This window comes from Onychomys torridus, chromosome 5, assembly GCF_903995425.1.
Source record: "Onychomys torridus chromosome 5, mOncTor1.1, whole genome shotgun sequence".
Classification (NCBI taxonomy): domain Eukaryota; kingdom Metazoa; phylum Chordata; class Mammalia; order Rodentia; family Cricetidae; genus Onychomys; species Onychomys torridus.
In genome coordinates, this window is record NC_050447.1 from 89,062,779 (window position 1) to 89,133,907 (window position 71,129).

The window sequence follows — 71,129 nt, forward strand, 5'->3', positions numbered from 1 at the left end:
AAAACTTTATATGAAATTTCTTCCACATTTGAACACAGAATTTGGGGTAATCTAAATCTGTGTTTCCAGGCCATGGTCACTCAAAATGGCTCCAGAATAAACTATCTTTTGTTTCCTTTAAGATGAGAACTGTGCCCTTTTGCATTGAAAATTTTGGCACCCAATGTGGGGCCTGAGACTGATCCACTTTTCACTGGAGGAATCACCTGAATGGAAATTAGGTACTTGCATGGACCCATTGTGTCCATTCTCTGGTGTTATTTCCTCAGATGAATTGTTGATGAGTTTGATTGGTTGATTAGATTTTTTTTCAGTTTTGATGGATGTGTGAGTTCCTGTTTGTGTATCTGTCTGTCTGTCTATGGCTTTCCTGCCTGACAAGCCCTAGGGAAGTATCCCTTATTCCATACCATAGACCCTGGAATTCTTTGAATTGTGTTGTGGGTCTCTTTAACCCATAGTGGCCTATAAACTACACTGATACAGGTATATAGATAAATGAGTTGTGTGGCATGTAAGTCTAGTATCTTAGACCGGGATGAGAGAAAATGGGATGTGAAATTGAGAGGTAGATGCAGAAGGATTACAAATTCAAGGTCATTGTCTATTCAAAGCACCCTGACCCTGTGTCAGAGACTGGAGAGGAGAAACAATGTGGGTGGACCATACCATTACAGAGTACTTAGATATTGTCTTTTATTTAAACTACCTTCTTGTTGGGAGGAGGGAGAGAGAGGCCTCCATTCTTATTTCCAAACTCATTTTCAGCTTTTTGGAGGAAACTCCATGCTCATGTATATTTTAGCTTATTTGATTTTATTTCACCTTTCAATTTGATTTAATTTATCTCATATCCAGCATCCCTTTTAATTAGCCTGCCTCCTTTACCCTCAGGGATTGAGTTACATTGTATCACTGCCTGATGATGTCATGAAAGTAGTAAGGCACTCAGATTATGTCTAATGTACTACTTAGCACTAATAATCAAGAATTATTATCTCTTTAACAGTTACCCTCCTAACTGAGGTGGGGTATGGGGGAAGGGAGAGGGAGAGGCCTGACAGATTCTCTTTGGCTATCTTTCCTATGTAGCCATATTGAATAAATCTCTTTATTCTGCCTTTTACCATCCTTACAGCCCTTTCCTACTTTTAAAACCCTATATGCAATGTTCCTTTCAGCTTTTTACTTAATTATTTATTAGGCATTTATTTATTTAAGAGAGGAGTTCCCTATGTAGCCATAAATGAATTTAATTTAATTTAGTTTTTATTTTGAGCTAGAGTCTCACTGTGAAGATCAGGCTAACATTGAACTCATAAGATCCACCTGCTTCTGCTTCCCAAGTGCTGGGATTAAAGCTGTACAGTAGTAAACCCAGTGTTTTTTTTTTTATTTTTAAATGAGAGTCTTTTAGTTAAAGAACTAAAATATGTGCACAAAATCACCCTTACACATAGAGAGACAGGCAAACAGACAGGTGTGTGTGTATGTGCACATACACACACACACACACACACACACACCTGTACATTCTGTACATTTTAAGTTATAGGTAATATAGCTTATTTTGGTAGGTAGTGTTGAATAAAATTAAGTTATATACATTTGTAGCAGAACTCAACATTCTTAATTTGGTGTAAGTCTGACAGACTTTCTTGCTTTCCTGTGCTCTGCTAAACTACTTTTAAAAAACTGATATGCTCAAGTTTAACTTCACTGTTTCGTTAATTTCAGGAGCTTCATCTCCTCATCATCAACATGTAAATAATGATAACCAGATCCTTATAATCTGTGTTCCATCATTTTCTTTAGACTCTGGGGTATGGGGGGGAGGAGTCCTATCTTTCTTTCTTTCTTTCTTTCTTTCTTTCTTTCTTTCTTTCTTTCTTTCTTTCTTTCTTTCTTCTTCTTCTTCTTCTTCTTCTTCTTCTTCTTCTTCTTTTTTTTTTTTTTTTTTTTTTTTTTGGTTTTTCGAGACAGGGTTTCTCTGTAGCTTTGGATCCTGTCCTGGACTAGCTCTGTAGACCAGGCTGGCCTCGAACTCACAGAGATCCACCTGCCTCTGCCTCCTGAGTGCTGGGATGACAGGAATGCACCACCACCACCTGGGGAGTCCTGTCTTTCTAGTAACTATTTTTGTTGCTATTATCTATTGCCCATCCCATTTGCCTCATTCAAGTGAACTCTATTAAAAAATGTTCCACTTATTCATGAATTTTTTTTTTTTGTTTTACACTGAATTAAATTTGTACCCCTGGATGTCCCCGGAATTTGCTATGTACCTACAGGTAATATTTGCTTCCCCTTCTGGTTTGAACAATTTCTGGTGTTCACAGAATATCAAGTTCACACATGGATGAGTGGCCCCACATTTCCCTTATCAAAACATCCCCCTACACACAACACATGACTGAGACTTGGTCTCTAAGATTTGGGTCTCTGGATTTTTTTTTTTAAGATTAATTGTATGTGATTGCATGTGTATGTACTTGCATGCATAAGTGTGTGCATGCTTAAATGTGTGTATGCATATGTATGTGTGTGTGTGTGTGTGTGTGTGTGTGTGTGAGAGAGAGAGAGAGAGAGAGAGAGAGAGAGAGAGAGAGAGAGAGAGAGATTGGTGGCCAGAAGAAACCGGGATTGCAGTTGGCAGCTGCCTGTTGTGGGTGCAGAGAATTTAATTCAGAACCTCTGGAAGAGAAGCAAGGCCCTTAACCACTGCTCCACAACTCCAGCCCATTACTTCTTTGGTCTCTGATATTTTATATTGTAAGATATATTTATTATTTCTGTAACCAAAGTGCCAGAACAAATAACTATGAAAAAATTATTCTAGAAAATAAACAACATATGGGAATTTTAACTATTAGATTGCTAACTCTAATTTATTCTAACTCTGTATTTAGTCTAAGAAACACAATACAAAACTGGTGAAGTGTTATGAAAACGAGAACAGAATGGTATTAAGTGTGGGAGAGTTCTATTATTAGAAACGTGACTAACATCCATTTAATGATGACTAGCCCTGTGTCACAGAGCATAGGAACACAAGTCATTAACTGTGACTCTTGCCCCACAGAATGGCAGAAGAAAGCAGAGTCCTGCCAGGCTCTGAACCCTTTGAGCCCCAACCTAAATCTTGGAAGCAAAGACTATGTACTGTCATACAAGTTGGCACAAACTAATAATTCAATGCCTAAGTTTTGTTGTTCGGCTTTTGATAAACACTAGAACATCGCTAGGAATCCATTCTTTGAGTATTTTAACAGCTATCTTAGCAAGAACTGACTACACATAAAGTCCCTTTCAATTTGGTCACAAATTCACTTAAGGGTTGGAAGTTCACAATGTGCAGCAAGAGGAAGTGGAAACCCCCAACCCTAATGCTTGTAATGATGAAAGGAGTATACATGCATTCTTTTAAAAAATTTTGTTCTTTGGCTCAAACTGTTTGGGGGGCACCCAGGCAGGGGGATCAGGATCCATTCCTGGTGCATGGGCAGGCTTTTGGGAATCCGGTGCTTGTGGTGTGACGCTTTCCACAGCCATGGTGCAATGGGGATGCACTGCCTAGGCTCAGTGTGTTGGGCTCTGCTGACTTCTCATGGGAGACCTTGATTTGGGAGATGTGGGGATGTGGGGTGGCTTGGGAGAGAGGGCTGGGGGGTAAGAGGAGGGAGGAGATGGGATCTATGGTGGTATGTAGAGTGAGTAGAAAATTTCTTAATAAAGAAAAATGAAAAAGAAATTTTTGTTCACAGAAGCCATAGTAATAAAAGGGAAAGTTTTGTTGTCGCTGTTGTTTTTAATAAATGCAAAGAACTAGCTGATGCTCTTCTTTGTTTTGTGAGCCCCATAATAATTAAGATGAAGTTAAACCCAAGCTCACTGTGCACTGTGACCTACAATGTGTCTGGATCACAGCCGATCCAACTCTCTCTCTTCCTCCCTCTCTGTTTTTGTTTCCCTGTCCTTGCTGCTTTTCCTCTGTATCTATCTCTCACACATAAATAATGCAATTAAGTTAAATATACAAAAAAATTACAAACAAAAAGAAACCCACATTGGGTTAAAAACATAAAGAGAAAAGGAGAAAGGACTGGAGGAAGAAAGGGAAGAGGAAGAAATGCTGCTGCAGCTGTTCAATAAAAAAATTCAAAGCTGGATGTGATGATACACACCTTTGATCCCAGCACTTGAGAGGTGGAGGCAGGTGGATCTCTGGGAGTTTGAGGCCAGCCTGGTCTACAGAGTGAATTCCAGGACAGTGAGGATTATACAGAGAGACCCCGTCTTTAAAAACCAAAGGGGGAATTATTTCAGGGACCTAAGAGGTAGCTCATGGGTAAAGGCACTTGCCAGCCAGCCTGACGACCTGAGTCCTATACCCAGAACTCACACAGTGGAAGGAGAAAACTGATTCCTGCAGGCTGTCTTCTGACCTTCACATGCTCACTCTGACAGTGCATGCCCCCAAAGAAGGAAATAAATCAAGGCCTGCGCGCATGGCTCCCATCTCCAGGCACACAAAGTGAGCTTTACCAAATTGTTGCTGGCTCTGTGAAAGAAGGGAGGGGGAGTCACAGTGAGAGCCTGAGAAGAGACACAGGCATGACAGGCTCAGTTTCACAGAGATAGAGTTAAATCTGCATTGCTCCAAACCCCGAATATTCCACAGACTGTAGTACTGGCACAACTGTCTAGACAGGCTGATGACATTTCCAATCCGTAACAGAAACATAAAGAAGTGTGCTTTGTTTTTATGGGGAGACAGGGTCTATGTGACCATGGCTGGCCTAGAACTTAATATATGGGCCAGGCTGGCCTTGAATTCATAGATCTGTCAGTATCTGTCTCCTGAATGCTGAGGTTAAAGGCATACTCCAATACACCCAGCTTGATGTGACTTTCAATTTCAGGTGTCTTTATCTCTTTATTAAGAGATTTAACAGGCTGGAGAGGTGGCTCAGAGGTTAAGAGCACTGGCTGCTCTTCCAGCGGTCCTCAGTTCAATTCCCAGCAACCACATGGTGGCTCACAACCATCCATAATGAGATCTGGTGCCCTCCTCTGGCCTGCAGGGATGCATGCAGACAGAACACTGTATACATAATAAATAAATAAATCTTATGAGAGAGAGAGAGAGAGAGAGATTTAACATTTATGGGGGATGCATGCCTTTAATCCTCACACTTGGGAGGCAGAGGCAGGTGGATCTCTGTGAGTTCGAGGCCAGCCTGGTCTACAGAGTGAGTTCCAGGACAGCCAGGACATTACACAAAGAAACTCTGTTTCAAAAAACAAAAACAAAAACAAACAAACAAACCAAAAACGCAAACCAAGAGATTTAACATTTTTACTGTAGAGGTCCTTCACTTCCTTTCTTAGATTTATTCCTAGATTTTTTTTTTTTCAAAACTGTTGTGACTAGCAATGTGTCCACAATCTTTTTCACTTTACATTTGTTATTGCTACATAGAAAGACAATTGCTTTTTTGCAAGTTGCTTCTGTACCCTGCTACCTTGCTGACATTGTTGATGGTCCCTTGAAGTTTTCGGGCAGAATTTTTGGAATCTTCCATATGAATGACATTATCTGCAAATGGGGAATGTCGATTTCTTCCTTTCCTATTTGCATAACTTTATTTTCCATGTCTTATGGCTTCAGCTAGTCACTAGCTGCTAGTGCTTTGAACACAGTCTTGAAATGGAGCGAGGACAGTGACTATTTACCTTTAAACTGAGTGAACTTTAAATATCAGTTCTCTAAATCATAGTAGCCACGTTTCAAGGGTTGAGCAGACGTGCCTGACCAGTGCCCATTCTACTAACGAAGGTGTGCACTGTATTCATTATTGCAGGTAATTCTGTCAGGCTGCATTGTTGGAGCCGGTTGAGAATTATTTTTAAAAATGTAAAGCCTGGAAGCTACAAGTTCCAGGATCACTACCTTGATAGGGGGCCAGAGCTGTTTCGTCTGCTGCAGTGGACAACCCTGGGCATGCTCCCTGTCCATGGCAGTTGACACCCAGGCTATCCTGTACAAACAAAGTAAGTGATTGTGACACACACACACAACTTGGACTTAAGAAGTGGAACGTGGGGCTGGAGAGATGGCTCAGCAGTTAAGAGCACTGGCTGCTCTTCCAGAGGTCCTGAGTTCAATTCCCAGCAACCACATGGTGGCTCACAACCATCCATAGTGGGATTTGATGCCCTCTTCTGGCATAAAGTCATACATTCAACCAGAATACTCATACACATTAAAAAGAAGAAAAAGAGGAGAAAGAGGAGGAGGAGGAGGGGGGAGGAAGAGGAGGAGGAGGAGGAGGAAAAGGAGGAGGAGGAGGAGATGAACATGGACTACAGAAACAAGTACTTCCTTAAGCAGATTTCTTCCAGTGCACATGAACTCCAAAACAATAAATGCGAGCCAATTGCTACCTTGCCATTTTTATTATTACTGCCATCATTATCTGATGGTATCAGACAAAATCTCAAATGCTCTGTAATAAATACATTAATTATTTTATGGCTTTTGGGACGGACTCAAGTTGTTGGGCAAGTCTAATAATACTCAGATTGTATCTTGCCATTTTTTCTTTGCAGAACATCTCAACGAGCTAGAGCCGAGCCGGGAGTTTCCTAATGGCAGACAGAAGACAGACAGTTGTGACGGTCTCTGAGCGTTCAGGCGGATTGTACACATGAGTCTTCCATGTTCGTGCTGCAGTCGTTCGGCTGTATGTCAGACTGTATTTCAGTGACTGTAGACCGGCTGACGCCAGCTGATACATTGGTCACTAACTTTGAATGACTGTCATCTCAGAGCTCTGACATCAGACAGGCATCTGGTGTTAAGCTCTGATGCTTACTCGATTACTTGAGTGATTAACTTTGTCCTTTGGAACTTTTGTTTCTTCGTCTCTATGTTGGAGATAGCAGCAGGACCTAAATTAACTGTTTAAAATAATATTTAGGAAGGGAACTCCAGCAGATCCAAGCATTGCAAACTTGGCGCCGGCCAAGTCTTGCCCTTTCCTCTTCCCTGGGTTCCCTTGCTAAACCGTTGGATTCCTCCATCCCTAAAGCTGGCCCCCAAGGTCTAGTCCCTTAATAGGCCACTTCCTTATACCTAACTAAAACTCCAAGGTCCAACTATCAAAATTCACTATTTGTCTACAGTGACTATCATATCCAATCGGGATTTACCAGCTCATTCTAACACAGATTTCCTGTTCTAACACAGATATCTCTCTCTCATACATAAATAATGAAATTAAATTAAATATACAGATGCAGAGCTATCTGCTGCTGTCTTTGATGGATCCAGGGGCAGCATGGCACCGCCCCCTCCCCCCTGCAGATAATAAAATCTTCCTGCTGAGAATTTGGTGTCTGGGGTGTGTTCTGTGCTCTGGGTATTCCATCTTGAAAATATTGCCTTGATTGAACTTCTGAAAATCCACTGCTAAGCTGCGAGACATGAGCTGTTCAAGAGATCATTATTTCCTAATTAGAAATTAATTTACCAAGGCAGGCGAAAAGAATCAAAAGTGCAGTTGTGTTTTGAGGATGGGGTTGGATAGCTCACGGACAGGAAAGAAAGGCTTCATTTTCACCAAATTTGCATTTGCCTCCTTTAAACTTTATGCCATATGCATTTAATGCCCATTCAAAACTCTCTGGAAAATTCAAAAGCTCCACAGAATGCTCATATTATAGTATTTCTGTGCTAAATGCAGTCAGGGAGGCTGGATGCTTTCTTTTCCAGGTTTCCCATTGAAAAGCCTTACTTCTCACTTATTGTTTTAGCCCTATTTTAAAATGCTGCACAGTTTCTATTTTATATTTTAAATAGAATTAAAATAGTTTCAAGAGATTAAGCCCGTTAAATTTCATTCTTTTTAAATGTGTGTTCAGTTCATTCAGCATTGAAAAAACATTTTTTTGGTGGTCCCAAATTTGTTCCCTAAATCTCTCCACTGCATTCTGTCTCTTCTGTGCTTGGCATAATGCGTGATCATTTTAACTAGCTTCTGTGCCTGGTGTGTAAGCACTTCTAATTACGATCTCTGTGCATCTGCCTCGTGAAGATAACGGGAATGTTTTCTGGAAATTTTTTTAAAGAATTCACAGAGTTTAAAGTGAGTGGGGTTTAGATGGGTGCTTGCACAGGACCCTGGGTTCTGTCTACAGCCAAAAACGAAGACAAAAAACAAGAAAATTTATCAGAATGTTGTATTTATCAGAATTTTCTAAGGCGTCCTTGCTTGTTGCGCATGGTCTAGTGAGAGCTTGGGAACCTGAGAAGGAGTCTGAAGGGCGAGAAAAAGTGGGAGCCGAGCAGGGGCACTAAAGCACCCCACGTTTTGCTCTTTACTCTTCTTGTCTCATGTGAGCTTTACTCGGGAGTCAGATATTGGGGTGCAAACCTGATGGATCAAGAAAGCAGCAGAGAAACTTATAGCTGAACCTCTCTCTCTCCACCTTCTCAGATCAAAAAAACCAAGAATCTCTCTAAGCCCCTCTTTATCTCTTTCTGTACCTCTCTATCTGGACCTCCAAAATCTGCATGGCTAATTCCGGTCAGCTAGTTGTGGACTCTGTCCCTTGATTCAAGGTTTAACTTGATTAACATTCTTGGAGTGTTTCACTGTGCAGTCAAATATCCTGCAACATCTCCCTGTTTTTGTCTAAATAAAAAGGAAAGGTTTTAACTGTAGCACAGTAAAACTATATACAATAAGAATAATTATCAGGTAAGAATTACACTCACAATGTCCAGTCCATTTTTATTTGACAAATTTGGAGAAAATAATTTATTACCTATTTTATCTTATTGAGTCTAAAGTTTTGTACTTAATTTACTTTCTGTCATAACGTGTATTACCATCCTAAAAATATCTTTTTAGACCTTGAAATATTTACTTAGATAAACAAGGTTTTATGTCTCTCAACCTTATAAACTTTACATCTCTTTTGTGAGTTTTTTTTTTAATTTGGTAACAAGGAAAATTGTAACTATAACTATCTAGCCATCAACACCATCAGAAACCCCAGAAAGATATAATATTACCTGAGTAAGCAGGAAGTGTAGAGCAAACACCTTCCAGTATTATAGAAATGACAGAGACATCTGGCTGCCTGGACAGTCACCCAAAATTCTTTTGTAACATTGGGGCATCCAACTTTGCCCTACAGGCCTAGTATATTTGACAAACTTTTCTGTGAAGCAGGAATTTTGAAGGACTGTCCTACTTTGTCTTGGCAAAGTTTAGCAGTTGCCTTCTTTTGTGTCCTTCTTGTCCAATTTAGACAGCATACCTTCAGCAGTTTAGGCAAAGACAGTTTCTTGTGCAAAGACTAACTTTGCCACAATGAAAGGAAACTCCATATGGAGGTCCTTTGATGTCCATCATCCTTTTTGGAAGTAAATTGGTGCTGCCAGGAGCAGACATAAAAAGTCTTATGTTATTAAAATATCTTAAATGCTACATTCTGTAGATCTCTGAAGTGTCTGAAGACCATATATCTATCTAAAATATATCTCTGATTGACCTTGAATTATAATACCTAACATGACTATGAGTTTGATTGTTAAAGATTACTAACTATGCAACAGAGATGAGACATGCATGCACTTATTAATTTCTAAAATGTACATATATCTTCTCATTGTTCACAAGCTTTTGTTCCTGATTCTTGTGAAAGGATAAAAGGTATTTACTAGAGTTCCCTTGTTTTGAATAAGAAAGTCAGAGTTCTAACAATGCAGATATGTTTAACCCTATTGTATAAATGAACTCTTTTGTGCTTTATAATAATATCACTGCCTAACAGTTACTGAACAAACCTTGATGGCATTGGGCTAATGCAGCACTTAATTGGATGATCAGTCTAATTAGCTTTTTGTTTAATTTTCCAATTATTTTAAGTGAAAAATAAATGGCAGTAAAATAGTAGTGATTAAGCCCCTTTGTTCTGCAAAGAGGCATTTTGTACAAATTGATATGTCTCAAAGAAACTCAGGACAAGTGGCTAGCTGAGGTGCCTATTTAAAATACAGCACCCCAGGTACTTGTTATACAGTCATCCTGGCTGACATACCTCCTCACCCTAAACTTCTCTAGCCTCTGAGATTTTGCTTCTCTTCCCTATATAACCCAGCCATTTTGGCTATGTGGCCTCTTGTTCTTTTGGTCCTCAGTTCCTCTCTTGTCCTCAACTCTCTTCTCTTTCTTTCTAGCTCTGTCTCCTCCCACAGCCAGCTTCAGTCTGCTAGCCGTGTGCAGTCTGGACCCTTCCATAGGCCTCTGGCTATGCTCTCCCTCATATCTACAACAAACCTTCTCCTCAGTCATACACTGGAGCAGTCATGTCCTCAAGTTTTCATCCATTTAGTGCTATTTTTTTTTACATTTGTGTAGATTTGAGTGAATTCTATGGAAAGAGGGAAACCTTTTTTCTATTGTACAGCTTGTCTTTTCATGGAGCACCACTAGGTGGCAGCCATGCCTTCCTGGGCAATATGAGGCTTGGGAATTAGACATTTGGGAAATTAGCTCAAAGAACTTGAGATCAAAATGGTTAAGCTAACTGGTTGAGAGTAGTGTGAATTGTCAAACCAGCTGAATGAAAAAAATAAATAAAAAGGAGGCCATGACTACACCTAAGGGGTTAAGGTGAAGGTTTATTATAGATAGAAGGAAGAAAACAGAGAGCCTTCTGGGGGAGTCTGTAGTGAACCTGATGGGCAGGCTGAGGCAGGCCATTCGAGGAAAGGGGGAGGGGAGAGGGAGAGAGGGAACTAGGTGCAACGGGCCGAGAGGGTAAGAGAGCAAAATGGCTGTGTTATATAGGGAAGAGCACCTGCGTGGGCGCGGGGAGGAGGGGTAGCCCAGCCCCTGGGCTGGAGAAGTTTAGGGTATGTGGCAGGCAGTGCCATCCAGGAGGACTCTGGAACAGGTACAGCCTGAGACATATGGGCTTCTGTCTTCTTCATTTGGTCCTCCCTGAGACCTGGGGACGCCATCAACTACAGGTTTAGGCCCCTCCGCTCCTCTTCACCCATGGGAACAGCATCATCCATACCTCCTGCCTCCCCCTTGGGATGCCTCCTAGAAAACCTGCAGCCTCTCCGCCTGGCACCCGACTTGAAGGGCCCCAAATTTATTTGCTTTTGCAGTTAAGTCTGTCTTCAATATCCCTTAGATAATCAATCCAAATGTGGCTGCCAGACAGCACTCTAGATCCCAATATTACAAACACTGCGAGTGAATGGGGGTGGGTGCAGCCACAGGAGGGAGGGACGTGGATAAAGGTTCCCCGTTCTCTATTTCTCTTTTCTCTGCTCCAAGCCCTGTTTTTTGTCTGGTCTTAAACCGACCTCCACCCCCACCCCCTGACCTCACCCCACACACACTGTGTAAATGTCCTGTCTTTAAGTTAAGGTTAGTGGATCTGTAAGTTTATTGCAACAGGAGGTCGGGAGCGGGACCTAGCAGGAGGGAGAGAAAGCAAAGACGTTGGCCAGCCCAGTGACACACCCTGCACACACTTTCTCTCCCAGCCCAGTGACACACATACCCTGCATACACTTTCTCTCCCAGCCCAGTGACACACATACCCTGCACACACTTTCTCTCCCAGCCCAGTGACACACATACACTGCACACACTTTCTCTCCCAGCCCAGTGACACACCCTGCACACACTTTCTCTCCCAGCCCAGTGACACACACACCCTGCACACACTTTTTCTCCCAGCCCAGTGACACACACACCCTGCACACACTTTTTCTCCCAGCCCAGTGACACACCCTGCACACACTTTCTCTCCCAGCCCAGTGACACACATACCCTGCACACACTTTCTCTCCCAGCCCAGTGACACACATACACTGCACACACTTTCTCTCCCAGCCCAGTGACACACCCTGCACACACTTTCTCTCCCAGCCCAGTGACACACACACCCTGCACACACTTTTTCTCCCAGCCCAGTGACACACACACCCTGCACACACTTTTTCTCCCAGCCCAGTGACACACCCTGCACACACTTTCTCTCCCAGCCCAGTGACACACATACCCTGCACACACTTTCTCTCCCAGCCCAGTGACACAGCCTGCACACACTTTCTCTCCCAGCCCAGTGACACACCCTGCACACACTTTCTCTCCCAGCCCAGTGACACAGCCTGCACACACTTTCTCTCCCAGCCCAGTGACACACCCTGCACACACTTTCTCTCCCAGCCCAGTGACACACACACCCTGCATACACTCCTCACTGCCTGGCGCATCTCTGCTCCCTCCTGAAGCATCCTCTGTCTATGGCCAGGGCTCATGCTCATCTCTAAGCCTTCCCTCTGCTCTTCCTGTTCCCCAGATGCCCTTCCCCATGTAATTCAGCCACCTTGGTTAACTGGCCCTTTTTTGTCCACCCTCACGGCCAGATTCTTGACCCAGGCTACCCCTCTTGGTTGGGGTCCTCCTCTCCTCTCACCCCCCTCTCTTCACATGGCTGAGGGTCCCGTACATCCTGGACATTCTCCCGAATGCCCCTGCCCCTTTTATCTACAATAATTCTCCCCTCCACCATACCTAGGAGTGATCATAGCCTTTCCTTTTTTCTTCTTTTTTCTTTTGTTTTTGGTTTCTTTCTTTTTCTTTCTCTGTTCCTTCCTTCCTTCCTTCTCTCTCCATTCATTTGGTGCTGAAACCCTGGGAATGGCACAAATAAGTTCCCTCTCAAGGAACTCGCCAGTCGGAACCAAGCTGCTGATCTGACTCTCCTAAGGTAAATATGGATCATTTGTTTCTGCCACCCACAAAATTTGATTCCAAAGTCTAGAGTCTGATTCTTCAGCTGCTGCTTCCCTCTGCCTGCTTCCTAACTATCTGTCTGTCATCTCAGTGTCTCTCTGGGCTCTGGCGGGCTGTGCCCTCCCTGTGGGCACCTATGTGTTTCTCCGGTTCCTGCAGCCTGCTGTGCCTCTGACCTGCTGGACCCGCGTGGACACTTCACTCCTGCCTCCTGCTCTTTCTCCTCTGCTTCTCTGGCTACCTGCTCTCTCTCTCTCTCTCTCTCTCTCTCTCTTTCCTCTGCCTTTCTGGGCCCTTGAGTTTCTAAGTCCCCCAGCTTCCTTAAGTCCTTCTGACCTCTGAACCCTGTCCCTCCTGTTTCTCAGCTCCCTCTTGGAAGTCCTGCAGTTCCTCTATGGCATATGGTTTCTGGTTCTTCTGATTCTGTGGGATCCTGATCTGGGGATGGAGAGCAAGGGGGACGGGGTTGTTTGATAAGGCCAGGAATTCCTCTGTTTAGGGCAAAGGGAGATGGCCTACCACCCACTGGTTATTTCAGGTTATTTAAGAGTTAGGTCAGAGCCACCAGCTCTTTTTCTGATTTGCCTTGGGACCCAGGGGACACCCTGGTGAGACTGGGGGCTGAGAAACTAGAGGCCTGACACCTGAGCACCCATTGACAGAGTTTCAATGCCTAGGCTACATAACAGAGCTAAGGAACCGTAAGGATGTCCCATGATACTGGGGGCCAAGGCCAGGGTTTGGAGAGGTCCAGTGCAGGACATCAGGCATTCCAGGATCCAAGGAGAACTGAGAAATGTCTGGCCTAACTGAACTTAAGAAGCCTCTGGTAGTGTGGGGGTTTGAATAGAAATGCACCCATAGACTCATGTATGTGCATGCTTGGCCCATAGGGAGTGGCACTATTCTGAATTGTGGCCTTGTTGGAGTAGGTCTGGCCTTGTTGGAGGAAGTGTGCCACTGTAGAGGCAGGCTCCAAGGTCTTATAAGCTCAAGTCTGGCCAGTGTGACATGGTCTCCTTCTGCTTCCTGTGAATCAAGATGTAGAACTCCCAGCTACTTCTCCAGCACCATGTCTACCTGCACGTTGCCATGTCTCACCATGATGTTAACAGACTAAACCTCTGGAACTGTAAGCCAGCCCAAATTAAATGTTTTCCTGTGTAAGAGTTGCCATGGTCATGGTGTCTCTTCACAACAATAGAAATCCAAACTAAGACAGGTGGGTTCCTGGCATCTGGGTTGTGTAGGAAGGCAACTGAAAAAAACCTCCAATATGTTAAGAAAATTTCTTTGGTCAAACTGGTGAACTTCTGTAATAGGTTTTCTGTCCCCTGCTGATAGGTTTCACTGCGAATGCAGGAAGCCAGATCAAGCCAAACTGAAAAAGTAAGACAACAGGTTTATTTGAATAAAGCAACTCCCAGGTGGGTTCTCCAGTCCCAGAGATCGAGGCCCAGAGAAGCTGCATGCCGTAACTAAAGCAGGGAGATTGTATAGGTTGTAGGTGAGAGGTGATAACATGTCTGCCGCAGGCTGGGTTTGTGCCCAAGTATGGTCAAAGGCTGAGCACTTTAGGTGGGGACCTGGGCAGCTGTCGACTTCAGGGGAGGGAGCTGCAATAGCCACCAGGAATGCAGAACTGGGCTTTTTCCTGCCTTCTGTTTGTTCAGAGACTCTGAACAGGTAGGGTTGGGAGAAAGGGAGAGTGAGGAATGAGGCCTCCCAGGCTGTGCAGGGGTGAGCCGGAGACTCCAATTGGACACTCTGAATGAGCCCAGTTATGTTGTCATTTTGCTCTGTGTCTTGTCTCGTGAGCTGCTTGTCTTTGTGCATTCTAAACTGGGTGAGTTCTTTGTATTGGTTTTGTTTTCCCTCTCTCCATCTCTTGTGTGTGTTTCTTTCTTTTTTTCATATATATATAATTCAAGACAGGATTTTTCTGTGTATCTTTGGTGCCTGTCTTGGAACTCATTCTGTAGACCAGGCTGGCCTTGAACTCACAGAGACCCACCTGGCTCTGCCTCCCAAGTGCTGGGATTAAAGGCCTGTGCCACCACCGCCCGGCTTTGTGTGTGTTTCTATGCCAGTTACAGGTAGACTTTGGAGCTGGACCAAGCTTTAGTTACCACCTCCCCCACGCTGCTAGGCTGGGGCAATTCAGGCACCATGCCCAGCATGCCACCCTGTGTGCACTTCCCCAACCCAGGCCCAAATCTACCACTGCCGCTTGCCATAGCTGCTTTGATAGCCAAGGCTCTGAATTCCTCATCTCTGAGCTTTCTGGTCACTGGATTAGGTTTAGCAGGGATGCAAATGTCTTTCGGTTATGGGCAATAATGATGACTTTTGTTTTAATTGCCTAAAATTTTTACTAAGATATAAACCTCATTTCTATTATATGAGCCTTTCTGTGCCTTGGGATTTGTAAGTTTATTGGATGAGGTTAAAAATTTATAGAATCTATAACAAAAGTTGATTTAAAACTTATAACACAAGATTAATATTTAGAAGGCTACGTCGGTAATCTTAAAACAAAGACCTAATCCACCAATGTCGATAGTGCTGGGCAAATATTCAAATGTGCTAACCTTGTTTTGAAAACCCTGTAGTTCTGCTTCTGATGGTTTTTTGTCAACCCCAAACATGGTTTTTAAGCTTAAAGGCTCACCCTGAGAAAGGGTCAAGGTTACACTGGAATCCCCAACCCAGCGTAGTCACTAGCCCACTAAATTTAGGGCCACAACTATTAAATGCCAGACACTGGGGTATTCCTATCTTATAATGCAGCAAGACAATGACCTAAGCAGTCTGACAAAAAGCCTATAAAATGTCTCTCCCTTACCTAAGGTCTCTTCAGGCTAAAAGAGACTGATTTAAGAATGTATATCTAGGGGCTGGAGAGATGCTTCAGAGGTTAAGAGCACTGACTGCTCTCCCACAGGTCCTGAGTTCAATTCCCAGCAACCACATGGTGGCTCACAACCACCTATAACGAGATCTGGTGCCCTCTTCTGGCCTGCAGGGACACACGCAGGCAGATCCTGTATACATAATAAGTAAATAAATAAATTTTTTAAAAAAGAAAGAATGTATATCTAGCCCTCCTGTCTTTGCTAACTTTGCTAAGCTTTAGCTATTTTAATAAACTGAGTCACACAAGTAACGATGTTCTGCAATGGTGTACTAAGAAAGGACCAGGAAGTAAAGTTGTCAGTCTCCCTATGGACTGCAGGTAAGATTTAAAATTTTATTTTGATACTAAATAAGCTTCAGTTCAAGAACTATAATTTTTAAGGCTAAACTTAACATGGATAAAACTGTAGAATACTAATCTTATGAAAACTACTAACTTATTGTAAACTGTTAAAGATAATTAAGACACGCAGATTAACAGTCACCTTATAAATGATCAAATTATTTACAGATGTAATTCATTTGCAGGGGCAAGCATTATTTAGCTTCCTATATATGTAGCACAAGTAACTAAAAACAAGTAAAGTTTATTTAAAATTAGGTATACTTAATAAACAGCTCTCAAACTTTTTCAGAGATCTGCTGAATATGGCACTTAAGATGTTTAATGTCAAAAACTTACTGTGACAGACAGAGATTCTAGCTCCTGAAAGCAACTCTGAGGTATCCAAAGATGATAACAGGGTACAACAACTCCACCTGGATTGTGTTAAGGCTAACCATTGGGAGAAACTGCCCCATGCCTCTCCTGCTGCCAGGGCTCTGCTCACACTGTGAACACTGCTGGGTTGACTGTTCTCCTCTGTCTGGGCAATGTAAGGTTGCTTCTTCCTTTACAGGAAAATCTCTCAAACCTGGGTCTGGCAGCCAAAGACCAATGCTGTCCTGTATCATAGCTGGAGATTTAATACTGTCCTGTATGACAGTCAAAGATCTACAACTACTGACTCCCGTGAAGCCATCAAGGCCAGTGGAGCCTAAGGCAACCATCCAGGTAATGGGTTAGTCTCTGTCACTTTAATTGCTACACAGGCTATTTGGATTAAACTTCCTGCTATAACTTATCCTTCTCAGATCTCTGGTTGTGTTGATGGCTAACTATAACTTCATCAATTTAGCAGCAGCTGCCTGGTCAATGCATTTCACATATAAAAAAACCAGGCCTTCCTTTCAAGAGCTTTTAGGTCACTGATAAAAAAGGCAAACTCTGGGTTGGAGAGATGGCTCAGTGGTTTAGAGCACTGACTGATCTTCCAGGGGTCCTGAGTTCAATTCCCAGCAACCACATGGTGGCTCACAACCACCTGTAATGAGATTTGGTGCCATCTTGTGGCCTGCAGGGACACATGCAGGCAGAGTGCTGTATACATAATAAATAATTTTTTTTTAAAAAAAGGCAGATTCACAGGCAGCTTTGCCTTACTAACAGGCTCCATATTAAAGGATAAACAGGCTTCAGATGTAACTTTTATTATTTAAAGAACTTGCTTTGCAAATAGTATTACAAACAATGGTATTGGAGCAGGGCACGATGGTGCCCAACTTTAATCTCAGCACTCCAGAAGCAGAGGCAGGTGGATCTCTGTGAGTTTGAGGCCAGCCTCGTCTACAAAGTGAGTTCCAGGTCTTTGTTACACAGAGAAACCCTGTCTCAGAAAAAAACAAAAACAAAAACAAAAAATACTACCCCTCTGCACAAAACAAAAACAAACAAACAAAAAACAAAACAATGGTATTGTAAGCTTCAGGGAGTTTAAAAAAAATCATAAGACTTAGATCCACCTCTCATGTCAAATAGATGCCAGATAAGTGCCCCTGTCAATCAACAGCCTAAGCTTCCCTGCCGATTGCCTATTCCTGTGTGTGTGTGTGTGTGTGTGTGTGTGTGTGTGTGTGTGTGTGTGTGTAGGGGGGGCTCCAAATATAAAAGTTTCCTCTAAGTTCTTTTACTGTAACTTCTGTCCCTAGTGTGTTTCTGTCTTGGCAGAGTTCCACTCAGCTGGTAGACACCATTCAGAAATCACCTGTGGACTACAAACTGCTCCAGAGGTGACCTACACACTCAGGTAGTCCTATAAAACTGAAAAGCAGCCGGGCAGTGCTGGCACACGCCTGAAATCTCAGCACTTGGGAGGCAGAGGCAGGTGGATCTCTGTGAGTTCGAGGCCAGCCTGGTCTACAGAGTGAGTTCCAGGACAGGCTCCAAAGCTACAGAGAAACCCTGTCTCGAAAAACCAAAACAAACAAACAAAAAAAACAAAAAAACAAAAAAACAAACAAATAAAAACAAAACAAACAAACAAAAACAACTGAAAAGCCCTGGATTTGCTGAAAGCTGATGTAAACCAGTCTAGTCAATGTGATTGCTTCCTGTCTCTTCACCTGACTCAGTAAGCCAGATGCTTCTGATGAATACCCCATTGCCCAAATCCTCTCCTGTCTTTGTAGACAAATTTCTAATTAAAATATCACCACATGTCTTGGCTAATATTCTAGCCTTTCTGTGTCCTGAAAACAACATCCTAACTTCGGCAGGAATTTCAAAGGAGAATACATCACCCCTTGTCCTCAACAAAGGGCTGGGATATTAATTAGGTCTAAGGAAATTCCCTGGCAAAGGGGACAAAAATGGCTACGTATACGTATACCACGATTATATGGTCTTAAAAATATTTGTTCTAGCTACGCCAACCAAACAGGTACAATTTATAAATGAGCAATGCAGTTTTTGATGCATTACAAATTTTGTTTCCCCCCAGATAAAGACTGCTAAGACCCTATCAAGGGCTTACCTGGGACACACATGACAAGGAAGAACCAGCCTGCCTCCATCTTAGGCTTAAAAGCCATCTTACAGTAAAGACAAACTAGGTTTATTCCTGTTTATGATTAAGCCACTGTTCCTCAAAGACTGGGCGATGTCCTACCTGAAACTTTTTTTTTTCCTTTTAGTTTCTCACAACAGAAAAGGTTTCTCTGTGTAATTGCTATGGCTGTCCTGGAACTCACTCATGTAGCCCAGGCTGTCCTCAAACTCATGGAGATCCTCCTGCCTCTGCCTCCCAAGAGCTGGGATTAAAGGCATCTGCCCGGTCCCATTTCTAACATAATTACCAATGGTTCTGTACTACCTGTTCCAGGAGTGGCAATCATGTCTGTCTTTCAAAAAGTTGTTTATAACCATGTTGCACCCCCATCTTTGCTCCAAAAGGTTATATGACCACCTATGACTACCTTGTTACGACTACCTGTTGTGATTATCTTGTTTGGACCACCTGTCATGTTCTGATCCTGTAACCCTGCCGATTTCCTCCCATTTGGAAACCCCCCACCTCTGAACTATAAAAGCCTTGTCTGCCTCACGTCCAATGCTGATCTCTGGAACCCTGCCTTAGGGGGAGGCAGCCTGTGTACATGAATAAAAATGCTTGCTTTAATTAATTACATGCTTTAGTTAACTTGGCCATGATGATTTGGGTCAGTTGTCTTTCTCCTTCCATCTTTAGGATTAACACTTCTTCATCTCTCACTATCTCCCCTCTCCCTCTCTCCCCTCTCCCTCTCTCCCCTCTCCCTCTCTCCCCCCCTCCCCCTCTCCTAATGGTCAAGTATAGTCAGCTGGATATCTTCAGGCTACTACTTTCTCTCTCTGCTCTAGACTCTTCCAGATGCATCTGGATGTTTTCATCCTCATATCTACAATAGAAAATCTTCTGCTTTCACTTGGAGCAGTTATGTCATCAATTTATACAGTCTTAGTGCTAGAGAGGGAGTCCAGATCCCTGTGCAAGCACCGTGTCACCGAACTATATTTGGTGGTGGGGCACAACAGGTGTGCAAACAGGTACAACCAAGCCAGACCATGGCAATGCTGGGACACTGCATGTTTGTAAACAGGCAAGTCCAGGCCACCACATGGTGGTGCTGAGATATGGCATGAATGCAAAACAGGCACGTCCAGGCCACCAGGTAGTGGTACAGGGACGTGGAAAGCATATGAACAGGCATGCTCTCACAGGCACGTGGCAGCACTGCTGGGACAATGCATGAGTGTAAACAGGTGTGCCCAGGCCACCCACCATCTGGTGTCATTGGGTTACAACAGGCATGAGAAAATGCATTGGCACAAATGAGCTGCTGCTGGGATCTGAGCCCAGGGGTGTTTAGAATGCCAGAGCTCACCCTGTTCATCTTAAACAGGCAAGAAAACAAGGACCTACAAAGGGGAGTCTTATCTGGGTGCTGCATGCATGGCCCTTGTTCTCCCTCCTTAGTACTTATTTTCCCAACTGCACAGAATGCTGGGGGCTGATAGAGCAGAGCTGGGTCCCTCACCAGGAATGTCCCTTGCCTGAAGACAGCCGGGGAAATCAGGACAGGAAACACACCTGATCAAACCTGTTTACACTCAACTGAGCCCCATACTTGACGCCTCTTGAGCATCTATCACATGAACTTGAGACTTGTGAGGATCAGTTGGAACAGGCAAGGGGTAATGCATATACACCCTGGTGCACAGCATAGTGATTGGTATGTACATGTCTCAGCTTGCCCACAGCCTACTCCCAAGGAGATGGCCAAGAGTTTGTGACTTCACCAGGGCAGGTAGCTGAACTTTTGACTATAAAAAGCAGCAGTCTGGCCGGGCGGTGGTGGCGCACGCCTGTAATCCCAGCACTCAGGAGGTAGAGCCAGGTGGATCTCTGTGAATTCAAGGCCAGCCTGGTCTACAGCCACAGAGCGAGATCCAGCACAGGCACCAAAACTACACAGGGAAACCCTGTCTTGAAAACAAAACAAAAACCCAAACAAACAAACTAACTAACAAAAGGCAGCAGTCTGTTAATACCACTAAGACATAGACTGATCGTTGTAAAGATGGTTAGGACTTGGACTTTTGTTCACACTGCAAGAAGTTACCTTGTGATTTACTGACCTACAATTTCATACATGTATATAAGACGTTTTGATCATATTCATCCATTACCCTCTCTCATTCCTCATCAGTACCCCTCCTTTCATGTCTTCTTAAAAACTTTTTGGTTTGTTTGTTTTTGGAGATAGAGATTCTCTGTGTAACAGCCCTGGCTATCCTGGAACTCACTTTGTAGATCAGGTGGCCTTGAACTCAGAGATCCGCCTGTCTCTGCCTCCCAAGTGCTGGGATTAAAGGCGTGTGCCACCACTGCCTGTCAAAATTAGATTTTTTTTTTCCTTTATAGCTACAATAAAACTTTTCTCCATACTTTGGAGCAGTCATATCCTCCTTTATTTCCTTTTTCCAGTGAGCAGCTGGAACTTGGGTCCTTTGGAAAAGCAGCAAGTACTTTTAGCTACTGAGCCATACCTCCAGCCTCACAATGTCTGTTTTCTAAGGACCCACTGGGTTTAATTGGGGCTACTTGCATGAGCAGCTTACCAGTGGCCATAGTACTGAAGAAAAACAATTTCCCCTTCCCCTTCCCCAGCAGTCATGAACTGCCTACAGCTCCCAAATAGCAAGGTCTGTAAGTCAGAAAGTGGGCCTGAAGGAGGGATACCGATTTTGAAGTGGAAAGAAGGAAGTCAGGGAGCAGGAGCCCCAAAGGGGAGGCTAATTATGGAGGTTTGAATGGGTATGAACAGTTTGAGACCTGCTCACTGCAGTCCGGAGAGACTTGCACCGTGTAGTCCAGACTGGCCTCAAACTCGTGGCCATCCTCTGGCCTAAGCCCTAGAATACAGGGATTACAAGTATGAGCCATCATAAAAGATTTTAAGTACCAAATATTTACTGAGAGAAGGGCAGGGCAGCTTTGAAACCGGAACCATACGTGGATGTGACCGGTTAGAGCTGGGCCCCAACTGCTTCCTTTTGCTTACTTTGAAATGTCAAACTTCAGAAAAGGTGTAAAGACCCTTCTCCCTGTCAGAGGCCTTTTTACCCTTCACACTTCCAGGTTGCCAACACACACACCCGGTAGCCTCATTTCTTGAAAATCCTCCTCCTCAATGAACCGTGGAAAACCCAACAAACACCCTACCCTAACCCAGGTGTTTTTTGCTTTGTTTGAGACAAGGTCTCACTCTGTAGCCAAAGCTATCCTGGAGCTGTGTAGTTTAGGCTGGCCTGGAACTCGTGGCAATCCAGCTGCCTCGGCCCCCAAATTCTGGGATTAAAAGCATGAGTCATCATGCCTGGCTTTTCGCTCTTGAGGCCTCAGCTACTCGTTAGACTTAGAGCACCCCCAAGCCTTGGTTTCCACGACAACCTGAGGTAACAGGACCAACTCGCTCCTAAACCCTCAGATCCTTAGTATTAAGCCTGCGCAGCCGCGGACTGTTTGGAGAGGAAGGGGCGTGGTCCTGAGCGGAAGAGCAAAGCCCCAGAATGGAAGCTGTCGGAACCTGGAGGCAGCCGGAACCCGGAACCAGTGAGAACGCAGGACTAGCCGGAGCCCGGAAGTGCGGACTAGCATTGCGGCCTTTCCGGAAGCTCAGGTTTAAGCATGGTTTTGGGAGGCAAGGAACTCAAGAGAAAGAAGGGCCGGGAGCGGAGGTGAGTGGCGCGCGGCGTTGGTGTGGGTGGGGGGTGGTGAGTGACGCGCGGCGTGGCTGAGAGTGTGCCTGTGTTTGCAGACAGAGCTCTGAAGATGGCGTGGGGAATGCGGCCGCCGACTACCTGGTGGGACAGGTCGCCGACAGCCTGCGGGGCGGCCAGCGCCCTCCTGGAGGCGGGACAGGGCGGCTGGCCGCACTCTTCAGCACCGCGGAGCCACGGGCCCCACCTGTGTTTGTGCCTGTGCCCCAGGTGAGTCGCCGGGCTGCGTCTTGAATGTCCCTTTAGAACTAGGTTGAGGGGGTAACTCGCCTGACGGCAGTAGCTGTCGGAGCCCTTGAGCTGGGCAAGCATTTCACCCTCAGCCCTATTTATTGATTGACAGGGTCTCTTGTAACTATTAAAGACTCGACTTCTGTAATGTACCCAAGGATGATCTTAAACTCCCGATCCTCCTCCAGCTTCTTGAGTGCTGAGTTTACAGGGCTGCTCCATCATATCTGACTTCACTTTTTTATTTTAAGATAGGGTCTCACTAGTTGCCCAGGCTGACCTTTAGCACACACTGTATACTCCTGCTTCAGCTTCCCACTGAATGGTTGGTATTACAGGCATGTGTGACCAAGCCCACCAACCGTGGTTTCATGACTAATGTCAAGAGTTCTCTGCTTCTCTCTATAACAAATGAGGAAGAAGTATCAATTGAGAAAGACACCACAGTATTGCTCAGGAGTTTGGGGCCAGGAACTTTGCTATGTAGCCCTGGTTGGCCTGGCACCAGCTGCTCCTGCCTCCACATCCCAAACGCTGGAATTACAGGCAGAAGCCACAACACACAGTCTTGGGGGGTCAGCATTTTTAAGAGTTTGACATGTTAAGTATGATTTGAAACTTTTGAAAGGAAACATCTAAAAAGAGAAAACCCGATGATGAAGAAGAAAGTACATCCCAGATGACAAAGCCAGCTTTGCAAAAGCCTCCCAAAAAAGCGAAAGTGAAGAGACTCTCTGATGCAGACAAGAGGCTGGCAAACAGGTTGGTGAAACTCCCCCTTTTGCTGTGTTAAATGCATCAGGCAGTTTTTAAAAATGAATGTCCGTCTTAATTTTTTTCTCATGGCATATTTCTAAAATTAAAAAAATACATTATATTAAAAGTCTCATAGTTGACAGAGTTAAAAATGTAAGAAACCCATTTATCCTGAGTTACTGCTAGATCAGCCTTTCAGGTCTTTAACTGCCATCCCTGCCTCTTGTTATTTCTGGGCCATCCGTTTTCCCTGCAGGTTGGGAGTAACCCTATGGTTTATGCCCTCAGTGTTTCAGCATGTCTGTCTGTCAAACACGAGTGTGGTTTTTCATTTGGGAACCATGTTTCCCTCATTAACTTAAACTCTTTCACAGAATATTTGAGTATCCAAATAGTTACCATTACTACTTTTCCAGTTATTGTGCCACGCTCTCTTTTGGGAGGTGAGGTAGGACAGGGGTTTCTTATATCCCAGGTGGGCCTTGAACTCACTGTGTAACCTGAGTTGTACTTTAGCTTCTGACCCTCCCCCCTTTCTTTCCCATTCTGGATTTTAGCCATGTGACACAAAGTCTTGGCTTTTCATTCCTTTCCACTCCTTCAAACCTATTTTCTTGGGCTGGAGAGATGGCTCAGTGGTTAAGAGCCCTGGCTGCTCTTCCAGAGGACCTGAGTTCAATTCCTAGAAACCACGTGGTGGCTCACAACAATCTGTAATGTAATCTGATTGCCCTTTTCTGGTGTACAGAAATACGTGCAGACAGAACACACACACACACACACACACACACACACACAAATTAAAACCAAAAACCAAACCTATTTTCTTTGTACATTTTTTACCATCTCTTTCAGAAAACCTGTATAGTTTTTATTATGTTTATTGTATGTATGTGTGCTGGTGCACCCGTGCCATGGTGCATGTGGAAGTCAGAGAACAAGTCACGGAGTCCATTTCCTGTCTCTTTGCTATCTGGGTCACAGGGATCAGAATGGGGTCATCCAGCTTGACAAATGCCTTTACCTGGTGAGCCTTTACGCTACTCCCCCACCTACCAGCACCCATGTTCTGAAGACTAGTTGTTGCTAACACTTGCTAACTAGTAGATTCTGTGAGTGATGTTTCTGTTCTTCTCTTGCTTCTGTTTTCTCTCCAAATTAAGGGGAACACCTTTTCTTCAGATTGCTCTTAGGAAACTGCATCTCCTCAGAGTTCACGTTAGTCCTCCTGCAGTAGCTTCTCGAGTCATTGAAACAGTACTGTTCTCGAATTCTCTTTAGTCTGTCCTCTCTCCTGAAACAGTACTGTTCTTGAATTCTCTTTAGTCTGTCCTCTCTCCTGAAACAGTACTGTTCTTGAATTCTCTTTAGTCTGGCCTCTCTCTGTCTCCATCCTTGCTCTGGCTGGCCTGCTTTTCTTGTGCTCTCATGACTATATCTTTCCTGTTTACTCTTAAACACCTTGTTCCCTTTCTATCTTCTCTGTTGCGTGATTGACTTGGGCCTGCCTGTCTGTATGTGTGTGCCTGTTTGCCTGCCTGCTCTCCCACCCTCCTTCCTTCCTTTCTTTCTCCCTTCCTTCCTTCTTCCCTCCTTTCTTTTATGTAATGCAAAGCTGGGGGCGGGTGTGTGTGTGTGTTGGGGGGGTAGCAGCTCATGCCTTTTATCCCAGCACTTGGCACTTGGGAGGCAGAGACAGATGAATCTCTGTGAGTTCAAGGCCAGCCTGGTCTACAAAGTGAGTTCTAGGACAGACTCCAAAAGCTATGCAGAGAAACCCTGTCTCGAAAAACCAAGGGGGGAAAAAAACTTTCTGTAGTGCAGGACATTGAACAAACCAAAACACATGCTAGGCAAAGTGCTTCGCTGAGCCATGTCCCTGGACTCAAATGAATTTTTGAAGTGCAGCCCTACTATGTGGTCCAAGCTGGCTTCCAGTGCCCCGTATGTGTCACTCTACCCAGTGGTCTTTTCAGGTAGTTAGTCATGAGTAGTTTCTTGTCTTCCAAAGGATAAAGTCAGGTGCTTTTGCGTGACATGTCATTCTCAGCTGAACCCCATCATACCTTTTTTCTTGCCAGATGAACTAGACATTGAAGTGAGCATGACACTTCTTAATGGAGCTTTTGATCTGATGGAGGAGTAATAGTAGTTATATTTATGAAAGACTAGCAGTGGCACAAACTGCTTTCTTCTTTGAGAAGCCTTTCTTGGTCTTCGTGTTTCCCCTATGGTTTCTGTACCATGTATTATTCTAGCTATTGCCATGTGACCATTGCTGCCCTTTAGTGCACTGCTGAAAAGCTTTCAGGAGCACACTGGGAAGCCAGCGAGTCATTGCATGGCTCCTGCTGCCCATTCTGACAAGAGTCAGTGTAACAGCAGACCTCAGTGTCTGTGTGCACTGGTGTCATCTGTTAAGTTACCATTTCACTTTAGTGTGCGGCCCTTCAACTAGACACAACTCTTAGAAGGGGGGATTCTGGTTCTCTCAGTGGACCAGATCCTCTTCAGAGTGTTTGGTGGGCATCTCAGCCTTTTTAGATTCTTAGAAAATGTTGCAATGTCTAGGTCCTAGGGCAGAGAATGATAATACATTAGGGTCAGTGGAATGTAAACTAAACCTTGAAGAGCTTTAAGTGGACTGGCTTTTCTTTAGAATGTTTGTGCTGCTGCTGTTGCGTGGTTCTTTAGTATATCTTCAAATATTAGACTTTTCTTAAATTCTGAAATTCTAGCATTTGTTTTCTAAGGTATCAGTCACCTTTTTAAAGAGAATGCTGCTTTGACACTTCTGGTAAATTTCTGAGTGCTAAGCTTTATTTTGGGAGGCAGAAGCCAGCAGGAGGTTTTTGTACTGAGGAGGCAGGACTGGCTTTGTCTTGCGCTGGTTTTTTGTTTGTTGTTTTGTTTTTTGACTCTTTGATTGCTCCTTAAAAACTAGGGAAAGTGCTCTAGCAAGTGCTGATCTAGAAGACGAGATTCATCAGGAGCAGGGGCAAGAAAGGAGAAAGTCTCAGTCTCGTGGTAAAGCAGCAGGTGGAGAAGCGCTTGGTGTTGCCCTCAGCCTCGATGGGGACCAAAGACCAAAAATCCCACTCAACCCTGAAGAAGAACGGTTGAAAAATGAGAGGACTGTGTTTGTTGGCAATTTGCCTGTCACATGTAATAAGAAGGTGAGTGGGAGGGATAGTATAAACTCAGGGAAGTTATTAACTGAGATTGCTTTTTTATTGAGCCAATAGTTGATAACTCATTGCTGTAGCTTTCTTGTGCTTCCTAATCATCACACCTTAGATGCATTCTGGTGCCAGCACCTCCTTGATCCTGTAGTCACAGGCTTAATCTGGGCTGTGTGTTTGTGTATGTATGTGATGTGTATGTGGTGCTGGGGCTTGGCTCCCAGCCCTAATTCAGGCCTCTGAATGTCATGTTTGAAACGGCAGTGGCTTTTTCTGGCTTTTTTTCTCTTCAGATTCCTTCCTGTTAATGCCACTATAATGTAAACTAGATTTCTCTCTCTCTTCTTCACTGTTTTGTCCAGAACACATGGGAGGGTACCTGACACACAGCACGGGATCAATGAATGCTTGCTGTGTGGAAGAATGAGCACTTAGGTGCCTTTCTTCTGTGGGTTCACTAAAGCCATATGTCTGCCTTCTGTATATATGTGGTTGGTAGTCACTGTATGAGCAATCCACAGGCCCAAATCCTGCTCATCTTTGGAAGGATGTTTATTCTCCTTCCTTAAAAACAAAACAACCTAGGGAACACTGACTTTTATTCTCTCCTCTACTGATTGATTTATAAAGATACCATGTGCTATCCTTTAAAATATATCTTCTTTTTAGATGTTTTATGTGAATGAATATTTTGTCTGCATGTATGTATGTATGTATATTACATTTATGTTTAGTGCCTGTAGAGGTCAGAAGAAGGCATCAGATCCCCTGGAAGTGGAGTAACAGGTGATTGTGAGCTACCATTTGAGTGCTGGAAACCAAACCCAGGTCCTCTGCAAGAATAACAAGTGGCTGGGTGGTGGTGGCACATACCTTTAATCCCAGCACTCGAGAGGCAGAACCAGGCGGATCTCTGAGTTTGAGGCCAGCCTGATCTACATAGCGAGATCCAGAACAGGCACCAAAACTGCACAGAGAAACCCTGTCTCGAAAAACAAAAACAACAACAACAACAACAACAACAACAAAAAAGAGTAACCAGTGTTCTTAACTGCTGAGCCATCCCTCAAGTCCTCCTTTTTGAGACAAGATCTCCTTATGTCTTAATTAGAATTAGTCATAGAAATTACTGTCCTACTCCTTAACAATGTATGTTCTTCACATCTTGAAATAGTCAAAGACTAGTGCCCAAAAATGACTGACTAGGATTCCCCTTACATTGGTGTTCTGAATTAAACAGCTGGAGAACTTCCCTATGGAGCAGCATCATAAAAGGCACTTTGGTTTAAACCAGTGTAAAGAGATCAGAGAATATGTGCAAGATACAAATCTAACCTCAATTTAAGTATCTCACAGATTGTAAGCTTTGAAACACACAACTAGCATGCAGGTCATGAATGGATGCTAATGTGAACCTGAATTGTGTTTTTCTTCCCAAGTTTCTGTAAAATCTTTTTGTCCATCCAACTGAATAGTCACCTGTTTTTCTGACATGCTCCTTGGTTTTTAGACACTGGATGTGAACACTAATCTTGCCTCCACTTTGTGTTTATAATGCTGGGGTAACAGGTGTATGCTACTACAGTTGGTTCTGGAATGTTCTGAAAATAAAGTATAGCAGTGAAGGGTGCTCAGACCATTCACATTATTCCTTTTGTGACACAGACATTCAGAGTGTTAACTAACATGTATGTGTATATTGTTTATTTTAGAAGCTGAAGTCATTTTTCAAAGAGTATGGACAGATAGAATCTGTACGATTTCGTTCTGTGGTAAGTGTCCTTTCCCCCTGAAAAATGCATCTCACTGTGCTTTATCTGTAAATCAAAGTTGCTGGCCTCTTGGTGTCCAGTGTCCACTGCTGAGTCTACACTTGGTAGGTAACTGCATGAGTTCACACAGTAAGGTGACATCTGTCACCAAAGCTAGCCCTGGGTTTGGTAGGCAGTCAGATGATTGTATCTGCTGTCAGTAGAGTAGGCAGAAGCATTGCTCCTCACCAAGCAGCCTCCCTCAAGCTGCAGGCAGCCTGACTTGTGTAGGTGGAGCTTTTCATCAGGACTGCCAGCTTCCCAATAACCACACTGAGACTTATTACTAACTATAAATGTTCTGCTGGTAGCTTAGGCTTGTTACTAACTAGCTCTGACAACTTAGCCCATATTTCTTATCTGTGCTCTGCCATGTGGTAGTACCTTTTTTTTCAGTATGGTATGTTCCTCTTGCTTCTCTCTACGTCTCCTGGTAATTCCCTTGACTGCCCTTCTTCCCATTGTCCTTTCAATTTGGCCTAACCTCTTTTTGTCTGGCAATTGGCCAGTCAGCTCTTTATTAATCCAATCAGAAGGTACCTTGGCAAAGACTTATCTTCACAGTCTACAAAAAGATTATTCCATAGTAGTGTTGTATGCAGGAGATGAGTGTGACTGTTGCAGGCAGTCTTAGGCACTTGTAGAAGTGATTGGTATCTACTTTCATCCTCAACCAGTTAGGCTAATGTTCTCAGAGGATGAAATACATAGTAAAGTGTATGTTTCTGTTTGTTTTGAGACTCTTACTACATGGCCCCTACCATCCTGGAACTCACTGAATAGACCAGGCTGGTCTAGAATTCACAGAAATCCATCTGCTTCTGCCTCCTGAGTGCTGAAATTAAAGGTGTGTATCATCACACCCAGCTGTATGTTTTTGAAAATTATTTTCAGTGTAATTGGCATGCACAGGTTAGTGCTTACCTTGTTTCTAATTGCCCTTTCTTACATGATTCTCTAAGGGCTTCTCAGGGCTGAAAGCATAGATCAGCAGTGGAATGCTTACCTAGCATGTGTAGTTTCTCAGTCTCCACACTATTAAGGTGTGAGCTGGATGATTTTGTGGCTGTTGCCATTTGTGTTCCAGGATGTTCCACTCCATCCGATTACTCACTAAATGCCTGCAGTCTTTCCCCATCCAACACAGGCATCCCTGAAGGTTGCCAAGTGTCCTGTGGAAGAAACTGACTTCTTTAAAAGTAGACATTCTCACTGGGCGGTGGTAGCACATGCTTTTAATACCAGCACTCAGGAGGCAGAGGTAGGTGGATTTCTATGAGTTTGAGACCAGCCTGGTTTACAGAGTGAGATCCAGGACAGTCAAAGCTACACAGAGAAACCCCATCTTGAAAAAACAACAAAAAAGACATTTTCTAATATTTTAACAGTCTCATCATTTCTGTTGATTTGTGTTTTCCCCACTATTACTTTATCTGCTCTTCTGAGCTCTATTTCCTAATATGAAGCTCTTACCTGACCCACTAACTGGGGTGTCTTGGCCCACACTCTAGTTACAGGATGCCTGTGTTTATCCCCTACAAGATGTGGCATTGCCTTTAACTCCTTTGGACCACCTTATCTGTTACTTGCTCTGCTTGCTTTTCACATGTGTATAGGCAATGTTTTTCCATCCAGGCAGCCATTTCCAATTACCACACAGACTTAGTATTATTTATAAATGTTCAGCCAATAGCTCAGGCTTGTTACTAGCTAACTCTTACATTTAAATTAACTCATTTCTATTAATCTATGTATTGCCATGTGGCTTGTGGCTTTAACTGTCCTCTAGCATCTCTTGCTCCCCTGGCAGCTGACTGGCGACTCTGTCTGACTCTGCCCTTCTTTCTCCCTGTATTCTCAGTTTGATCACCCCACCTATTTATTTTGCCTGGCTATTGGCCAATCAGCTTTTATTAGCCAGTGAGAGTTAGAAAAGGGTTGTTCCACAGCACATGGGGTTTGCCCTAATTGAGTCACTCCTTTTCTCCTTGGCCTATGTCTATTCATGGCCTTTTTTTTTTTAGGTTTTTTTTTTTTTTTTTTTTTTTTTTTTGAGCTGAGGATCGAACCCAGGGCCTTGCGCTTGCTAGGCAAGCGCTCTACCACTGAGCTAAATTCCCAACCCATAAGTTTTTTATTTTTATTGAGAATCTCTTTTTAAGATTTATGTTTATTTTATGTGTATGGGTGGGTGTTTTGCCTTCAGTCACGACTGTGCGTCATACTCGTGCTTTGCTCTTAGAGGCTAGAAGAGGGCATCAGATCCCCTGGAATTGACTGGAGTTCCAGGCAGCTGTGAGCTCTCATGTTGGTGTTGGGAGACCAGTCTAGGTCCTCTGGAGAAGGAGTGGGTGTCTTTACTGCTGAGCCTTCTCTGCAGCCATTTGATTTCCTCTTGCTAGCACAGCTGGCCGTCCCTCCCTTCAGTCCCTTCATTGACACAGCCCCACGGGCTACTGGCACGCGGCAGCCCTGTGGGCTCTCCAGCCTCAACTTTCAGTGCAGCACTTACTGAACTGAAGCTGCTTGGTTTGCTGGCCTCTGACCCTTTCCAGAGCTGCTCCTGGCACTTTGCTCTGTGCTGCTGGTATAGTGTGCTCTTGGTTCTCCTGGAGTGTGTTCCTCCGGACCAAGACCAAGGTCATCTTCAACTGCACCCTGAGTCCATGGCTAGCCTGGGCTACAAACAAATAAATAAAGACTCCACTAATTTGGGGGCCCACTCGATATATGATCCCGTAGATGCAAAGGAAATCAAGTTTCCTTATTGCCAGTTTAGACGTTTTAAATTACATGGAGTGAAGAGTAAGGTTTATTTATAAATGTTGCCCCTCCCCACTTTCTTTACAAAATTGTTTGCATCGTGTTTTTCCTGACTATTATCTTGGAGTCATCTGTTGTTTGCGCGCCCATGGTCTGTACTTGTGCCTGTGTTTGAGAGTGGCTGTTGAGTGTGATGTCGTTATGGAATTGCTTGTATCCTCATCCTCCTGGTCTTTCCCCCTTCAGTTATTTGGAGATAGGGCTTCCTGTAGCCTTGAACTCAAACCCATTGTGTAGCTGAGGATAACTTTACATTCCTCATCTTCTTGTCTAGAGTGCTGAGATTATAGGATTATAGATGTGCGCCACAACTCCTGGCTCACAAGCATTAGGATAGCTGTTTTGATTTGATTTCCCTAAAGCGTTTGAAGTTATGTGGTTAGGATATTTTAAACTAAAGTGTAACTTACATGGTTGGAGGTGTAGCAGAGGTAGACTACGTGTTGGCATGAGTGAAGCCCTGAAGTCCGTCTCCAGCACTGAAAAGGGGAGGAGTAAGAAAGTTAACCACTTTGAAAAAAGACTCCAAACCCAAATTTTTAATGTTTTTTTTTTTTTCTTAAAAGATGCCAGCAGAGGGAACACTAACCAAAAAGTTGGCCGCAATAAAGTAAGTTTATAATTAGATTATTTTCCTTTTTTAGACCATCCTTCTGTTGTGTAAGATCTATCTTATACTTTATTTAAGTATACCTGCTGATGGCTAATTAGTGGATTTTTAGTTGTTGTTGTTGTTGTTGTTTTCAGTCTTGTGATCATAAATAACTGGAATGAATGCTCTTATATCTGGGTAGTTTTGTATATGTGTTGATTTTTCTGTAGAATGAACTTGAAGTAGTAAGGATACTTAGCATTTATAATTTTTTGTTTGTTTTTACGAGACGGTTTCTCTGTGTAGTTTTGGTGCCTGTCCTGGATCTCACTTTGTAGACCAGGCTGGACTCGAACTCACAGAGATCTGCCTGGCTCTGCCTCCCGAGTGCTGGGATTAAAGGCGTGCACCACCACCCGGCAGCATTTATAATTTTGACTGCTGTCCCACAGAGTTGGTCACCTTTTTATAGTCTCACATTTTATAGAGAGTAGAGTTTTATTTTATAAAAATTGTGGTTTTGGCTCTTTTGGTCAAGGGCAGCCTGGAAGGAGAAAGTGGTCTTTGTGGTTCAAGGTGAATGAACATCCACCTGTGCACAGGGGGCATTCCTGTGCCTTTTATCTGAGAGGTTGCTGTCTTTTACTCCTTTTTTGGCTGTTGAGTTATTGATTTTTTAGATGCTTGATGAAATCAGCCATTTGTGGTAGAATTTACAAATGTTTCATTTACTTTTGGAGGTGGGTAGTGAGGAATCTTGCCATGGGAAACTTTATGCTTAGGTTTGTTTTTGTTTCTTCTTTGATTAAAAGTGACATTTACCTTCAGTAAAATTGCACATTAGAGATGTAGAGCTCTGGGATTCTTTTCTTTTTTGCTATTTTGGGGGTTGAACTCTGACTTTGCACATTCTAGGTGACTATTCTGCCAGTGGACTACACTCAACCCTGGTTTGTTTGGTTTGGTTTGGTTTTTTGAGCCAAGGTCTCATTATATCGGCCTGGATGGCAGGCTGGCCTTGTACTCACAGAGATCTGCATATCTGTGCCTCCCAAGTGCTGAGATTGAAGGCATGCACTACTACACCTAGCCAGCCCTTACGTTTTTGAGACAGTATCTCGCTGTGTAGCTCAGTAGGCATGGGAATCCTGATTATTCTGCCCTTGTTTCCTGAGTGTGAGCACATAGGGGAATACCTCCACATCTGGCCACCTTTAGGAGTGTGACATTTGGGCTCTGGTGAAAGCATTGCCACAGTCTGCCTCCTGAATACCTCCTTAGCCTAGTCTACTTCTGTGCCTTTGCAGTGTGTCCCTCCACGTCTGTCCGTAGGCAGCTGCTCACCCACCTACTTTCTGTCTCTGAGTTATATGTGCTAGTGTGTTATGTAAGCAGACTCCCCACACTTCATGGATGCTCTGCTTCCTTGATTCTGGGAAGGGGACGTGGGACCTGGTTTATGCTAAGCACACACACTACCTCTGAGCACACTCTAGCCCACTATATCTTCTGGTCGGACTTTCTTCAGCATGGTGTTGAGATCGTGCTGTATGCATCAGTGTTCTGTTCCTTGTCTATCCTGTTTCCTTGTGTGGAAAATTAGCATTAAAGTTTGGTTATTCACTAACCCTTTGACATTTAGGTGATTTCCATTGTTACCTTTCATGCATAAAGGACTAAAACCATTTGTATGCAGGTTACTTCTGACCAAGTCCCTGAGGTAGAATGGCTGTGCCTTATAGTCAGTGTGTCTTAGCTTCCTAAAAATCGCCGCCCACCATCCCATCATTTGTGCATGGTTTTCGGTCCCACCAGCAGCAGATGAGAACACCAGATGTTCATGTCTCCCCAACACTAGGTGCTGCCAGTCACTCAGTGTTAGCCTTTCTACAGGCTTCTTGCTATGTTTTTGCATTTTTCTCATAGTTTAAGATGACAGACATCTTTTTATGTGCTTAGTGGGTATTTACATGTTTGGTCAAGTATTGTAAAAACTTCACCTATTTACTACATTTTTTCTTCTCTTGTTTCTGAGGGAGAGACAGACAGACAAAGTGTGGGAAGTTATATATTCCACATACAAAAGCTTTGGTGTCTTTGAAAGGATCAAAAGGATAAGAAGTTTCACATCTTATTGAGGATCCAGTATAGAGTGCTGCCATTTGTTAGTGAACCTGTAGTGTAGTGGGAATGAGGACACAAAGCTCTGTTGTCCTGGCCTAGTCTCATAGCCAAGCAGGCCTGGGCATCTGTCAAGGAGCTGTGGTCAGCTACTCTTTGCTGTGGCCCTCAGGTTCCCTGCTTTAGTGTTTGTTATTTATAATGTATGTGTGTGGGCATGCATGTGCTACAGTGTGCTTGTGGAAGTTGGCTCTCTACTACCAAGTGGGTACTAGAGGATCATTGTCAGTCTTGGTGGCAGGCATCTTTACCCACTGAGCCATCTTTTTGGCTAGTCTCAGCCTTTTGCCTTTGATGGGTCTTAATGTTCCTTCCATACCATCTCTCTGACAAGAGGTCCCCTTCCTCTTCTTCTAGCCCTGGAGTCTTGTCTCTGCTCTGAGTGGCAGGCTTACTGTCCCTCTCTGCAGCATCTTTGCTTTTTCCTTCATCTGGAGGAGAATCCAGGTGGGGCTTGGCCACTCTTCTCTAGCCTGTTGTTAGCATGGATGTTCTCTGGGCCCATGCTCCATCTTTTGTGGATACCAGCTTAGATCAGAGTATACCCTGGAGATGGTCCCCTTGCAGCATCAATGACCTCTAGGGTTCTGGCTGAGACTGAACCATGCTGTTAGTTTCTCTTTGGAAGGAGGAGCCTGGCCTTAGTGTCCAGGCTGCTTTCCTCCAAGACTCCTGCTCTCTGATGGGTTCCATCAAAGTTTTGATGGTGTGAATTAGCTGCTAAAGGCCAGAGAGATGCTTTCTCTGGTTTCTGTGTTATAGGAGAAGCAGAGTGCTGCCTGTCATTAGCAGTTCATATTTCCCCTTGAGTCTGATGTAGGCCAGTTCTTACAGTCCACTGAAGTAGATCCACCTGCTTGCCACTGGTATTCCTGTGACAGAATAGTAAAGCCACATCTGTGTCACTGGGTGTTGTCAGCTTTGGGTTTGTTAACAGCTGTGTATTGTGGGGAGAGTTAGGTGATGGGGACCACTAGACTGAGTTTCTGTCCTGAGCTAGCTTGTTTGCTTTCTGATCATCATCACACACTTCTCTAGACTTCTGTTTCTTCATTCGTAAAAATCAGAAAAATAATACCCACGTCAGGTGTGAGGTTAAGGGACGTGAAATATCTGGTTCAGTGCTTGGCAGTACTTTGTATCTAGTAAATCATAGCTGGTTTCCTCAATAGCAAACTGTCAGATTGTACATAGGACATCAGTACTGAGAAGGGAAGTGGACAGGAGCCCCCATCTCTAACCCAGAAGCTGTCTACAAGTGTCAATGGCTCACAAAGGGAAAATTAGTTTTTCTGATGGAGTCTCACTTGGTGTACCACATTTGAGTGAGATCTTATGGCTAACACAAAACAAAGTCAGTGCTAATTGTGAAGATTGGTGGTTTATGTTGTCTCATACTGTTTTATTTGGGCATTTTCTGACCTTACTGGTCTTTTGCTTATATATTATAGGTTTTGCACATTTCTCATGCTTTATTACTTTTTTCTGTTTGTTTTGTTGTATTTATTTATTTGTTTGTTTTGTTTTCTAAAGAGAGAGAGAGCAAAGGCATGGAATTGCATTGGGGGAGGATCTGGGAGAAGATAAGGGAGAGAAAACTGATCAGAATACATTGTATGAAAAATAATTTTTTTTGTTTTGTTTTGTTTTTTTGAGATAGGGTTTCTCTGTGTAACAGTCCTAGCTATCCTGGAACTTGACTGTGTAGACCAGGCTGGCTTCGAACTCACAGAGATCTGTCTGTCTCTGCCTCCTGAGTGTTGGGATTAAAGGTGTATGCCACCATACTTGGCTTGAAAAATTATTTTTTTCAACAAAAAAAGAAAGGACTTAGGGTAGTATAGTGTGCTGCCCTGTGGGTGTGGGGAACTGACCAGGATCCTCTTCAAGAGCAACAAGTGCTCTTAACCACTCAGCCATCTCTCCAGCCCCTGTCTGTCTCACCATTACTATTAATTACTATTTTCTACAGAATCACATCCATATTATATTACCCTTTTGCAAGTGTAGGTCTTGAGCAGCAGCAGCAGCCATAATCATTAAAGGTGAAAGGCCAGCCTGGGGAGATGCTCAGTTGGTTAAGTGGTTGCCTTGCAAGCATGAGGACTAAGCTTGATCCCTGGATCCCTTGTGAATGGGATCCTTGTAATCCCAGTGCTAGAGAGGTGAGACAGGTAGATCCCTGGTACCCAGTGGCCAGGCAGTCAAGCCTGAATGGTGAGACTTAAGCCAGTGAGAGACCCTGTCTCAAAATGTAAATAGTGCCTGCAAGATGGTCCAGCAAGGAAAAGTACTTGCTTCCAAGCGGGATGACGTTGGTTCAATCTCTGGAACCCACATAGTGGAAGGAAAGGAATAATTCCTGTGAGTTGTCCCCTGCCTCCACATGGGTGTGCATGCCCCTTACCTACAACTAACTGAACAAATGTTTTAAAAATATACACAGAAATGGTAGACAGCACTTGAGGGATGACAGATGAGGTTGACTCTGGCCTCCACACATACATGCACATATGTGTAAGCACACTCACATGAAAGTGAAGAGCAGCTATAACATGCCTTGCTAAGAAAGAATATAACACTTAACTGTGGTCCTGACAAAGGGGCCTCATCTGAGCTAGATTAAATCTTTGGATCCAGTAGCAAATTTACAGCGTACAGAAGATAAAGGTGCATGTCAAACTGTTTTCTCACAGCCAGCAAATTCAGGCTGTTGGAAATAATGCCAGTCAAACAAAGAGACAGGTGGAAGGAGAATGGACAGGTCAAAGTGTAATGTCGGCAGTGGATAGGGCTAGCAGTCCCTGTGGAAGTTAGGGATGGTACTGACCATCAGAAGGAAGGATGGGCTCATGGGTGGGGGTGGCTGCCAGGGCTTTGGCTCCTGTGTGCTGAGCTGTTTGTGGATGTGCACTTTCTAAGTGTGTGTCTTATAGTGCAAAAGAACAATTTTACTAGGTACAGAGTTGAAGCCAGGATGACATTTCTAATCCTTCAATTGTTCTGGGTGACACATGTGGGTGTCCTGTTCTTACCATTCCCTTACAGTGATGACTCCCAAGAAAGTGTAGGCTTCTTGTTCCTTTTGCTACCTTTATAGAACTGTGTTCTTTTTCAAATTACTGCATCTTTACTTGAAAATGTGGAACTTCCACTCTGGAAGGCTTATCATGTATTGATTGTAGAAAGTGAAACTAGATTTTTCTCTTGAGTAGTTTGAGGTTAGCAAGTTTTACATTATCTTTTTCCCTTCTGTTTTGTCTATAGACGTAAATTTCATCCTGACCAGAAAAGCATCAACGCATATGTAGTGTTTAAGGATGAGAGTTCTGCTGCAAAAGCCCTGCAGAGGTAATCCTGTTGGGGTGGTGCATGACTGTCCTCTGTCCTGTAGAGGTGGGCTTACTATTGCCTTCACTATTGCTGGGCATGGGTATATTACTGTCCTCTGTCCCATAGAAATGGGCTTCTTATTGGCTTCACTACTTCTGGGGTGGTGCATTACTGTCCTCTGTCCTGTAGAGATGGGCTTACTATTGGCTTTACTACAGCAAGTGTTTCTGTAACTGAGTGCTCGTTTTTAGCAGCCATTCCCTTTGTCTTTATAATTAGAAATGGGGCCCAGATTGCAGAAGGATTTCGTATTCGAGTTGATATCGCATCTGAAACCACCTCTGTGAGTAGAATGATTTGTTGAACAGTCTTAACAGGACAGCTAGAGATGGTGGCTCATGCCTGTAGTCCCTGCATCAGGAGGGTGAGACAGAAGCAGCGACAGGAATCACAGGCTTGCCTGGGTGACAGTGTGAGACTGTGACCCAAAGAAGTAAAGAAGAAAACAAGATCACAACAAAAAGATCGTAACATGAGCCTTGTGGAAAGGTGGAACCAATAGTGTGAGCAGGAGGGAAATGGGAGGAAGAAACCTTTGTTCTTTAGGGACACAGTGTCAGTGCCCACAGGATCATAGGACTCAGGTGAACATTACCTTCACAAACAGGTCACTTTGCATTTGAAGATACTCTCCATGACCAGATGTGTGGAGAAAGTAAGAGGTCATTGGGTCCAGCACCTTTTTAACAGACTGAAGTCAGGAATATTGTTACTCCTGTTAGGCAGTTAGCTCATGCCTGTGGCAGTGCAGGGGAGGCAGAGACAAGAGAAGCACACGTTTGGGGCACACTGGGCTATACAGTGAGACCCTGTCTCAAAGACCAAAAGCAAAGTTGTTATTTGTTAGACATAAGGAGCAGTCTGAGATTCTGTGCTTGATACGTGCTGGAGACACAGGGACAGGCTGTGGCTCTGTTTTATGTAAATACTGTCATAAGCACAGGATGCTTTGTCTACTCAGAAGAGTGCACCTGGGAACAGGCCAACAAGAAAGGAGAAGGGCAGTTTGCAGGAGAACAGATCTCATAGAAGTCTTGAAAGATTTACCTGGGGAGGAAAGTATTTTCGAAGCACAGTGACAATATCTGTGAGGTGTAGGCACTGGGGACAGAAACCTAACTTGCACAGGGAATGGTAAGAACTTTGTGTGGCTAATGGGTGTATGGGGGCAAAGAGTGCTGCTGGGTAGATAGGTTAGCAGGCAAACCATGAAACCCTGCTTTGCCTCATTTCATGCAAAGTCTGGGTCTTGTTCAGGAGCAGTGTTCAGGAGATTGTATATGGCAGCTGTGTCTTCAGCCAGTGAAGAAGGATTGTAGAGTTAGTTTGCAGAAGTGTGCTTCTCTTGGTGTCAGGCTGACTTAGCTGAAAGAGAACAACAGTCAGAGCAAATCCTCCGGCTGGACTGGGGATAGATGCCACAGAGTGTCTAACAAGCTGTGATGTCGGCCGTCTCTGTTACTAAGATTAACTGCACACACCACAGGTTTGTTTCTATGTCTTAAGCAGTTCTAAAGCTACTATAGCAGGATGAGAAATTGCAGTGGAGATCATGTGGTCATCAGACTCTAAGTGGTTCTCAACCTTCCTAATGCTGCGGCCCTTTAACACAGTTCCTCAAGTTGTGGTGACCCCAACCATAAGATTATTTTCATTGCTACTTCATAACTGCACTTTTGCTACTGTTATGAATTGTAATGTAAATATCTGTGTTTTCCAGTGGTCTTAGGTGACCCCTGTGAAAGGGTCATTCCATTACCCAAGGGGTCTCAACCCATAGGTTGAGAACCACTGCCTTCGAGCCTAAAGTGTTTGCTGATTGGCCTCTCATTGGTAAACTTTTGAATAGCAGGCATTCCCCGCACTGCCTGTGAGTGCTACTATGAATGAAGTCTCTGGTGCTCATGTATTATACAGAGTGAGGATAGGAACAGGCATGGACGGGTATATGATCAAGTCAGGAAGTGGATGACTACAGTCAGTGGAGGGAGATATGGGGTGCGGGTGGGGTGTAGGATAGTTTGTGTTTTCTAATACACTGACTGGTTTTTATTCACCATTGTTGTTTCAGAGGGACAAGAGATCGGTATTTGTTGGGAATCTTCCTTACAGTAAGTTTATTTAAACAAATAAAAGTTTAACTGTTGTTATTACATGATAGGGAAGGAGCAGGGCGTACTTCAGTGGCCAGGGGCTTACATACCATTCATGAGTACAGTAGCCAGCACAGTAAAAAACAACAAAAGGAAATCAAGTAATTCTGGGTGTGGTAGCTTAGAGCATACCTTTAATCCCAGCTACTTGAGGCCAAGGCAGGAAGATTGAAAAGTGAAGGCCAACTTTTAGCTGCCTCAGGAAAATGTAGAAAGAGCTGGAATTGTTGCTCTCCCTGGCATTTGTGAGACTTTAAATTCAATTCCCTTACTACCAGAACCCACACAGACAAACTTTGAGTAATTTAATGATTTGCTTATGACCACCTTTAAAAGGCATGCTGTATAATGCTGTGTTTTTATGGGGCTTTACTTAACTCAAAGTATTATCAAACCCTCCAGCTTTCTAAGGAGAGTCCACATGTTCACCTCATTTGTGCTTGGATTTGTTGTAGAAGTTGAAGAGGCTGCTTTGGAGGAACACTTTCTGGACTGTGGGAACATTGTGGCAGTGAGGATCTTGAGAAACCCACTCACAGGAGTCGGCAGAGGGTTTGGCTATGTGCTGTTTGAGGTATGGGAGGCTAATGCACTGATGCTCCTTGAAATGCCAGTTGGGGAGGTTGTCAGTGCTGTGTTGTCTTTCAGATAGTGCTGTTATTTGAATTCCCAGGTTCTTACTTAGGGACGCTAAATTCATAACCACCACAACAGAGTGCTGTGGCTACAGCTGTCCCGAGCAAAACGCGTTGTAGTTCCTTGTTTGTGCATGCTAACAATACTGAGTAATATTCCAGATGTTTGGTGTTAGAGGAACTAAAACCTCTGAATTTTACCTTCTGTGAGATGGAGCAAACACTTGACCATTAGAAGGAAATTTCAGTCTCTGTACGAGGTTACTTATATTGAGTTCAGTGACCATTAGTCAGTGTTTCCTAATACTTTTAAGCAGTAGAAGAATATACCTACTACTTGATGGCATTTAGATTTATTTTTATTATTATTATTATTTTGTTTTGTTTTGTTTTGTTTTTCGAGACAGGGTTTCTCTGTAGCTTTGGAGCCTGTCCTGGACTAGCTCTGTAGACCAGGCTGGCCTCGAACTCACAGAGATCCACCTGCCTTTGCCTCCCGAGTGCTGGGATTACAGGTATGCGCCACCACCGTCCAGCTATTTTTATTATTTTTAATGTGTATGTTAGTGTACGTACTCATGCCAGAGATGTGGGATCCCCCTTGAGCTGGAGTTACAGGTGGTTGTGAGCCACTTGGCATGGGTGCCAGGAACTGACTCCAATTCTCCTTAAGAGCAGTAGGTACTCTTTTTTTTTTTTTTTTTTTTAAAGATTTATTTATTTATTATGTATACAGAAGAGGGCGCCAGATCTCATTACAGATGGTTGTGGTTGTGAACCACCTGTGGGTGGTGGGAATTGAACTCAGGACCTCTGGAAGAGCAGTCGGTGCTCTGAACCTCTAAGCCATCTCTCCAGCCCGCAGTAGGTACTCTTAACTACTGGGTGAGATATCTGTCCAGCACCGAGGCTCTTTGACTCTTGATAGGTATTGCCTGGGAGATTCTAGAAGAGTCTTGTGTGTGTGAAGTCTGTGTTGCTCTATTGCACTGATATGTATTTGTCTTTGAGAACATCTCAACATTCAAAACATTAATTGTTCTGTGTTGGAATAGGAGTTTGGACTCGTAGAACCTTCTAGGATCCTGTAGTCCCACATCTTAGGAACTGTAGGAGAGTTTCCTGCCTTCCACTTACAACAGAAATTTTACGGAAAGTTGGCTTGTGGGCTGTTTTCTGTCTTAAAGAAACTTCATAGATGATAAAAGTGAACCTGTGGTTGTGACTGAGCATTTGGTGAGGTAGCTTGAGTGCTGCCAGAAACAACAGGGGGTTCAAGCAGGCTGCCAGAACTCTGCAGATTTGACCTCTGGAGCACAGAGTGAGAAGAGGCCTTGCCTTCCGTGAGCAGGCGTTAAGACGGACATATACCATTGAATTCTGACTTCACTGGTCTCATTACTAATGAGGAGTTTCTGGTGGAAATTAATGTTTCTTTTTATTACTATTGTTATTGCAGAATACAGATGCGGTTCATCTTGCTTTGAAGTTAAATCATTCTGAGCTAATGGGAAGAAAACTGAGAGTTATGCGCTCTGTCAATAAAGAAAAGCTACAACAACAGAGTTCAAATCCAAGCTTGAAGAATGCCAGTCAACCTAAGCAAAAACTTAATTTCACTTCCAAAAATGCAGGACATTCCAAAAATGCATTCACTGGAGAAAAGGCAGTTCTCATGAAAAAGAAGAAAGGACAAAAGAAAAAAGTCAGAACAAAGAAACCAAAAACCCAGCAGTAATGACAGAAGCTGCCTCCTTCCTTTCTGTGGTGAACCCTTGCAATGAGCGTCTGGATTTTTTATGGATTGTGTGGAAAATGTGGACACTTCCAATTGGCGTTGTGGTTTTTTTTTTGTTTTGTATTCATATTATATGTAAGGCTTCTTTGAAGCATTGTTCTTAGAAATGGACTTACAGAAAAATAATAAACATTAATACTGGATGTACTTAGACCAGGTGTTCAAATGGTTACTGTGGGAATTCTGATTCCAAATGTAGTCATGGTCCCTAAGAAAGACTGGGAGCTGTCTGTAATATACACCCACTCTTCACCTCTCATTTTTCTTTCTCTTGGCTCCTGTAGTAGAACTCTACATTTCTATCTTACTCCGTCCATCTAATTAATTGCTAACCAATAAGAGCACCAGAAGTGTGATTGACTTCTAGTACATTGTCAGCAACGAGAGTGGTCATTAATGTCCTTGACCGGTTGGCTGTAAAACTGGTTTCATAGGAAAAATTCTCTCTCATTTAAATGTGATCCTTAAATTAGTGTTACTCAGAATGAAATAGCTGCCCCAGAAAGTTTAAAGACAATATTTCTTAATGAATTATGGTAATTAAATTGCAAACTTTAAAGAAGAATGACAGGACAGCATACTGCTGTGTCCCCTAGGGGCTTGGCCTGGCTATAACTAATAACATTGATCTCACCAAGGCGAGATTGGGTCCAGGATGGAGAGTTGTGGGAATGGGTAAGCCAAGGTGGCTGATTTAGGCAGGCAGAGTCTGTAGTAAAAGCACATCCTATCACTTAGGTAGGCAAGAAGACAGGATGAGTTTTCATTTAGTTTTGAAAATTCTGTCTTTGGGAAATACTATGTAGAAAATATAACAGGGTGTTTAAAACGTAGCTCTAGCGGCTGGGGAGATGGCGTCTTGGTTAAGAGCATGCACTGCTCTTCCAGAACCTGAGTTCAATTCCTAGCACCCGTGTCAAGTAGTTCAAACTGCCTGTAACTGAAGCTCCTGGGTCCAACTCCGGGCCTCAGGCACCTACACTCATGTATATAACTACACACAGACTATACATACAATTAAAAATGGAAGTGTAGCTCTTTGAGAGCAGAGAAAGCTCCATTTCCTGTATCCAAGTCTGGATATTTTATGCTTTGTTTCTCTTAACAATATTTAGAACCTTTTCAGTTAAGTCTCAGCAATGTTACTTGATCATTCTTGAGCATTTTTGCCTAAATTATATAAAAGATGCAACATTAGATTGTGTGTTCTGATGTGATCTGTGTGCATACTTAGGACTCCTGTGAATGAGCAGCTTAAAGCATGCAGATCACACACACACACACACACACACACATAACTTTATTATTATGTGTGTATGTGCATATGTGGATGCAGGTGCATACATTCCACAGTTTGCATGTGGAGGTCAGAGACACTGGAGTTCTCTCCACATGCACTTTTATTCACTGAGCCATCCTACTGGCCACAATGTTTTGGAATTTATTACTGTGTAATTATTGAAATTTCTACTTTCATAAGCAGAATATGTGTGTGCTACTTAATTGTTTAAAATATAAAAAAGTATTTTGTAGAACATTTTCCTAAGGTGCTCTGTATAATTTTTTTTAACCTGGAAAAATACTTGTCTTGTGTTATATCTGATTACTTACAGTCCCAAGACTATGTATGAATGGTCAACAGTGGTTAGAAGTTGGCTTTTAACTGTAATAAAAATCCTGGGTATGTGTTTTTTAATCATGAGAATTAGTCATTTTTTTCCCATGAACAGTTTTTTTCCCTGACTTGGCCTCAAATGTTTTCTGCTAGGGTTACAAGTAGTGAAAGACTTCTCATGGTGAGAGGCAGAGGGAAGCTTTGATTGCCTACCCTTTACCTTGTCGCTGTAGACAATTCTAAGTGGCTGCAGCATAGCTTGTTCCTGTCCCAGGCTTTCATGTAACAAGCCCCTTGTGTAGATTTAAAGGGTGTGTAAGTTTCTGACCCAAGTCAGTGACTAACATTAAGCATATCTCCCAACTCCCTTGTGAATACCTCCATAGGTGAAGTAAGAGGTTGGAATTTGAGTCTGATGGAATTACTTTCCATTTTGCATTAATAACTAATAATTATGGACACAATTGATGAACATGAACATTTCACATGGCTGTATGTGCTGCTAACAATTAAAAATACCACTGATGAGGCAGAGCACTACCTAGCATATGTGACACTCTTGATTTAATCCATAGTACCACAACAAATAAAAGTAAAAATGGGGCTGGAGAGATGGCTCAGAGGTTAAGAGCACCGACTGCTCTTCCAGAGGTCCTGAGTTCAATTCCCAGCAACCACATGGTGGCTCACAACCATCTGTAATGATATCTGGCACCCTCTTCTGTATACATAATAAATAAATCTTTAAAAAAAAAAAAAGTAAAAATGCTGGTTATCATTCACTTAAGTCATCCCAGAACCCATTGATGGTTCCATTCACAAACACTTGTGTATACCCACTCCACAGGCTGCTTTCCTTGCAGGAGTTTGTGGGTGTAAGTGTTTTTGTGTTAATATGTTGCTTTCTCAACAATCATATTTATTATTCATAAGAAAAGGGTATCCTGTTCTGGCTTATCCCTATGTCATTGCTACAAAGACTACCCACTGTTAGGTGTTCAAGGTCTCTTCATGTCGGCTCAGGAAGTTGAAATTCACAGGTAGCTTTTGGGGATGAGGAAGATCATCATGTATACTGGGTATAAAAGCAGTTCTGTGTGCTGTTCTGTTGTATGGGCCTTGTCTGAATCCTTGGTTCTGCTCTATCTACCGTTCTATATCCTTAACCCTTACCTTTCCCCAAGCACATTTCAGGTAGTGTACACATGCCTTCAGGGCTAATTTCTGAAGAGGGCTCATGCTCATTCTTAAAGCAGGGCTTTCCCAGGCTAGGTTAGGTCCTCCAGCAACACCTTCCTGCATTATCTGTGCAGTAACTTTGGATACCAACTACTCAGACCAAGTTTTCTAAGTGAAAGTTACAGTGTTCTACCAGACTGCCTTTCCTTCAAACGATAGCCAGTGTGCGGTGGGTGGGCCTCACCATTACTGATGAACTGGCTGGCATTCTTTTGCTCAGACAGAAATCAAGTAGGTAAGGAACAGCTTTTGTTGAGTTGGTAGGCCTGGGACCATGAGTGCTGAAAGCTTATTAGCTGGGGTTTACAGATCCAGAGGCTTATACTTCCAAGTCCTGAGGGTTTCAGGCCTTGCAAACCAGATAGCTCTGGGTTCTGATTGCCAGCTGCCCAGCACTGGTAAGCTAGTGAAATCCTTAGCTCTAAGAACAGCCCATGGCAGCAACACCTTGGGAGGGCCTCAAACCTTGGGATCTTCATTCTGGGTGGCCAGTGTTACAGCTCTGGAGTCTCCAGTGTCAAGATCCTTGTCTGTTAGGTATGGCTGTTTCCTATAACTCTTGCAATGACCAGAGGCAGCAGTTTCTCATCTTCATCTCTTCACAATTTTCTAGCTTCAGCTTCTGCTCTCTGCCATCCTTCTCTCTCTCTCTCTCTCTCTCTCTCTCTCTCCTCCCTTCCCTTCCTTCCTTTCTTTCTTGCTGCTACTGCTACAGAAGGGGGGTGGTGTGGCATGGTTTCAGCTGTTGACACTAGACTGCCACCTCTCTAGTTGCTAGTTTAGAAAAAAAATCAGTTGGGAGTGTGTGGTGCAGACCTGTAACCGCAGCTGCCAGGCAAGTGGAGACTTCTGGAGCATGCTGGCTTATGAGAGAAAACACCAGCTCCAGCTTCAGGGGGTGTCTGTCCCTGCCTCAAAAGAATACAGTGACAGGTCAGCTGACCTGTTCTGGTTTCTCTGCACCTACACACGTTTTAAAAATTGAGCTGAACAACCTGGTTGTGGGGGAGGGAGAGGGGGTGAAGTGAGTGCTTGCACCAGTCACAACAACTACTCATGCAAATGAAGCCTCGTGGTTTGCACTAATTCTGGAACACTAAGGGAAGCGCTTCTCACCCTAGCCTTGGTGCAAAGCCATCCAGAGTCGGCTATGGCTTTTGATGGCAAGAACATCAGTGCAAACGTTTGAAAACAGTGCCTTCTGGAGCTGGAATAGGTCTTCACCAACAAGCAGCTCAAGCCTACAGGTAGCAGGGGGTGTGTTTAAAGCATGTGGGTTGCTTCACTTCATTCACAGCACCAGAAAGGTGTACACAACAAAGATTCATGGAAAGCTCCACACAAACACCCATTCTGACAGCATTTAACAGTGCTCTATGGTAGTCAATGACGCCCAGCTCTGCTTCAGCTCCCCAGAAAGAGGTGGGTCCCTTCAGTACAGATAGGTGGCTTAAGTGTTCAGGGCCTTCCCCATTACTAATTAATTTCACTTAAAACGCCAGAGAATTGCTACACTTAAGATCTCAGTTTAGCAGGGCGGCGATGGCCCACGCCTTTAATCCCAGTATTAGGGAGGCAGGGCCAGGAGGAGATCTAGGACAGACTCATGGATTGAAACCCTGTCTGGGGGGGTGGGGTAGACCCAAAAACAAACAAAAACCAACTCCCCCCCAAAACAAACAAACAAAACAAAAAGATTACAGTTTAATGACAGCCTATAGGCACAAATAGAAACCATCCCTAGACTTTTTTTTGCCTTTCTATATCTCTCACAGGTTACTTTTTTTTTTCTTTCTTTTTTTTTTTTTTTTTTTGGAGAATTACACCATTTTTCTTCCCCACAAAATAAGATGGGGCCACAACATACAATTATTTTGGAATCAATTACTGTGTCCAAGTGCAGTCACAACTCAAAAAGCAAATACGGGGTTGGGGATTTGGCTCAGTGGTAGAGCGCTTGCCTAGCAAGCGCAAGGCCCTGGGTTCGATCCTCAGCTAAAAAAAAAAAAAAGAAAAAAAGAAAAAACAGCAAATGCAGCCAGGCCTGTAATACCGTTATTCCGGTGCATGAAGCAGGAAGATTGCAGGTTTGAGGCCAGGGTAGACTACACAGCAAGTTGCAGGCCTGACTAAGAAACAAAGGGAGAGCCTGTCTCAACAACGTAAAAAGCAAAGGCTCGCACTTCAAGTCACAGGATTGCTAACGGACACAGCGAGGTGAGGTGCTCTTCTAGCAGGCCGTCACCTTCGTCTTTCACAAGAAAGGATGGCGGAAATGGGCTTCTGACTCAGCGCACCACAACCACGTGGGGCCACCACGCCGCAGGCCTTGGATGGGGGAGACGACGACAAGCGCGTGATGACGCGTAAACCCTTCCGCAGTGCACGTCCCTCCCCCAGCATGGCGCCTCAGCCGCGCGGAGCAGGCCGTCTGCGCGTGCGCACCAGGCGCTCTGGCGCAGGCACCGCCGCGGACGCTCCGGGGTCCTCGCGCACCGGAAGTGCTCGTGCTCGGCCTTTTCCGTCTGCACTGGAGGCGGCGAGTGGCCGGCGTGCTCCGATCGTTCGGAGCTAACCGCTGCTTGGCGGGCCTCCGCGGCCCGGCGCACGCCCCAGCCGAGCGAAAGATGGTGGGCCGGAACAGTGCCATCGCCGCGGGCGTGTGCGGTGCCCTCTTCATCGGGTACTGCATCTACTTTGACCGCAAAAGGCGGAGTGACCCCAACTTCAAGAACAGGCTTCGAGAACGTGAGTGGGCCCGCGCGCCTCCTGCCCCTGCCCAGGCCTTCGCGCCCCCAAGAGGCCTCCCTGGCGTCGCGCGCTGCGGCCAGGGTCCCGCCTGTGCCCGCGGGCCTCCATCTTGGAGGCGGCTTGGCTCCATCTTGCTGGCGGTGGAATGCACGCTTGGCTCCCGGGAGGGCTAGCACTTTTTACCTCCCACCTGTCTACAATTTTATTTATTTGTTTATTTTCTTTTTAAGACGAGTGATTAGTCCTGGGTAGGCTGGAAGTCACGCTAGTCCTCCTGCCTTAGCCTTTCAGGTACTGTGGTGACGGGCATGAGCCTCCTCGCCCAGCCATTAAACTTCTGTGGGGTGTGTGCGGGTCGATAGGGTCCTTCTGTGTAGTTGCGGCTGGCTTGATGGACCGTAGCCCACGCTAGCCTCGACCTCGTGGCAGCCCCCTTGCTTCAGCCTCTCGAGTGCTGTGATAACAGGCAGGAACCGTCTCTGCCAACTTCACTGTTTAAAAAAAAAATGCGACACGGTCTTGCTGTATTTGGTAGGATGGCTTCGAACTCGTGGTGCCTCTCATGACTGGCTTTACAGATGGGCGCCTACACATGACCAAGTCAATCCTTTTACCCCGAAAGTGTTGACGCTTTGTAGCTAGAGCCTTAATCTGCAGACTCAGTGCGGCGGCGTCCTTGCATTCTTAAACCCTCTTGGTGGCTTCGCTCTGGTGCTTCCAAGATATGAGTGAATGCTAGAGAAATGCGGGGGAGTCCAAAGGGCTGCGCTCCTCACGTGGTTCAGTCTTATTTCATACCTGCGACATCTTTTAAGAGAGGGTTACCAGAGGGAAATCCGTGGCGCTCCTTTATCCAGCGTATTCCCTTCTGAATTTCAAGGGTTCTTTTCAACAGTCCAAAAGAACATTTGTTGGAATAGTTGGCGGTTGTGCGCCTTGTGTAGGGCGGTCAGCCAGTGGCGTAAGAGTCACTATCCATTCTACCGAACTTTTTTTTTGTTTTTCGAGACAGGGTTTCTCTGTGTAGCTTTGCGCCTTTTTCCAGGAACTCACTTGGTAGACCAGGCTGCCCTCGAACTCACAGAGATCCGCCTGCCTCTGCCTCCCGAGTGCTGGGATTAAAGACGTGCGTGTGCCACCACCGCCCAGCTCCGGACTTCTTTAGTTAAGCCATCCTAAATCATTTTTCACTTTTTGGGTAGTTACAGGTGATCGGACATTGCACTTCCTTTACCGCCTACGATAGGAGTTCCATCCCTTCCTGAGCCTGTGTGCCCCCAGTAGCCCATCATTTTCATCATGTAGGGAGACACACAGAATTCGTTTTTTGTCCGTGGCTAGGTAGAGTAATGGAAAGAATGCTGCTAGGCTTCAGACTGCACTCCCGGGAACAGATTGTTTCCTGGCCACAGCATCAGCTCCAAATCCAAATCCATCTTAACTGAAGTAAGGTAGTACAAGTTGCCTTTTGTTGTTTGGTGATACAAGTATCCACCACAATTTATTTGAGAAGGAAGACCCATAAATGCTGGCTGTGAAGTGTGACTGGGTACACAAGTACAGTCTGTACTCAGAGGGCCGCTTGTCCGCACACAGGGGGATAGCTAAGCAGGTGCATTCCTCTGAAAAGCCTTGTTAGAAATCGTGAGAAAGTGGTTTTTGGTTAAAGAAATCATAAGTTGTTATTTCAGGAAAATTAGGGTTGTTGGGGTTTTTTGGTTTTTGTTTTGAGACTGGGACTCATGTAGATCAGGCTGTCCTTGGGACTCAGATCAACTTGCCTCTGCCTCTTGAGTGGTGGGATTAAAGGTTTGGGGCACAACGCCCTGCTAGAGGTGTTCTTTTCAAAATGACCTTTCCAGCATTTCCTTTTTGCCCTTCGGGCGATGGACTCCATGGCCTTTTCCTTCAGGCTTGGTCTTCTGCCACTGTCCCTACCACGTTCTGTTGTAGCCAGTTTGTATTGTTGATGGGGTTGTCTGTCTTCCTCCTAGCTTTAGCCAGAATCTAATGACTTCAGTGAATTACTAACTGCAACTGTGACAAAAACGAATCTACAGACCACGGTATTAATGAATGCTAGAATTCATCTATTGTTTAATTTTTGCTAGCTAGCAAGTAATGAATAATTTCACAGTCTCTTTTAAAGCTATTTATATAGTTGATTCTTAAGGATTTGAGTCATTTGAATTAAATAGTTTGACTCAAATCATTTATATCTGCAGTAAAAGGATAGTTTCTCAATTTTTGTTGTTTTGTTATTTAATGAAAAGGGGTTTAAATTGAGGGTTTGAGATTAAATTAGATATCTTAATTCAGACTTTTGCCTTCTGTAAGCAGATGATCATCACTTTTCCCCGGCTTGATCTCAGGTATCTAAATAGTTGCTGTGGCCACTTCAGGTGCATTTCATTTATGTAACTGCTCTGTGAAAGATACTCCACTTAGGAATATATTACATAGGTGATTTATTTAAATGTTTAAATAATGGCTTGGATTTGGGGTGGTTCTGAACTTAGGCTTTGCATTGTTTTTTGTTTGTTTGGTTTTGAGACCAGGTCTCTAAGCCTGGCTGTCCTTGAACTCACATCCCTCTGCCTCGAGTACTGGGATTAAAGGTGTGTGCCACAAAGCCTGGTTCACGTGGGGTTTTGGTTTTTTGAGACAGGGTTTCACTGTGTATGTAGCCTTGGTTGTCCTGGAACTGTAGACCAGGCTGGCCTTGAACTCAAAAAGATCTGCATACTTCTGCTTTACAAGCACAGGGTTTAAAGGTGTGCACCACAACAAATAAAAAAACAAGGCCTTATTTTGCTGATTGAATGTATACCTTGTTCCATTGTGGGGTTTTGTTTTGTTTTTTTTCTATCTGTCCCTTCATTACAGAGATACATTTACAGTGCCCTTGCACTGTTAATAACTTAGATGGTTGTGGAAAACTAATGGGATTCATTTTGTTATTTTCTCAAAATTGTGGTTTAGTACATTGTATTTTTTGTTGCTTATTATACAGTTTTGCTTTGTTTTAAGAGGTGTTTTTCATCTGAATGGTGTGTCTCTGTACACTGAGGACAGGAGGTCTGAAGTTAGGATGCTTGAGGAGCTGGTCTTACTTTTGAAGAATTAACCAACAGGTCCTTTAGTCATGTGGTGAGACTTGCATTCGTAGAGTACTTTAAGGTTTTCAGAGACTTTGAAGTTAGATTTTCTTGCTTAAAATTTACTCTAGAGAGAGCCCTTCACTTAGACCACTTTGCTATTGTCCAAAGTCATAGTATTGAGTGAAAGTCAGTGGTCCACATACACTAATGTTCTTTCTTATGAGGCATACGAGAGAGAACTGTGAGGCTATTTTTAACTAGCCAGCTGCTTGTAACAGAATGCATTTTGGAGTACGACCTCTTCCCCTTTTCTTGTTTGATCAAACATAAATAATACTGGGACCTTGTTGTGTGCCTGTAATCCCTGAATTTGGGAGCTGGAGCAGAAGGATCTAGAGAAGTCAGGGGCCTGGGCTGTGTAACAGATGCAGGCCAGCCTGGATACACAGAACTTGTCTCAAAAAAAAAAAAACCCACCAAAGTCAAATATTTTGTTTTTACAAAACCATGTTGCTTCAGAATGCTGGATAATTTTTCATAGTAAAGCTAGAATCTAGTACAATTCAGCAACAAACACTTTATTCTTTTGCCTTGGAAAGGGAACTTTGTCCTGCTGGGGTACAGCTGTTGGAACAGTCTCTATCTGTGAGTGCTAGACCTGGTGACAGAGGGGAAAAGTGAAAGCTGCTATCCAGAAGTGCCAGTTCACTCCCCACCGGCCAGGGAGGCAGGGATTCTGCAGTCAGGAATGTTTGTGGAATTAATGTGTGGAATTAATGATTGCTGAAGCAGTTTGATGTGTTGATTCTTTTGATGATAGCCAAGTGAAATTTTATTTTATTTTTCTTATAGGAAGAAAGAAACAGAAGCTTGCTAAGGAGAGAGCTGGGCTTTCCAAGGTAATAAAATGATCTGTGTTTTTGTAAGAGAGTAACTTAGACTGTAGGTTGTCCAGGCCTGCTATATTTTCCTTTGGTGGTGACAATAAATGTCTTACTGGGTTAGCAGCAGAATGAGGGGCTCTAGAGATGTGGACACACATGAGATAAAAGTGTTCTCAGGCGCCCCCCCCCCCCCCCAGGGTTTCTCTGTGTAGCTTTGTGCCTTTCCTGGAACTCGCTTTGGAGACCAGGCTGGCCTCGAACTCACAGAGATCTGCCGCAGCTACCACCACCGGCTCTCGGCTACTTTAAAATGGTAGCATTTGATTGGATTTTCCTTCCTTTCTCTAGTGTTCTTTAAAAGATCCACACCTGTAATCCTAGTGTTTGAGAAACTCAGGCAAAGGCAACCTGGGCAACATAAATAACAAAAGGAACCCTGTATATTCAATTCAGAGTTCTTTAAAAGTTTTTAAACCTATGGATCAGAATTGTCTAGGTTCTGATGGATTTTTAAAAAAAAACAAACAAACCTTGGGTTGGGGATTTAGCTCAGTGTTAGTGTGCTTGCCTGCCCTGGGTTCGGTCCTCAGCTCTGAAAAAAAGAAAAAAAAAACAACCCGTAACTGTACAATGTCAGTTATTTCATTTCTTTTCATAGGTCCTGTGTTCATTATTTTTAATGACTACATAGGCTTTTTTAGCTACTTGATTAAAACTAATCTGTGATATGTAAGTAAACTAGGCAAGTCACTATACATGTCACTTTCCCCTTGCTGATGTTTCTTTGGATTTGCAGAACAATTATTGAATCATTAATTGTTCCCCCTTTTTTTTAATTTAAAACTCCACTCCCACCCCCCCCCCCAGAGTTTCTCTGTGCAACAGTTCTGGCTGTCCTGGAACTTGCTTTGTAGACCAGACTGGCCTCGAACTCACAATGGTTCACTTACCTGCCTCTGTCTCCCAAGTGCTGGGATTAAAGCCCAGTGCCACCACCGCCTGGCTCTTAATTGTTCTTTTAAAAGCTCATTCAGGCAAGGAAAAATGGGATTGATAGATATTCCAGTTTTATTATTATTTTGAACCAGTGGAGTGATCAGCATAGCTGACAAGTTCTAGTGAGTTGAAACTGGGAACTGCTGTGTTTTTCTAATATGTCCAGACAACCTTTGCAAGATGTGGGATCCAGGTAGATAACTTTAGACCTGTGTGTAAGTGTGAGAGTCTGACGGGAGGGATGGTATTTAAAATTCAACAGGTAGAACTGGCATTGTGAGCTGTACCCTTTTCTCTGTCGGTTGCTTATGGTTGTTTATCATAAAATATTAGAAGTAACTGATATGATCAACAGATGCACAGTGAGTACTCTGTCATTCCTTAGTTGTATGTTCTGCCATTTGAGACTCAGTCTGGCAGACCCGTTGACAAGGACCTGTGATCCTCTGAGGTCAGAGATTTGAAGGTTTATGGCCAGCCTGTTAAGATCCTGTCAAAAAGCTCAGTGGTAGAGTGCTTTTCTCAAGTCCTACCAGCAAGAAAATGGTACATCTCTGAATATATATATAATATGTATGTACATGTGTATGTAGATGTAAACGGCTTGTTAAATAAGAAACACAGAACCGATTGCAGTTAAACACCACGAGGTCAGAGCAAGAGCGGAAAACCTTACCCTTCACTGCTTCTGCTGTTCTTCCTCTCCACAAGAGACCTACTTCTGTGCGTCCTGTCTATTTAAAGACTTTCTGTTCTGTTTTCTCATTGGTTGTAAACCCAGCCACATGACCTCCTCGTCACTGCCTGTTTGTACAGACCTCCAGGTCTTCTATGGTTGGTATTGAGATTAAAGGCGTGTGTCTGCCATGCTGGCTGTGTCCTTGAACACACAGAGATCCTCCTAGCTCTGCCTCCCAAGTGCTGGGATTAAAAGCGTGCCCCACTACTGCTCAGCTTCTGCTCTGGCTTGCTCTGATCTCAAGGCAGCTTTATTGACATACAAATAAAATCACATTTCAATACAAATAAAATATCACTATATTTCCCCTTTTCTATTTTAATAAAAAGAAAAAATGGAAAAAGTTATAACTAATATAAGAAACACTATATACAAAACTATAACTATACATATAACTATAACTATATATATACCATATATACAAACAATAAATACCTAAACAATGTCTAGCCCATTTGTATTTGACAAATTCAGAGAAAATAATTCCATTATCTATCCTATTTTGGTAAGTCCAGAATGTACCTGATTCACTTTTTATCCTAACTTATATAGCTAATGGAACTGTCTTATAACATCTTTCAAATTTATACACTTACAGCTCTTAGTGAGTTTTTCTGAAATCCTTAACAAAGATAATTATAACTATAAATAACTGATCTTCAACTCCCTCAGCGACCCAAGAAGGAAATAATACTACCTAATAAAAAATAAAAACAAGAAGTGCATGCAAGCAGCTTCCAAAAAAAAATGAGTTGACAGAAACAGCCAGCTGCCTGGACAGTCATGTGTAACAACTACAGAGAAGTCCTCTAGGTGCACATGAAAATGTGTATGAAGTATTAGAAGAGTGAGTGGATTTATCTATAATGGCTACAACAGCACTGTATAGATAATACATGTATAGGTAATGGAGATTTTTATAGATGTATAGACTATAATTTTTTGAGTCTGGTTTTGTTCTTAGAATGAGCCCTCTTTTTTGGTGTTTGTTTTTGGGGGCGGGTATTTTGAGACAGGAGTCTCTCTGTAGCCCTGGCTGTCCTAGAACACTGAAGACCAGGCTGGCTTTGAACTCCGATTCACCTGTTTCTGCCTCCATTTTAAAATTTTAAATGGTTTTCTGTGTGTTGATTATATTCTTGGCTTAATTTCGCCTTATTCCTTTTCCAGTTACCTGACTTAAAAGATGCTGAAGCTGTTCAGAAATTCTTCCTTGAAGAGATACAGCTTGGTGAAGAGTTATTAGCACAAGGTAATAGTCATTTCAGGATTCAGAAAGAAGTAGAGTGAATTATTCATATTGATAAAAATTTATAATAACAGGACTTTCTTACCTAATTGTCATTAAAAAAAGATTTCCAACATTTCAAGGTGAGTGTGTTTAGGTACTCATGGGTGCCATTGTCTGCCACCGTGTTTTACTTGCTCTGACACAGGATATGGAAGATAATAGTTGTGAAACTAGGAGAGAACTTTATTTTTGCAGAGATGACTCTAAAGTCACTTAGAGTGTGTGTGTGTGTCCATAGTGTAGTATAAATAGTAACTTAAGTGACGTGAACTGAGTTTGACAACACTCACCTAATAATCAGGTTCTTTTCCTCGGTGTTGGTCCAAAAGAAAGTTAATTTACCTAACCAGGGTCACGGGGAATAATAGTCAGGGTTCTATAAGGAACAGAATCAATGGAATGAACATATACACCTGAGTGGTTTATGGGCTGTGGTCTGACTAATGTCAACAATGGCATCTCCTTCCAGAAAGGCCAAGGATCTGGTAGTTTTCCAGTTCACAAGACTGTCTCAGCAGTCCCAATCTGGTGCTAGAATCCCAGGGATGTCCTAGAGTTGCCAGTTTTCAGTCTATGTTGGAATCATGAAATGTGTTCTATCTAACACCATTGAAGGAATGGCTTGGGGCAGATGAACTTGCCCGTGAGAGTGAGGGCAAGCAGACAGAAAAGCATAACTTTCTTTCATATCTGTGGGCTGCCTCCAGGATGTGTGGCCAGGATTTAGGGTCAGGATTTAGGGTGGGTTTTCAACCTCAGATAATCCAACCAAGAAAAGTAACTGGGGTGGAGAGACGGCTCAGCAGTTAAGAGCACTGACTGCTTTTCCAGATAACCTGGGTTCAATTCCCAGCACGCATACGGTTCACGGCTGTCTGTAACTCCAGTTCTATGGTACCCGACACCCTCACACAGACATACATATACTAATACACATAAATAAAATAAAAATAAATAAATTATTAGAAAACTCAGATGTGCCTAGCTGCTAGGGTTTTAGTTGACTTTCACATGTAGTCAAGTTGATAGCCAGAGTAGCCATCACACCAGGTATTTTGGCATCTTGTTTCAGTTCTGATCAGTTATGTGGTCCAGAACTTAGATACTTAATTACTTTGGGCCTCATTTATTTACTTACCTGTATTGAAAGATGGCTTTGTTTTGTTGTTTGGTTTTATTCTTTCTCCTTATATATCTTTTTTGAATTTTTTGAGACAGGGTTTCTCTGTGTGATAACCCTGGCTGTCCTGGAACTCAATTTGTAGACCACCCTATCTCTGCCTCCCTAGTGCTAGGATTAAAGGCATTTGCCACCACACCCAGCTATTAAACATCTTAATAGGTATTTTTTGTTCTAGAGTTGGGTAACATTTTGTTCTATACAATAGAATGGTTCCTAGGGAGATTGTTTTTTAACTTTCATTGCAAAAGTATTTTTGAAATTGTTGCTATCATTAATAAATTTGGTGTCATGTTTCAGGTTTTATATTGGATTCAGATAGCGTTGAACTTCATGCATAATGTATGTTTATTTGTGTTCTATTTGTTTTATGAGGAAAGTTTATAGTAGTAATCCACTTTACACTTGTTAAAGTTTTAAAATGTGGGATGTGTACATGAATTCCATGTGTGGTGTAGGGGTTAGAGGGAAACTGTTCTCTTCCACCCTTATGTGAGTCTGGGGATTGAACTAAGGTATCCAGGCTTGCGTTCTGTCTGCAGAGCCACGTCACTGGCCCCATCTTACTTACGTTACTTTCCTAAGAGAAGTAGTTTCATGTTTTAGTTTGTCCAGTCAGTTTCATCGAGAGTCAGGTAGCCTAGTTCTTGTATTCAAATAACTAGCAAACTTAACTAGTTTCCAAACTTTACCTAGATTAAGAACAATATTGAGTAATCAAATCTTAAGTTCAGAAGAATAGATTTTCCAAGGTGCCTGAAAGAGGCACAGGCACTGTGTGTTCTTAGCACCAGGGTAGTGCTTCAGCCTAGAATGATTACGTTCCTCTGGTCTGGCCAGGTGCAGCATTAACACTGCTGGTTAAAGAGAAAAACTTATTGCCAGTGTTGATTCAGAGGAGGCCTGGTGTCTGCTGCAGTAGGGACTGAGTAAGCCAATCATTCTGTCAACTTCAGCTCTGCATCACACAGTCTCAGGGCCTGGCCCTGGGCAGGTTCTCCTGGTGGGCATCATTACATCTCAGTACCCTAGGAAAGGAACTGGCCATGCAGGGTCAGTGATGGCTGCACATACCCAGATGACAGTGGGCAAGCAACACAGTCAGGTGGTGTCCTCATTTGTATAGGTGGGATAACAACCATAATTCCCACAAAAGCTGAGGTGTAGCTATTTCTGACTGTTTGAGAGGCTCTGAAAGCACTCGATGCTGGTGCCTCAGTCCATCTACAACAGTCAGTTGGTAAAATAGGTTCATTCCACTGGTGCAAGGAAATTCGGTATCGACTTTTTACTTGCCAGTGATTTAGGCTAGGATTGGTTGGTGACTAAGTTTTGATGGCTTCAGATACTATGTGCAATCTTGCAGGTGAATATGAGAAGGGTGTGGACCACCTGACAAATGCAATCGCTGTGTGTGGACAGCCTCAGCAGCTGCTGCAAGTGTTACAGCAAACTCTTCCACCACCAGTGTTCCAGATGCTTCTGACCAAGCTTCCGACCATTAGTCAGGTAAGGAGTTGAAGTGTTGGAGAGTAACAATGAATTGATCTGAGAACTGTAAGCTCGGGCAAGTCTGCTGCTGAGCATATAATACTGAGTGTGCCAGACCTGGAAGTGGTTTTCCTAATGATACATTGTGCAGGTGACTTAGCATAAGGTCCAGGCTTCTGTTAGATAAGAATCATAAGTGTACATGTGTTGAGTGTAAAGCCTTTATTTACATTTGAGTCCCTAAATTAGGCCACTTGGCTACTCCTGCTGGGGGTGCAGTGCGTTTTGGAGCCCTTGTCCATTGTGCTCAAGCCTCTGTACATGCTTGTAGGACATATCAAGGTCAGAAGTCAAGACTGCATAGTCTGACCATCCTGGTGTTCCTGTGTCCATTCTTGGTACTGTTTGTACCTCTTTGGGCTGCTGCTCTGGGCTTTGAATTTGGTATATAGCACCAAATTTCTACTCAGAAGTGCAAAGTGCATGTATAAATGATTAATATAGTTGAGTGTGGTAGCACATGCCTGTAATCCCAGTACTCTGGGGGGCTGAGCCAGGGCTGTTTAGTGAGATTTTTGTCTCAAAACATTAGGTACAAATTGGGTAAAATATTCAATATAGTGGATTCTGTTCATACAAATCCTTTCTAAGGAGTCCAAAATGAATCTTAGAACAGGTACTGCATGTGCTGATTTTCAGTTTGATATGGTTAAGTGTTGAGGGAAAGGAAATTTTCATAAAATTTTTTAGTAACTTGTGTCTTACTCAAGTAAGGCAAAGGCTTTACCATTGAGTCATATTCCTAGCTTCTTCATAGTGATTTTTAACTCAGCTAGACGCCTGAGGGAAAATTAAATTCCCCCAAAGATTTGAGGAAGATTTAGAAAACCAAGAACTTGAGCAAAGTCTATTAAAGTTAGATGAATGTGGTTCCATTCTGTCCATCCCTCAGTTACTGTTAGGTGCTGTTGAAGGAGTAGCTCTTGTAGTCTGTTTTCTGTTGATTGATCACAGCCAGTTCTGAGAATGGAGAAGACTAAGCGTTTGGCTGTTGTGCCTGTATCTGTCCAGGAGCCACTGTGACTGTCACATGGTGACACAGAATTCAAAGGGGAACCAGACCAGTGTGCAATGAAGGCTGGGAGTCAGGGTTTAGCTGCTCGTTCAGGAACTGATCCAGTTGGAGAGTGGAACCTACAGATCTCATCACTTTACTTACTCTAGGCCTTAAGAGCCCAGAATCTCAATACTGCCTGCCACACTAGTGCCTAAACGTCCAGTACAGAGACTGCTGAGAACAAAGCAAGGCCAGGCCAAAGCAGCACTATAAGAAAGAACGTCACAGATTTGCCTGGCTGGCATCCTAATTCTTCAACAGCTTGTATTACTCTGTTACCTTGTCTTTGATAAGTTATATATGCAGTTTTTTGGGGGTGTTAATTTTGTAATGCAGTGTTGCTTCCTGTAATGGCTATGACCTGGAAAGGGAAATTATGAAGTATAGAAGAAGGCTTGGTAAGAATTCTCATTGCTGTTTCTTGGTTTGTGTGGGGGTGAAAAGTCTTTAGATTATATAATTGACAAACAGCCTTGTGTCATGTACTTCATTTATTCATTTGGATTTTGGTAAGGAACTAAAGCTTGTATGATCATACCCTCAACACCCATCACCAGCACTCCTCCTTCCCCTCCTCAGCTAGTGTTGAGATTTCAGGTGTGTCACCATTCCCAGCTGATCTTTGTCTCCTCAGAATAGTGTGTGAAGTGTGGAGTCAGTGTCAAAAATCCGAGAATTTTAGCAAGTGTGGGATTGTGCTCCCCAAAATATTGTGCACCCTAATAAACTTATCTGGGGTCAGAGACAGAACAGCCACAATATTAAACATAGAGGATAGGCAGTGGTAGCACACGCCTTTAATCCTAGTATTCCAAAGGCAGAAATCAAGGATACAGCCAAGCATGGTGACTCATGCCTTTAATCCCAGGGAGTGATGGCAGAATGCAGAAAGATATATAAGGCATGAGGACCAGAAAGTACAAGCATTTGGCTGGTTAAGCTTTTAGGCTTCTAGCAGCAGTTCAGCTGAGACCCATTCGGATGAGGACACAGAAGCTTCCAGTCTGAGGAAACAGGATCAGCTGAGGAATTGGCAAGGTGAGGAAGCTGTGGCTTGTTCTTCTCTGATCTTCCAGCATTTACCCCAATAACTGGCCTCAGGTTTGATCTTATTAATAAGACTCTTTAAGATTCCTGCTACAAGCAAAAGTTGGTTCTTTGAATGTGAAGAGCAGTTTTAAGTTGAAATTAGACACTTCTCAAAATTAATTTTCTTTTTCTTTCAGAGAATTGTAAGTGCTCAGAGCTTGGCTGAAGATGATGTGGAATGAGCCAGCTATCAACACGATAAAATCTCAGTTAAAAATGATTTAACCATTAGCTTGGAAGCTGATCGGCTGTGGGGAATAAGGGCAAATATGCTTGTCATGAACTGTCCTACACTGAAGTCTACCAAAGTGAATGTGCACTTTGAGTAGATCCATTGTCTGTTCTATTTATTTTTTTTCCAGTGAAAAGTATTTTGATAGAACTTTTCATTTTATAAATATACTGAGTTAACCAAATATCATGGATTTCGTTTATTCTTAAGACATGCAATGCAAATGTAAATACAGGAGAGTATTAGGTAAAAATTCACAGTGATAAATTTTAAAACATGGGAAGAGACTACAGAGGATAGTTGAATAATGCCCATTTTTAAAGGCTAGTACATTTTATTGTAAGTCATCAAATTGGATAGAAACTTGTGTTTATGAAAACTGAGCATTAAAATCTTGCAGAGACTGTTTCTTTCTGTTTACTTTTGGACATGTGAAGTGTGCGGTTAGCGATCCCATTCCTTATCCGTGTTTCCTAAACGCTTCAGTCTACATCAGTGGCTTAATGTCCTCTAGGGACTAACCCCTAGTATTTCAAGCACCTGGCTGCAGAAAGCACCAGGATTACACCTGGCTGAGCCTTGCCTGCTGTCTGCTCACTCTGCTCTTTACAGACTGAGAGAACCGGTCTGCTCATCTCTTGGGTGGCTCTGTTCAGCGTGGAGTTTAATTGGTTCTGTTGAGTGTCTGTAGGTCCATCTCCAACTGATGGCTGATGATTTCAGAACAACCAGGCATTGCACTTGTTTATATTCTGAATTTGCATGTTTACCTGACTCAGTATTTCTCAATTAAACCTCTAAGTGGAATAACTTCTTTGTCAGTTATTGCTAATGTAAAGTGATTTTGTTACTATTGTATCAGTTAACCAGAAACTTGTCTTTAAGGCAGTTGTGATGGTCTGCTTGTGAAAGTGCTGATTGCTGTTTTGCTTTTAACAGTGTATCTCTTCTATCTTCCTGTGCATTGACTAATTTATCTTCTTCAGTGACAGTAGAGTGTCATCTTGACTGGAGACTTGGCTGAAGCAGGTGGGACCTCTTCTCAGATAGTAACCTCTCACCTGATGACATGGGCTGTTTCTGATTCAAGACCTTGTGTTCTGTGCTGGTATCTGTTCACCGAGCAGCATTCTCATGGGCAGCTTGTCTGCCTCCATGCCCTAGAATTGTTTTGACTTGCCTCATCTTTTTCCATGGCTTGTTTTGATGGTAGTTTAGTAGGAAGAATCTGGAATGAGGCTTTAACTAGTTCCTGCCTCTGGTTAGTGAATGGATAACAGCTTTGAACAACTCACCTCTAGTGACCTGGAGGCGCAATTAGAGGCATCTACAGGCCCTTTCCAGGCCTTTGATGGTGAACCCTTACCAATGCTTTCTAGGTAGGGATGTGTGTTTGGGGGTGTGGTGCTACAAATATGCTGCCTGAGTTTTGCTGATAGGGTCTCCAGTCCCAAGTATCATAATGGTGACCACAGATTGATTGCACTGCTAAGAAAGTCCTGCATCAGCCCAGGTATGGCTAAGAGGACCATAGGGGGAGTGGAGGTGGGGAAGTGAGTGGTAAGGGCACTCTTGGAAAGAGGTTCTGCAGTGTACACCTGGTGGCCTGGCTCCTGGCAGCCGAGAGGGTAGCGATATTGTCTTTACTTTGAGACTGATTAAGTCAAGACTTTCCTTAAGTGACTGATGTGGGGCTTCATTCAGCATTGTTACTTTTGAACACTAGCTGTGTTTATGGAGGGACTACTTTCCTCCACATAATCAAGTGCTGAACACTATTTCTTCTCACCTCAAGTTAGATAGAACCAGAAAGCCTTGGTGCTGGTAAGTGATGCCAGAAGGCAAGACTAACACTAAAGTAGTATAAAAGAACAGATTGAAGGTTGCCAGGAGCATTCGAGAATGTGCATGTTACAACATGTTGGTATGCTGCCTTGGGCAAAGGTGTATTGCTGGGTGCCACTGTATTTCCTAACTGAAAATATTTTAAATGGAGCTTCCTGGAAAGGTGGTGTAAATGCCCTAATATAGTGTGCATATTTAGGCAAAGTTCAGGTGTTGTGTTCCTTTTATCTCCAGCAGGTTTGGTATTTATACCATTGTCTACCTGCCTTTCTGACCTTGAATCAACCTATGGATCAGAGTATTGATAATGGAATTGCTGCTGAAGAAATGGGGAATTTGGTGTATGATCCTGACAACAAATCTTCTAACAACAACAAAGTGTTTATTACTTGTGCCTCAGCTGTATTAAAGGGTTTGGAGAACATTTGGCTTGGTGTATATTTGCAGAACTGAATGCTGTTGATTTTTGGTGACTACCTAGAAAGCATACCAACCTTTTAGGTTACTATCCCTTTGAGAAAGAGCTTTATGGCCCCCCGCCCACACCTCACCCCACGAAAGCAAGCCTATTTACTACCTGACTTCCAGCATGGAAAGTATCTCAGATTAAGTTAAGAAGCCCTGCCTTAATGACAGTCGGTGAGGGGTCCTGTGTTGTAGGGTCTGGCTGGGGTTGGGGTGCTGTCTGACTGCTAGTGTGATGGTAGACATAGACTGGGATCTCTGTAAAAGTGACCATGTGTAGTGGTGATGTGGGAACCACCAGTAGGAAAGCTTGACTACAGAGGGAGAGTAATTAGTCGTTGAAAGTCTGGAGCATAACTCAGCACTTCTGAAATGTTGAAGATTTTAAATATGCTAAAATTTCTCTATAGTTCAACTAGATGGGTTTATTCACAAAATTACACTAAGCAGTTTCTTCTGTTTTGGGAGGCAAGAATCCTGTGATCCAATACAAGTCGGGTACTACTCTTTGTCTACTCAGTGTGTGTGGGGGTGGGGGTTCTCTGCAGACAATTAAAAACTACAGTTGAAGGTATTGTGAAATGAACCTTTAAAGCCCATTAGTACATTGGGCGTTTGGCAGCATGGTGAGGCTTCACGCAAAAGCTGCTGAGTCAATTTTTGCCAAGAAGCAAGGGGGCTGGAAGTTGAGTTGACCCTAGAGAATGGTTCAACAGGCTTGGGTGGGGGGGGGGGGGTGGCCCTGACCTCCATGTGCAGGTGTGAAGTGAACATGGTGAAGACTGGGCCCTGCAGGCTTTGAGTTGACCTGTAGCAGTCCTCTGTTTTGAAGTTCCAAGGCTGAGCCTGTGTATTCTAGTGACCCATGACAGTTAACACCTGAGTGATAAAGCCTTGCAGAGACTAGGTACAGCCTGTGCTGGTGATGTTGTCTGTCACATTCTTAAAGGCCCTCTGTTTCCTGTGTCAATTAGGGCTCCACTGACAGAGGTAACACCCTCTTAATACCACATTTCAGTCTCCACTATGTGACTCTTGCCCCAGCCTCCCAAGCCCTGGGGGTTCTGGAATGTATCACTATGCCCGCCTTAGGACCCAGTTTTGGGATTAAGACTGCCAGCACTTGTTAGTACAAGGTCATGGTAGAACCGCTCCCTCACTGTTATACTGTCACTAATAGATAAGGGAGAATATGGAGTCGGGGCATACCACTGGGTGTTGGGTAGGATTGTGAGTTTGGGGCCAGCTTTGGACCCTGTGGAGGCTGGAAGGTTCAAGGTTTGAATTTGGAAAGAGAAATTGACAAAAGGTAAATTAAACTCTCTGGGAGGGAGCTGGGGTTTTGTTTTGCTTCATTTTTAGAGTACTTTCATGTAGCTTAGGCTGGCCTTGACTCTTCATCTATGGAGTACTGGGTTTACAGGTTTGGGCTTCCATGCCTGGCTGTTTATTTACAACAGGATCTCACTGTGTAACCTTTGCTGGCCTGGAACTCAGAGATCTAACTGCCTCTGTGTCGTGTCCCCGTCCCCCCCCCCCCCCAAGATCCTGTAACTTCCAAGTGCTGTGATTACAGGCATTTGCCTGCATGGCTTTGCTTTTCAAGAGCTTTAGAGTTTCATAAAAATGGTTTGAAATTTTTTGAGTTGGTGTTAACAGAAGAATTCCCGGCACTTTTTGAAATGACTCTAAAAACATTTCTTCCATATTATGCTGTGTTTGTGTAAAATGTTCTCTGAATCAGTGATTATAAAATTGAAATATTGAGACCAGCTCTGAAATGCTGAAGGCGCTCTGCATCCTGCAGGATCAAATACTCACCCAAAATATAATGCAAAAGCACATTCATCTCATTCATAGGAACCTCGTTTCAAAATAAATACTCTTACGATTTATTACCAGTAATGTTTAAATTGTCTGTTTTGTAGGCCCAGTTCTTGGGATCATGTAGAAATTTCTTAGGTTAACGGGTTGGCCGGTAGGAAAAGTTGAAGTCCCAATTTAAACCACTCTGTAAATCTGACTCCTACCAGCAGATTTGCTTAGCTATTTCCCGGTCAGCAACTACACCTCTGTTTTGCCGGGAGAGTGGAATGCAGACTTGACACCTACTTCCTCACCTCCAATTAAACTCCTTACCTTCATTCACAAGCCTTGAAGAGCTATTTTTAAAACGTTGAAAGTGCAGAGTACAGAATCTTCACAGGTCAGGATAGCACCCTTCGTAATTCTGCTTAACGAGTATGATGGTATGCAGCTATAATTCCTGGCTGAAACTGAGGCAGGAGAATTGTCCTAACTTTGAGGCCAGCCTGGGCTATACAGTGAGACTGTCTCAATAAAATATGAAAGGTTCACTTTAGACTTGGGTCTCTGCATTGCCTTACAAGTGATTTGTGAGAACGGGGAAGAGATCTGGGAAGATGCGAAGTGCTTATACCAAGGTTTTGCACACCTGACCTGCTACTAGGAGAGGGAAAGGCAAAGACATGGGTCTCTGTGCAAGACATGGCTTCTCAGCTCCAGTGTGGGTGTGAAAGTTGTGTCACCTTGGGGTATGGCCTGCATAAGATTCTCATTGGGTTGGCCAGTGCTAAGGTTGCTGCATGGGTAGGTGGGTAACATCCAACCCAGTGAAGGCCTGCATAGAGAAAAAAGATAGGGGTCCCTAAGCAAGGCTGTACTATGTAGAAGGCCTTGCCATACTTTTGGACACTGCAGATCTGGACCTGCTTGAGCGTATGTCCCACAGGGTCTGTCTCTGGGAAACCTAGTGATTACAGTGTGTCTGTGGACAGCCATTCTCAGATCCTCCACTGAAAACAAGCCCTGCCTGCCTGTCTACAGCAAATTCTTTGTGTGCTTTTGTGCCATCTAGTGTCACATGTAGGTCTTGCAGGGTGCTGGCTTTCCCACCTCCCACCATCCCTAGGGACCCCTAAACACATAGTAGATGTCCATATTTAAGTGTATCATTTGCTTTTTTATTCATTCAGCTGATACTTAACAGCTTTCCATGCCCAGGACATTGCAGCAGAGACAGAATAAAAGCTAATTCCAGCTGAGCTAGAACAGGGCCAGTACAGAAATATGATCGGGAGCTAAGGGGCTGAGCCAGGGTGGGGTACTGAAGGCTGGTTACTGATGCTGCATGTTTGCTGGGTTCCAGGCTACAAGTGAACTCTGAAAGGCTGATGATAGATTTTTCCATCTTGGGACTGGGTGCAGGTCATACTACTGGCAAGCCAGTGTCACGGTGTGTCAGTGTCTGGCTAAGGAGCAGGGCCCTGTACTGAGAAGCTTCAAACAGGGACTAAGGGCTGAAGTCTTAAAAGGGGATAGAGTGATTTGCTGAAGGGTAGGCAGGGTGTTGAGGGGGAGTTTACCTGCTGCACCAGGCAGGAGGGCTGCCCTTCCACTTCTGTCTGAGAATGGCCAGGAGAGGAGGGACTGGGCTGGTTTGTGGATGATGGGGTAGTGGATTAGGAAAGTGTCTCAAGGTTTCTTCTCTACGTTCCCTGCCTTGCAGTTACCCAGGCAGGCTGCTGGGTGAAGGCTGAGATGGGAGTGGCCTAGGAAGTAATCAAGGATGTTTGAGGAGAGGCCTCATCAGCATAGGGGTGAAGCTGTCCACCAGCTCTGGGTTCTCAGAAGGGCTGAGCTAGGGCAGATAGAAGTGCAGGAACACAGATGGAGGGTGGGGGTAGCATGTGAAGTAGAGTCAGCTCCGGGATCCACCTCGAGGCATCAGGCACTGGGCAGATCCACTCCTGGTGGTACTTGAAGATACAAGGAGCTAGAAACAATGCTGTCTGTCACAGGCTACAGAGGTCACAAAGTGGGTGGGGGAGATGGAAGGGGCAGTCAGAGTGGCTCTCCATCCTGGTGGACTGCTCTTTCACCCCTCCCCTGCCAAGCTGGCCATTCCCACAGTCAGCTAAGTCACTGAAAAAGCTTGGTATCTGCCTCTTGTACTCAGTTTCTTCACCCACAAAATGGAGCTTCCCATATTTACTTACCTATGTTTTTGAAACAAGGTCTTCTGTAGCTCAGGCTGGTCTTGAACGTGGAAGAGGATGGCCATGGACTTTTGGTCCTCTTGTCTCTCCTTGACTACTCCGGGGCTTATTAACCAAGTCGTGTGTGTCCTAGGCAAATGCTCTCCTACTGAGCTGCATCCCCAGCCTGGGTGCTGCTTTCTTGCCATCCAAGGGAATGGGACTGTATCTGGTCCCTGGTCCATTGCAGATGAAACATCAAGAGTGAGGCAGATGGAAGGCTGGGTCTGGGGCCAAGCTACAACTTCCTGAATCCAACACAGTGCAAGTGCATAGCACCACAGAGGAAGGGCTTAGGAGGAGAGTGTTCCTCAGGGGTCAACAGAGACCCAGGGTACTCACGATGGGCCTGGCCTTCGGTGTGGAGACTTCTTGGTTTCTAGGGACTCCTCGATGTGAGACTGGAGCTTATGTATCTTCGGATGCCATTTCAACCAGCACACATCCTCCAGCCACTGATATAATACCAACTCCTGAATAAAACCAACAGTCCACAACCAGCCTTCCCTGCAGACTTCTCAGCTCTGACAGCTCTTGACATTTGTGCTTGGAGTAACCCTTTATTAAAGGATGTCAGAGGCCCAGATGGCTGCCCTTACTCTGTTTCTGCCTCTTGGCCTCGCCCTCTCTCCTCATCTTTCCACATCATTCATTTGGACGTTTTAAGTTTCCCAGCATGCTCTGAGTTGCCACAAACACTGCCATTGTGTGCAGCGCTCTGGAATGCTGTGAATCCCAGGGTACCAGGAACATGGGTCATGACCTTTGTGGTAGTTGGTGTCTGAGTAGGGCTTGAAGACTGGTCCAGAAGCTGCTTGGCTTCACATGGTTTTGTGTGTGTGTGTGTGTGTGTGTGTGTGTGTGTGTGTGTGTGTGTAGTTTCACACCATAGCCCATGCTGGCGTGAACCTCCTTCTAGCCCAACCTCAAACTCAAGGCAAATCTTGCATCATGAGTGCTGGGACTGGTACCATTACTCCTTGTCCTTGGAAGCTGGGTGTGGTGGTTCAGACCTGTCATTTCAGCTGCTCCAGAGACTGAAGCAGGAGGATTTGCAAACTCAAAGGCCAGCCTAGGTAACCTAGTGAGAGACCCCATCTGAATGTGGAGATAGCTCACTTGGTAAAATGTTTGTCTTTTAAGCATAAAAATATGAGTTCAACCCCTTCACCTTCCCCAAAGCCAGAAAGGTGGCTCTCTGGGGCTGGCTGGCCAGCCTGTGTGATCCCCTGTAGCTCCAGGTCAGTGGGAGACCTTGTCAGATGAACAAAGTATTTGCAGGACAATACTGAGGTGATTCTTTGGCTTACATATGCATGTACACCTCTGCACATGAATACACATACAAACACACACATGGGCTAGAGATGTAGCTCAGTGGTAGAACACTTGTTCACTTTGCTCAAGACCCCTGCTGATCTCCATAGAAGGTAACAGAAGAGGTCCTTGTGAACAAGTCACAGGAAAGAGGTGCTGGGGTGGGTGCTGGGAGACAGGGAATGGGTGTGCACAGTGGAGGTGTCTAAAGCAGTGGACCTCATTCCAAATGTGACTGTCCATCGTAGAGCCTTTTGTTCAAAAGCCAAATGTGGCCGGGTGGCGGTGGTGCACGCCTTTAATCCCAGCACTTGGAAGGCGGAGCCAGGTGGATCTCTGTGAGTTTGAGGCCAGCTTGGGCGAGATCCAGGACAGGCACCAAAATTACACAGAGAAACCCTGTCTCAAAAAACCAAAGCAAAAACAAAAACAAGCCAAACGTGAAGGTAGACACGTGTCTGTCTGGGAAAGGAAGTTATTGCAGTGTCATTTCTGTTGCTGTGAGAAGGAAATTTTCAGGTCCCAACGTAGCCCATCATTGGAGAGAAATCAAGGCAGGAACTTCAAACAGCCAGTCACATAGCATCCACAGTCAAGAGCAGAAAGAGATAACTATATACTCTTGCTTGCTTGTTTGAACTAAGCTGGATTTCTCTATTAGTATATAGCATTTAGGACCTTCTGTCTAGGAATGGTGCCACCCACAGTGGGCTGGGTCTTCCTGTATCAGTTTACTTAAGACAGTCTCCCACTGACAGGCCAACCCAGTGTACACAATCCCTCATTGAGGGGCTGGGGAGATGGTTCAATGGTTAAGAGCAATGGCTCCTCTTCCTGAAGAACGAGGTTTGATTCCAAGCACCCACATGGCAGCTCACAGTCCCTCACTGATATTTTCCAGGTGACCCTAGGTTGTCAAGTTCACAATTAAAGCGACCCACCATAGGGAATGAGGCTTGCATTCCCTCAATTGGTGTCACATAGTTAGGCTATGCAGCTGACTTTGGATCTGCTGGATCTTGTCCTGTTCTCTGTTTATTCAGGGGAGACCATCTCCTCAGAGATACAGTGACAGAGAGCACCAGGACTTAAATCTTTAGGCATCCCCTCTCTTCTCATTCCTATCCTGTTATCCAAATGTAGGGTGGTTGAATTCTAAATTGCTTTGTGTGTGTGTGTGTTGTGTATTGTGTGTGTTAGGTATACATGCCACGTGTGTACTTGTGGATACAAAGGCCAGAGCTCTGAGTTGGGTGTCTTGTATTGCTTTCTACCTTAGTTTTTGAGATCGGGTCCATCACTAAACCTGGAGACCACTGATTAATCTACACTGATGTCCCAGGGAGTCCCTCTTGTCTCTGCCTCCTCAGCACTGGGATTAGAGTTCAGGTCATGCCATACCCAGCTCCCTCTCCCCCACTCCTTTAACATGGGTGCTGGGGACCTGAACTCAGGTCCTCACGCTTGTGCAGCAGGACATTTACCTGCTGAGCCATCCTCTCGTCCCTTCCCTTTCATTACCGAGACAGGGTTGTTACATAGTTCATGCTGGCCTTGAACTTGTGATTGAGATCTTCCTGTCTGTGGGGTTGGAGAGATGGCCCAGCAGTTAAAAGTTCTGGCTGCTCTTCCAGAGGTCCTGATTCCTTCTCTCTGTTGCCATGAGCACCAGGCACATACATAGTGCATAGACATACATGCAGGCAAAATACTCAAAAAATACCCTTAAAATAAAAAATAAATTAAAAGATTCCTCTGAATACTGAGATCGTTGGTGTTTGTCGACATGCCCAGCTGAGACAGGGACTTTGGTACTGATGCTTCCAGAGATATCTCCACATATGGCAAGAAGTCCACAGGATGTGCCCACCTTGCACGGGGCGAGTTGCTTATAGACACTGTGCACATGCCCGGAAAGATCTTGTATACATCTCTGCAGATGCTGCTAGGGATTGGCATTTACCACACAGTTCAATGCTCTAGGCTGCTCCTCTGTTCCTGAGGGGTGCTTTTGAGTCTCTAGGTTGAGCCCCACCTTCCTTTCTCCCTCCGGATACCTTAGGCTGTCATAGGCATCCTGCACTGGCTCACTGAGCCACTTGATGGCAGTGTGAGAATTGGGGAAAGAGGCTTCTCTCTTGACAGTCCTGGCGGCAGTCTTCAAGCTGCTACTTCCGCCTCAGCAGCCACCCAAAGCAAACAGAAGGCTTCTCAGCTCAGTCTACTGCTGTGGCCACCCCTTGGCCTGATACCCGCCTTCAGTCACCCACCCTCTGTCCCCTTTCTTGCCATCAAGCTCCTACCAGTGCCTCCTGATTTATTGTGGATTTTTGTTTTAATTTAAATTTAATTTAATTTGGAGACAGAATCTCACTATGTGGCCCTGGAACTCACTGTGTAGACCAGGCTGACCTTGAACCGACAGAGATCCACATGCCCCTGCCTCCTGAGTGCTGGGATCAAAAGTGTGCACCACCACATCCAGCTGTTTGTTTTTAAAGCTTTGTCATTCTGTGTGTTTCAGAGTCTCTGGGCTCCCAGGCATTTGGCATGAGGGAAGATGTGCAGAAAAAGTTTAAGACCTTGTGGCTTTAGAATAGAAAAGCGAAGTTCCTGAAACCCTTCAGGCCCTGGGGGTTGTTTTCTGGAAGAAGGAAATAGCAAGGGGGAGAGGCAGAGGAAAGGTGGGGTAGGGGTGCAGAGAGGAGGGAGAGGACTCTATGGGAATGTGCAGGAGGCCAGGATGTGGGGCCTGCAGCTCCATTACTGTGGAATCTGACCCTGGGATGCATCTTAAAGGCAGTGTGTTCTTGGCTTCCAGATGTGGTGTCAAAATCCTGGACGGGGGCAAGGGTGGGTGTAAGGCATGCTCACAAGGGCCCTTCGCTCCTTGCATTCTCCATTGTGACCTCTGATTTTTAAACAGGCCTACTGGCCTGCCTTCTTCCTTCTCCTCCCCTGCCCTTCCTCTCTCCTCCCTCCCCCTTCCGTTTCTTTTTTGAGACAGGGTTTTATGTAGCCTAGGCTATCCTTGAACTCATGAGTTTTCTGCCTCCACCTCCTGAATGCTGGGATGATCACCATCCACCATCATGATTGGTTAGTTTCTAATTCTCCCAGAGGCAGATAGGATGGCCAGGCATCCCAGGAGGCTAAAACAAGTGAATTGTGAAAGACTAGCTTGGGCTACAAAGTGATTTCAAAGGCCAGCCTGGTTTTAATAGTGGGATCCTCTTTCAGCCATCACCTCTGCTTTTATGAAGAGCTTGTGGGAAGGTCAAGGAAATCCACAAGCTGCCCACCTCTTTTCCCCCAGCCTTAGGCTGACAGCACTCTCCTTCCAGTTCACCAGCCATGGGCTAAGGATGTAGGGGGGAGAGAGATGGGCTGTGACTCATGAGGAATTTGCTATGGGAGAAATGTTTTTCCCAAACAATGACCAGGAAATACTGTTTTGACCAAGACTTGCTGCATGCGCTGTCCTCTTGGCAGTGTGATCTGAGGGTTTCTGCGCTGCATGAACTTCAACAGGGCCCAGTTCTCAGGCTCAGAACAGCCCACCCCACACAGGCCACCAAGACCTCTCCATCCCCCTTGGTTGGTACTGCTATGCTCTCCTGTGAGACAGCCTTGACCTTGAGCAGGACCTAGGCTGACTGGCCCAGCCTGTATGCAGGTGGGAAGCCATTCTCTGCTGACTCAGGCCTGGCCTAGGGCAGGTGCATGCCTTCAGCCTATGAGTAACACTGGTGTTTCATCTTCAAAGGGCCTTCCC

The 71,129-nt window shown here is 44.1% G+C and overlaps 2 protein-coding genes and 1 non-coding gene across 3 annotated transcripts; all 3 read left to right on the forward strand.

Annotated features, from left to right (window-relative positions):
* The first annotated feature begins 22,210 nt into the window (after nucleotides 1-22,210).
* Nucleotides 22,211-43,640, forward strand: Rbm34 (RNA binding motif protein 34). The gene is made up of 11 exons (XM_036189096.1): nucleotides 22,211-22,347; nucleotides 22,428-22,599; nucleotides 23,249-23,382; nucleotides 26,321-26,552; nucleotides 28,271-28,330; nucleotides 31,759-31,802; nucleotides 37,233-37,316; nucleotides 37,578-37,641; nucleotides 39,430-39,469; nucleotides 39,967-40,085; nucleotides 41,606-43,640. The coding sequence occupies exons 1-11, from the start codon at nucleotides 22,298-22,300 to the stop codon at nucleotides 41,882-41,884; spliced, it is 1,278 nt and encodes a 425-aa protein (XP_036044989.1). The 5' UTR covers nucleotides 22,211-22,297; the 3' UTR covers nucleotides 41,885-43,640.
* Nucleotides 43,641-47,265: 3,625 nt separating this feature from the next.
* Nucleotides 47,266-60,479, forward strand: Tomm20 (translocase of outer mitochondrial membrane 20). The gene is made up of 5 exons (XM_036188114.1): nucleotides 47,266-47,546; nucleotides 51,503-51,549; nucleotides 54,440-54,521; nucleotides 57,107-57,249; nucleotides 59,575-60,479. The coding sequence occupies exons 1-5, from the start codon at nucleotides 47,426-47,428 to the stop codon at nucleotides 59,617-59,619; spliced, it is 438 nt and encodes a 145-aa protein (XP_036044007.1). The 5' UTR covers nucleotides 47,266-47,425; the 3' UTR covers nucleotides 59,620-60,479.
* On the forward strand, nucleotides 48,226-48,358 carry LOC118584931. The gene has a single exon (XR_004945098.1). It is a non-coding gene; the product is annotated as a small nucleolar RNA SNORA14 (small nucleolar RNA).
* Nucleotides 60,480-71,129: the final 10,650 nt, after the last annotated feature.

Coding starts and splice junctions, on each gene's coding strand:
- Rbm34 (XM_036189096.1), top strand. CDS start 22,298: ATGGTTTTGGGAGGCAAGGAACTCAAGAGAAAGAAGGGCCGGGAGCGG. Junction 22,348..22,427: donor AAGAAGGGCCGGGAGCGGAG/GTGAGTGGCGCG, acceptor CTGTGTTTGCAG/ACAGAGCTCTGAAGATGGCG. Junction 31,803..37,232: donor AAAAAGTTGGCCGCAATAAA/GTAAGTTTATAA, acceptor TTTTGTCTATAG/ACGTAAATTTCATCCTGACC.
- Tomm20 (XM_036188114.1), top strand. CDS start 47,426: ATGGTGGGCCGGAACAGTGCCATCGCCGCGGGCGTGTGCGGTGCCCTC. Junction 47,547..51,502: donor CAAGAACAGGCTTCGAGAAC/GTGAGTGGGCCC, acceptor TTTTTCTTATAG/GAAGAAAGAAACAGAAGCTT. Junction 54,522..57,106: donor TGAAGAGTTATTAGCACAAG/GTAATAGTCATT, acceptor GCAATCTTGCAG/GTGAATATGAGAAGGGTGTG.